The sequence below is a fragment of the Lepidochelys kempii genome, chromosome 3 (assembly GCF_965140285.1).
Source record: "Lepidochelys kempii isolate rLepKem1 chromosome 3, rLepKem1.hap1, whole genome shotgun sequence".
Taxonomy (NCBI): domain Eukaryota; kingdom Metazoa; phylum Chordata; order Testudines; family Cheloniidae; genus Lepidochelys; species Lepidochelys kempii.
Genome location: NC_136382.1, coordinates 170,736,415 through 170,808,503, shown reverse-complemented (window position 1 = coordinate 170,808,503; position 72,089 = coordinate 170,736,415).

Below are 72,089 nucleotides of genomic sequence, written 5' to 3'. Positions count from 1 at the left end.
ATGCTATTTTTGTGCATTTTTGATTGAATTTGAATTTCCGTCCTAATAGAGTTTGATATAAATCACAAGTAAAATTTAAATCTAGTAAATAAAAATGCATCATTCACTATTTTCTAATATATTAGAAAATGTAAAAATTGAGAATCTGAACAAATGTAAGTAAAACTATATAATTGCTTAAATAAATTTATATAGATATAGTATATCCTCCTGGTCAGCAAAAAGCACCAAATTTAGTGTAAATGTTATGTTTAGTTGCAGATGAATAGGTTTTAATGGTTACCAACCTGTGAGAATCAACCTTTTTTTAAATTAAAATAACCTAAAAAGTACAAAATGCAAAACATGGTTAAAATCAGTTATTTACATCAAGGTTTCCTGACTGATATTTAAATCAGCAATTTCATGTTTATCAATCCTGCATTGCAACTTTAATGAACTTTTTAATATAGAATTTTTGAAATGAGTGGATCATCAGCAGAGCTGGCACTAGAGTTGTGCAAAATAACTTTTTTTTTGTTTTGCTTATTGGCAGCTCTAGGGGTGGTGGAAATTGGCTCCAGTTGAACCAAAGCTGAAATTCTTTGGCTTTTTTGATGAATTGGAAAAAATCAGAGAAATTTTATTTTGCATTGAAAGAAATGTTTTTGTCAACTCAAAATGAAATATTTCATGCGGGGTATTTTTAATATAAGTAAAGGAAATGAAAGGCTAGATTCACAAAAACCAATGAAGTCCCCTTATAATCTTTAACGCAGTGGATAGGGTACTCACCTGGAATGTGGGAAACTCAGGTTTGAGTACCCCATTTACAGCAAGGACTTAAATCCAGTTCTCCTCCCTTTTGGGTGAATCCCCTAACCACCATGCTATAGGTTTTCTAGGATGGGGCTTTTACCTGTTGAAACTGTTCCACTTTGTATAAAACACTTGAATATTGAGCCAGAGAAAGAAAATGAGAATGACTCTGTAGCCAGGTACTCACCTGGGAGGGGGACACCTGGGTCCCTGTTCCAGAGTGAAGATTCAGATCTGGGTCACCCACATCCTAGGTGAGTTTTCTACCTGGGATGAAGGTTATTGGGGAGCTGAGGCTCTGCTGCGTGCTCCTCATCGGTGAGTGGTGCCTAAATCCCTTTGTGAATCTAGCCTCCAAAATTGAAATGTTTTGAAAATATCTAAATGGTTCATTTAGATATTGCCCCACCAAATGTTTTCATTTCATCCGGAACAATTCACCAAAATCAATGTGACTCTGCTTCCTTACCCCTACCCGCCCCAAAAAGGTTGGTCAAAAATTTCGCCCAGGTCTATTTGAGACCTCACACTACACACCTCCACTACTTGAGCCCTAACCTAGAAAGGAGCAGGATGGGACATACTTTGCCAGTGGGTTTCAGAGCTATTTGCTGACAGGAAAGGAAAGTTGAGACTCAGGAATCCTTTAATTCCAGATTCCAGAGCGGAGTGTTCTCAACTGGTTATGAACCTGTCTATCCCTGTCCTCATCTGCTTCAATCCTTATCCTCTTTCCGGGTGCTTCTGCCACTGTTCTCTCCTTGCTCCTATCCCTGCTCTTGACTCTCCTGCCCCTGCCCCCTACTGTGCTCCTGAACCCCCTTTCTCACCTTTTCATATTCTCTCTTGACTTCTGAGCCCCCACCCTGTTCCTGCCCCCTGCCCCACTCTCCAGATCCTGAATCTGTTCCTACCCCCAGCTTCTATTGCATTTCCCCCAGGCTTGTCTACTACTCCTTGTCTTCCCCGTTCTTATCCTCTCACTTCTTCTTCTGTATCCTACCGTGGTCATATTTTCCCTTCCCACCTGTGCCCTGGCCACCCCACTCCTGTTCTCCATCCATCCCAACTGCTCCTCTCCCCTCTATATTCCAGTCAGGCAGCTGCCTCCTTGTCCAGGGAATGAGAGTGCCAGCAAGGGTAGCATGTCTTCCTCCTCTGTTCTTATGCCCAGCACCACTTCAGAAGATGGGAAGAGCAATTTCAGGGAAAATCCTGCTCTGACCATACATACCTGGGATGGAGCATGCTTGATTGCTCTGTGAGGATGGCACATGCACAGTCTGGGCACACAGAGGAGTTATGAGGGGTTGGAGCATGCTCTATGTAGATGGAACCTTCCAAGAATTTATCTGCCAAACTCTTAGGTCTCTACTGACCATGTGCCAACTCATTTTTCACAAGCTTATAACTTGGCCAAATTTGGGCAATTGTCACTGGAGTAGCAAAAGGTACACCTGACACAAATGCCACCATCCTACCAAAGTTTAAGTCCCTGCTCAAAAGATAGAGGTGTGAGAGCTTTTCAGTTAAATAAATGGCTGTACAAATGTTTTAACATGGGCAAAAATTCTCTGCCACACCTCTCATTCTCTGAAACATCTGGATTGGTTTTAGATAAAATTAAAAAAAAATAGGCTAAGGCAGAACCCCAGTTTGAGACTCTTCTGTCTGAATGGTTGAAGTCTCAATGAAGTTATAAGCAATTGAAATGGACTCTTATAATGGAAAGTGTCAGGCAACCTTAACTATAGGTGATGCTATCAGCTCTGTCTATAAGAATAATTCTGACCTCTTCTTCTCAGACATGACTCCAGTTTACATCCATAGGAATTATATGCCTTCTTTTGAGGATGGAATTTGGCTGAGAGAGAGAGAGAAAAGAAAAGGAGTACTTGTGGCACCTTAGAGACTAACAAATTTATATGAGCATAAATAAAGAGAGCGATCAGTAGACATACCTGTACACAGGGGGCCAATTTCAGACCTAGTTTAGGCAAGTGTAACTTTAGTAAAGTCCATTGGAATTGAACTCACTTATGTCAGGTCTGAATTGTCCCAGAAAACAAGGATCATTGAGGAATTCCTGATCAGTGCTGTGTAGTATGCTGCATTCTCATGAAACTGTAAGGCTAGTTTCTAACTTTATTTTGACCAAAGTGTGGTTAACCTCATAGAAATGCAATATTCCAACAACAAGAATTCATTTTTAGCCACTCTTGCCACTAACCAAAGGCATATTATTAAAGCTGTCTTACGATACTCAGAATATTTGTACTGTGACAGATTGATGACAAAATGGTCATTCATTACATCCTAGTATAAATCGCTATACTGAAATAACAGCCAAGTATCCTCCTAGCAACTTTACTACTGTATATTTAGGGCAAGACTATGTATGGATGGGCAGCTGGAGAGAAATACAGAGAGCTTCTCCCTTGCCCATTCATGCAGGGGTCAGGCAAAATGGCCATCCTTGTGCTCCTCTGAGAACAAGAATATACAAGGCTTGATCCAGCGTTGTTCCTAGTTTCTTCAAAGTTAGCAGGGAGAGGCAAGGTAATAGGACCCACTCTGGCCCATAGAACTAGCTGACATAGAGTGGAACAGATGCCTCATCTTTAGAAGGGGTGGCACTGAGGTCTGTGCTCGCTGGCGCTTGAGCATGACGTCCCCTCAGAGCAACTGCCAGGACAGTGCACTGGTGTACCACCTCCAACAGATGCTGTGGCAGAAGAGTAGAGTCAGAGAACTTTGACAGTCATATTCCACGAGAAATATGCCATTCCATCAGCTAGATTTAACTGAAATCAGATTATTTTCACTGGAATTTTGTTGAGGCAGGGGGAAAAAAGGTGCTGACATAAGGTCCATCTAGGCCAGAATCTTGTCTTCTGACAGTGTTCAATGCCAGGTGCTTTAGAAGGAATGAACAGAACAGGGCAACTATTGAGTGATCCATCCCCCATCATCCAGTCCCAGCTTCCAGCAGTCAGAGGTTTAAGGACACCCAGAGCATAGGGTTGTGTCCCTGACCATCTTGGCTCATAGCCATCAATGGACCTATCCTCCATGAACTTACTAATTCTTTTTTGAACCGAGTTTTACTTTTGGCCTTCACAACATCCCCTGGTAACAATTTCCACAGGTTGACTGTGAGTTGTGTAAAGAAGTACTCCTTTATGTTTGTTTTAAATCTGGTGCCTATTAATTTCATTGGGTGACCCCTGGTCCTTGCATTATGTGAAGGGTAAATAACACTTTTTCTCCATACCCTTCATGATTTTATAGACTTCTATCATATCCTTCCTAAGTCATCCCTTTTATAAGATGAACAGTCAAAGTCTCCTTAATCTCTCCTGATATGGAAGCTGTTCCATGCCCCTAATAATTTTTATTGCCCTTCTCAGTACCTTTTCCAATTCTAATATATCTTTTTTTTGAGATGGGGAAACTAGAACTATATGCAGCATTCAAGGTGTGGGCATATCATGGATTTATATAGTGGCGTTATGATATTGTTGGAATTAAATGTTTCCATTTTTCATTTTGAAATTACTTTATTTTGTTTTTGTTTTGTATTATCTAAAACAATCAAAATCAAACACTTAGAATAAGCTGAGATTATGTTTTTAAAATGTTCAGAGACTTTTGAAATGTCAGCTTTTGCTCTGACTTAGAAGAAAGACAAATTTCTAAATCTTGAAATCCTTTGTGACATGGAACTTCTGTCTTCTGCCCAGCTCTACTGATTATGTGAGTCATAATGCTCAGTCTTGCCTTGCCCAGGGCAGAGCATATCTCTCCTGTTCTATTAGATTTCTGCTGTGGTGTGTGGAGTCTGCAGATACAATGCTGGGCATGGAGTGAGGTTGGGTGAAATCATTGCAGAGGTATTTCTTTTGAGGAGTTTTAAACAGACCTGAATTCCTCTGCAGGTCTGTGAAAAAAGACTGAATTTTTTTATGCTGATAGCACTGATGGAAACTTCTAAGACTGTTTGTTTGTTTTTTAACAAGAACTGAACTCTTTTCAGTGTGTCTTCAGTCTTCCATCCTTTTGTTCTCCCAGCTGTATTGTGCTGATGAGTGCTCCATGCTGTTCCTTCTAGTGGGCCAGGAGTGGGACTATTGTGCAGGGTTGCGTCTGATGCACCACACAATTGAATGTGTCCCGAAGGCAGAATTTCTCCTGATGCCGCTCCTCACTGCATAAATAGCCCCACGAAGCCCAGAACAGATCTCTGTGAATGAGGTACTGGTGAAAGGTCTGTGATAGGCTGATGGCGACTGAAGTCTTCCATTTTATCCCCAGCAGCAGCAACACTGCCTCCCTAATCTGCATCACCCCTATTCTGTCACATCCACATCTGGAAGGGAAAGGATAGCTGCATCTTTTTCATATCATTTTAGTTTTTGACATCCAAGCTGAGCTTCTAGTAAGTCTGATTGTGTCAAGGACTGTATTTTTCATGAGATGGACACTTCTCCACTAGAAGATGTACTGAAATCTACATCTGGTTTCACGAGCAGTGATCCTATGGATGGCGTCACTCACTACCTATCTTTTGTTATTAATTAATATAATTAATTACGTATCTAAGCCACATTTTAACCAGAGGATGGAAAACTTGCATTCTATTATCCACCTTTGTGCTATTCATTTCCTGTGTGATGAGTTATTTTATATCTGTAGCGAAGGCAAATAGACAACTTAATGGCAACCACTGCGAAGTCAGTGTTTACCAATAGTTTCTACAGCACACACTATCCGAGATATGTAAGTTGTTTCCTTCTCTGTTACAGGAGATAACTGTGCTGTAGAAACTGTAGATTAATATTGACTATTTAATGGCAACCACTGTAATGTTAACTATTCTTGCAAGTTGTTTCCAGAATTTCAAACTCTTATAACCCAATCAAACTAACTCGGTTGTGTAATTCTTAGACTCTTCCTGGTGTCTGCACAAGCAACCACCTGGAAGCCTAGTGATATTACAGTAGTGGAAAAAATAGAATATGCTGCATGTCCAACTATAAACAGAATAGTCCATCCAAGGACAGTAAATGTGCTTATTATTATTCAATAAGCTAGAGATGATTTAGCACAACTCACTCATGGTTTTGCCATTTGTGAATTACCATATGCAGCCCTCCCAATTCATTGCATACAAAGGTATATTCAGCATCCACACATATAAGATTCCACATGTATTTTTGGTGTTAATATAATCTGGATGAGGTGAAGGCCTAGGAGGATTCTGAACTATGTAGATTATACCCATTCAGACCAGACAAATCTGTTGGCACGTTGCACATCTTTTAGATTCTGCAGCCCTTACATCGTGGGGAGTATAGACTGGAGTATCAGTCCCTCAAGGAATAGTTTATATAAACAGTATATCCAGCTCTATCCTGCCCTGTTGAAGTCAATAGCAAAACTCCTGTTGACTTTAATAGTGCAGGATACAGCCCATACATAAAGAACAAAAAGTATAGTTGGGAATACCCTCTTTCCTTGTGTGGGTAACAGTCCCTTAGGTTTTGGTGTCTTCTTTACACTTTATCTGAGACCGAGGGCGCCATGTGTCTAATTATAACAGTTGTTGTGTGCTCTTCTTTCCATACATCTTTCTATTGGAACATGGCAGGTTTATCAGCTTATGCTTCACCACTTCTATTGGCTTTAAAATTAATCTCAAATAAAATACAAATGAATATCCACAGGGGCGACTGAACATAAAGCCACCTTTACTCCGATTGGCAGCCTGCAATGGTTCTGCCAACCAAAGGACTCTGAATTCTGAGATGGTTTTGATGACCACTGCTCTAAAGGGGTGGGTGGTAAATGTTAAGCTGAAGCATCTGCTTGGCTATGCTAGCAGTGAAAGTTTTCACAGCTGCCAGACTGGGCTCCTTTTACTTCTCTGATTTTTATATGCTTTGTAGGAGCTGGTCTAGTGAGCAACAGCACATAACTTTAACATTAGACTTACAAAATGAGCCTTTTATTCTTTGGAGCGCCATGTGCATGTAATCTCAACAGTAAGGAAGAGTTGAACAGGAAACAAAGTCTGGTGGGCAATATTTCATACTGGTCCATTTCAGAGTGTTTCTAAATGATGGAAACATAATTTTGATGTTCACAACAAAAGCGTGTCTAAGCAAAAGGTATTTAGGGCCTGCAACAAGAAAATACAGTTGTCTCTGTTTCCTGAGGGCAGATCTTTCTATGACGGAACCATAAACTCATTAGGAGCTAGTTCTGCTCATGACGATTGAATGATGATGAAATGAATCTGTTATTTTGATCATAGCATCTGAGCTGTTGAGATGTATCGCACTTGTGAACATGTTAGTTTTGTAAATTATTTCAACAGTGTAGACTTCTTAAAGCTAATAAATATCCAGAGATAAACCAATTGTGTTACTTTACTTAAATACTGCTTTAATGTATTTTGACTGTCTATTGTTAGCAATATCTTCATATAAACTTAAAGACTACTTAAAGGCCTGATTCTCCTCTCATTTACACTTGTGTAGCACGGCTATCTTCAATGGAGTTACTCATGATTTGCACAGATGAAGAATCAGGCCTTAATTTAAATGAATTCCTCTTCCAACTTTTGTTCTTTCCTATTTTGTCAAATATTGAGTCTCATCCACCAATCTCCATGGCTGTTTGATTGCTTTTCTCAGTGACAAAGAAGTGGATTTCAAGCTGGAACTTATTTAGAATCTCCAGGTCACTTCCCCAGCATATTTTACCTGTTTAGAAAGTACATCAGAAGTTGGTCTTAACTGTTTGATAGTGTCCCTGTTTAAGATCACAGTTCTTCCACAGAGAACAGAAGATGTATAAATAAGTACTTACTGGGTCATCTAGATGGTCCCCTTAAACCACTGCATATTTGTCTTGTACATTGGAATCATAAGTGTCTTATCAAGTCAAGATGCAAATCATTAGTCAATCAACAGTATAATGAGGGTACCAAATCAATTTTGTATTCCTCAATCTTTCATGGCTCAGGCCCTGAGGGACTCCAAGAATCAAAAATAGAGCTGAGCAAATAATTCATAATGTATAATTCATTCAACAAATTTTCCTTCTCTTTTTCTTTCATGAGTCATTCACAAGCAGAATTTAATTTTGTTATTCAGTAATTTAGGAGCTAACATTTGATGTAAGCACCAGTTTGCTGTGAGTATTTGAAATTCAGAATCAGAGCTGTTTTCAGTGGAGACACGGGACACCTCCTATTGTTTCTGATAGAGCCTAATTCTTAGAATCATATTTCCTATGTGAATACTCAAGATTAGGTATCTGACATTGTCTTTCTGCAAATATTCTGCAATACTCTCTGAAAATCCACTCCTTTGGCAAACACCCTTGCCACATATTGCCAGAAAGTGAACAAAGGGTTGTATAAATAATCAAAGCAGACTCATTTAGAAAACTGTAAGGATATTTGCATAAAATTATTCTCCCAGTTCTAATGAAGTTGAAAAAATGTTTCCTGCCTTGGATGTGGAATTTAATCTCTGGTTTCTACTCCCTCCCTTTTAGTCAAAGGAACCTCTAGCTTTGCCTCCCTTAATGGCCAAATGAAATTTGGCCAGTGGTAAAACCGTATGGAGTCTATTGAACAGTCTGAGCATACACCAAGTTCAGCTTCTAGGGGAAGCAGGTCTCTGAGGCTGCTGAAAATTAAAGGCCTGATCCAATGCCAACTGAATTCAATGGACAGACTCCCTTTGACTTTAGTAGGTGTTGCATCAGGGCCTAACTGCAGAGACGTAACCCTAATATTTGGAAGTAAAACGAAAGTTGGTAGAGAATAAATATCCCCAGTCAGTCATAGAAGGAATCCCAATGGCAAAAGAGCAGATAGGATTATTTTAGTAAAAAGGGGAGCTAAAGAGACACCAATTGGTCATCTACAGTTTGGAAGGAAGATCACTGGTTTTTCAGTAGATTATCATCTTCACTCTCCATCTGCAAGACCAGTTTTAACTCCTGAATCAGGCATAAAAGGAAGGCAAGGATGGAGACACTCATAAACATAGAATCTCCACCTCTTGAAGGCTGCCTGCAGGAGGCATCTGGTTCTGTGTCCCAGCTAAGTTTCCTGCTTAATAGCTCATCTGGGTGCCAAAGCCTGTTCCATTACCTCCTTGGCTTGAGCATTGCAAAAGCAGTGGAACATTTTTACTGAATAGAAGCTTTACTTGTTCAATCACTGCTTTTGGGGATGAAAAATCAAGAAAATTGAGAGCAATGTCAGATTGTTAACACTTCAGTGTTCGTTCAGACACAGTTTTGTCCTAACCCTTTCTTGCTGACTCTTTGATTTCCTGATATTTGTTGCAAAGAACGCTTGGAAATGTAAAGGAATAATAAGTTATATTGCCATGTCTCCTAAACATCACTGATGAAAATGTCTCCTCAAACACACCTGTGAAATATACTATATACTCCACTAATGAATCTTGCTTTAGTCCTGATGTTAATACTTGGGAGATTTAAAAACACTCATTAAATGGAACTTGCCCAACCTTTCCAGCTGGAAAAACTAGGACGTATTATTCTTCTGGAAAAGTCATAAAATCTTGGATAGGTTTCAGATACATTTCCAAATAGGATGGATCAACGGTTCCATAGGAGTTATCAGAAATGACTTCATGAATGTTTCTTATAAGAGGAGCATAAACTAGTTTAATTAAAAATGTGTTTGTTTATATGTGAGTTCAATGACCTGTAACTCATACTGCGTGGTGTAATATACTGCTTCCATATAAACAGAGTAATTTCCTTGTATGTGAAACTTTCTTACCCTTCCATACTGGGTAGTTATTTCTTCTGAATGTTTTGACTCAAGATAAGCAGTCAGTTCAATCAGAAGAAATTAGAACTATATGATGATGAACGCAAAGGAGTCATGCAGCTAAGTGTCCTCTCGGGGACGCAAGAAATACAAATATAGGACCGGATCCTTTAAAACTTTAGTCACATGAATAAAATCAACTTCAGTGGGATGACTTGCATGAGGGAAGCCTACTTATGAAACTAAAAGTTTGCCGGATAGGGCCTGTGTTTATCAACATTTGGTCTATCGCATTTACCTTTATGTGTATGGACATTGAAGTCATACTTGCAGTAGAGTAACTATGCTGCAGTATTTTAATAATTCCATGCTGATTTGTAGGTTAAAAAGTTATAATTAGTCAGACAAAATATGTTATCAATTTAGCTTTATTTCCCAACTGTGCTCACCTGTCACTTTTAATTATTTTCAGGATCCTGATGATGATGTCATCCTCATATTTCCCCAAAGCTCTCCAGTGTTCATTTCAGATTATTGATGGAGGTATGAAAACTGAGTGTTTCCAAATCAAATATGCTTATAGAGGTAAGTAGTGTACAGGAAAGGATGGTTAAAATAAAGAATTGTGTGTTTCCTTGAAATTCACCAGCCCATTGTTACTGCAGCAGTGCAGATCTCAGTGGAGCTTTTGTGCAATCCAATAAATACTTTTTTCACGGGGAAAAAACCCGCTATGGACTCACCCATTAGACCTATTTTGATTTTATTTCATGGCTGACGGTTATATGTGCTTGTGGCATAACAAGGATAAAATGATGTTTTGTGCTGACAAACTGTGCTTAAAATGTAGGTCTGGTAAATTTATACATTACTGGCCTTGAAAAGTATTGGCATTGGGATATTGCCTTCATTTTGAATATAGATTTTTAATGAATAAAATTCAGTAAATTAATGTTCAGGAATTTTGGCTTGTATTAGGAAATCAAAAAAGGCCGGGGGTGGGGGGGCTGCTGCAACAGCGTGTGTTAATAAGCATTCAGGAGTCAGGTTTGTGAGGAGACAAGGTACAACATTTTATTAACTGAATAAGCACTACGCTCATTCTGCCCAGGCCTCTGGAAACATCTAATACACGCAAAGCATGCTCAGAGGCTTAACCTATATAGCAGCATTGTATCTCCCATAATAACACTACATCATCTTAGCTGCATCGTCACTCCCATGCTAGTAAGTATTGGATATAGGATTACGACAAGGTGAAGGTGTTGCAGCCTGTAAAGAGTTAATAGGCACCATTTGGTCCTGTGGCTGCTCTGAGGGTGGGGTATAAAAGAAAAGGAAGCTAGGTCAAAAGGGAAGAGGGCTGACTAAGGTGGAGAAAAGTCTCTGGGGAATTGTTTTCTAGTGGTTTTTTTAGCTGATTTGCTTTTGTGATTGTTGGTAAATAATAAGAAAGCCCTGAGAAAAGGGCTTTGTAAAGATTAAAACTTTGAGCTCTGTTTCCATTTCCTGACTAGTGACACTGTTCACCAGTTCCATGGTACTTACAAGCAATCCTCAGATGATGATCTATTCATAGTAATTAAGTGGTGAATAATTTCTCACAATGAGTCCATTTGAGAAAACCCTAAAAGAAAAAGAAGGTAAATTTGCCGAGTGAATTATTCATACGGCTTTAGTTATAGACATCTGGAAAAAGTTAGCAAATGAAGGAGAACGATTGAAGTCAATAATGAGTATAAATCAATCCAAGGTACCTCTAGGGTTGCTTGTACAAAAGGATGGGATTGATTGAGTGATATGGTGGAAAAGCAGGAAAGTTGAATAAGATAAACAAAAGGGAGGGCTGGCATGTTTGGCTTGATGACTTTTTCCTGTTTTCAAAATATCTTTTCTGAATTGGTGGCAATCCATTTGGTAAAGCTTTGCTGATTATTGCTATTTTACACACACACACAGTGTGAATAAGGAAGACTGGCCTCCATTATCCTCCTTTTTCAATTCAAGTTTGACTACTTTAATTTAGAAGTCAATAAACAGCATGCATGCTTACAGCATCCAAACCAAGAACCATTGGAACCTGGCACACTTGAACTTCCTCCTGCTGGAAAACAGAGGCTTGGTTTTCAGAATTCATATTTTTCTATACTGTATATATCTCTTTTATTAAAACAAAATCTGATTTTTTCCAGTTGGTAGCTGAAAGCTGCTTTTGTTGAAGGAAAACTACTATTAAAACTGGGGTTGCATTCAGTTATGAAGAAGAGGACAGCTTTGCCATAGAAATTGCAAATGTTATTAAAATGTTACGTTATTTCAACTTTATCTCTAGCTTGTGCATATACTAATGTTTTCATGGGATGTTCTGCCCTCTTTTAGCATCAGATTGTTCTTTTGTCTTGGGTTTTTATGACCTGAGCCACAGCCCATTCAGGTCCACAGTAAGACTCCCGCTGACTTCAGTGGGCTTTGGATCAGACCCATAAAGTACTCTGGTTGAAAGAGTGACTATAAAAATGGAACTGTGGGATTCTTTGTTGTCTTCCAGTGATTTCAATATCAACTGTGTTTGATTTTCAAATTAAAAGGTGATATTGCTAAGTGCCACCCTGACCAGCGCACGTGTCTGGGAGCTGAGCAGTGCTCTGCCCCTCGGTCATCATTAACAGTAACAATCTGCAGGCCAAATGATGCCCTCAGTGATACCTGTGCAATCCCATTGCCTTGAATAGATTGCACAGGTGTAAGTGACTGGAATTTAATAGACACGTTTGATGCACAAGAAGGAACAGAATCCACCTTGCTCTCTGACAGGCGTAAGAAGCAGAAAAGACTTACTTTTTTTGCTAAGGCCATCGGATGCGACTGAAATCACACAGAGGGAGATTGCCAATCTGTTGGGCCAGGGGTCATCTTTTTGTTCTGTGTTTGTACAGCCCCTGGCATGATGGGGTGCTGGTCCATGACTAGGGCTTCCAGATGCTATGGTACTACAAATAAATAAATAATTGTGATGATATCTGAGTGAGAATCAGCTGCGTAGCCAGGTGGAGGGAACAGGGGGAGCGAGCCAAAGAAAAGGCACCGCCCACTGTGGTGATTTTACTCACCCGGCAGCACACTGGCGGCGGGCCCTCACTCGCTCCCAGTGTCTTTGGTGGCACTGAAGGTCCCACCGCCAAGGTGCTGCCGAAGACCTGGAGCGCCATCAGGTGGGTAAAAGCACCGCAGTGGGTGGCACCTTTTTTGGGGATCGCTGCCCCTGTTCCCTCGACAGGGGAAAATTTTAAAGGCACCAAGACATTTACACAGCGCCACTTGTGCTCAGTGGGGGAGCGGCCGCTGCCCTGCTCCCCCCCAACTACGCTACTGAGAATGTGTCATTTTTAGTTTCTTTCAGAGTAGAACCCACTGTAATACTGTTTTGGGTGCATATTTATCCCTGCTATAACTCTACTGGGCTCAGTTTAGCCCCATGAGTCTATAACATCACAGTCTAGAGAAAATAGCATATCAGTGTAAGAAATAATATTTTGTTTTCCCTCTTTGGATTTTTTTCATGGGAAGCATAACATTTCATTGGATGTCTTAAAGTGTAAGACAAAACTAATGAACGGTAGCAAGACATGGTGCCGGGAAATAGCAGTAGCTGCACCATATATTTTTTTTCAACCAATGGAGATAATGAAACTGGCTGCTGTTACAGTAGGACACTAGTAATTTATCTTTGCCATTTAGATATAAACAATTTCTAAGAACTTAATTCTTTTCAGATATCCTAGAAAGAAAGATTTCATATGTTTAAACACTATCAGCCATTCTGTTCCCATCAGCCAATCGGATTTCAGGATTCAACGCAGCTGCTGTATAAACAAACACTTCCAAATTCACAGATGTGAATTTTTAGTGTTTCACAGATTAGTTCTTTAATAAAAGTGTAACCCACAACGGTGCTGGTAAGACTGAACTTTATTTACTATCCCTAATCACCAGACACTGGTTACAAATGGTTAATTTTCCCATCATATAAGAAGGGCTGCCATTCACTGACTTCAGTGGCTACTGTTAAAATTTTCTGGTACGAATCCGACATGTTGGTGTGTCCCAAACAGGGTTGGTCAAAACTCAGAATTTTCACTTTGTGGGAAACGATGAAATTTCAAAATGGGTTTTCATTCCAAACTGGAACAAAAAATACTTTAAAATTTCCCATGAAATGGAAATTCTGAAAAACTTTGATTTTGAAAATTTTATTGAGTAAAAATTTTGACATTTCATTTAAAAATAAATATTGCATTTTTAAATGTATTTTGTTTTAAAATTTTATTTTTATAATTTCTTGATATGGCAGTGGTGGGAGTGCATAAAATGATGTTATTTCATGTTATGTACTATTACTGACATGATATGGTATGGTATAGCATATTATGCACTTCGATTGCTGATGTATCAAGAAACTATGTACCAATAATATAAAAGCAAAAATTTTAAAACAAATTTCTAAATAAAAACTTTCCAGAATGAAATTTTCAGAAATGAAATGTTTTTGTTTCAATGGGGGGGGAGGGGTGATAGGAGGAATTTGTGGGACATTTCATTGAAACCTATATGATTCTTTTTTTTTTTTTTAATTTCAGTTTAATCAAAACAGCATTTTCTGACAGAAAAAAAAAAAACGGTTTCAAGAGAAATTTCCCCATTAGCTCTAGTCCCAAAACCTCAGACACATCATCTTAACCATATTTAATCTGGGGTTTTGGATTATTATTTATCTTGTGCTATTTGAATAATGCCCAAAAGTATACTGGACACCTCATAATAGAAATAAGGAGATATGTTCCTTGGGCACAGACCTTTTTTTTGTTCCATTTGTACAGCGTTTGTACTAGGGGGGCCCTAGTCCATATTAGGGCTTCTAGGTGCTACCACAATAGAAATAATAATAATGTGGTCCCTGTCGCAAGTAGCTTGCAAACTAATAACAGACATGATTCCATAAAAGGCAGGGGAGAAACATGTATAAGATCATATAGGTTTCAAGCATGCAGCATGATAAAGTAAAAGTGTTTTTGTTGAATTTTTAAAAAAATATACTAAGTTGGCTAGTGATATGTAGATTTTTCATGTTGGAAGTAGGTGTTCTGGGTCTGAATGAAGAGAAGGTAAAGAGTGGGAAAGAGTTGATCAGTTATCTAATGATTGAATTACTCTCTCTTACACTGTGGATTACTAAAATGCTATTAGCAAGCTTTATTACTTCAGTGGCAATCATGCGTATTATTTCATCCTGTTCATCCCAAAGCAATCTTAGTTAATCCTTCAAAAATGTGTTGTTTGCTTTTAATTTCCATCTTCTCTTGTGCTTTTGTGAGTGAGGTGCCTGCAATAGATTAATTTATAGTGATACATGAACTGAACTCACTATGAGCTGCAAAATGTAATAATCTTCCAAGTAGAAAGTTCCACTGACAAACTTGGGTAAGCACGCATCATCAAGACACAAGGAGTGTGTCCAAGATACTCCAGGGCACACACTCTTCCCCCTTGGGAGAGGATCAGAGAACAACACGTGACAGATGTTAGCCACATTGCTGGAAGGTGCTCAGATACTACAGTGATTGAGCACAGTGGAAGAGAACTGGACCAAACCCTGCACTCCTGACTCAGGCAGAGCTTCCTCCAAGTCAAAGGGATTTTTGCATGAGCTAAATTACAACTGCAAGATTTGGCCCAGTTGGGGAGGATTAAATTAAAAACCCCTTTTCTTAAACTGACTGCCAAGGATGAATGAACATAAAACTGATCCATTGTTCCTGTTGAAAGTGTGGGCTGGATAATGTAATGATACATGCAGACTCTTAGATGTAGATCCTGAGGTAGAAGAGTTTTGCTCTCACTGCAGTTTTCAGCCCACTGGGCAAGGGAATTAAGCAGGCAGCTTCACTCGTTGTTCATCATAGCTGAGCCCTGCTGACCTTGCTGAAACAGTGTCTTTATGGAATACATCTAAAGAAACAAGTGATGTAAAATGAAATATCATCTTAGATGCTGGGCTTAGTACTGTACAAATAAGGGTGGAATGAAATCATTATGCACTTTCTGATATAGACTAGTTTAATATTTTAGAGTATTAAAAAACCTTTTTTTTACCCTTCAGTCTCCCATACTTATTTGAATATCCAAATATGTATTTGTCAACATTTCTCATGCTTTCTTTAATCAGTAAACCTGAGAGCTGTGGTAGCTTACGTAATAATAAAGGCACTGATTCTTAATTCCTGGACCCACTATTTCAGAATCAAAGATTTCTAGATATTATTTCTAACCGTTTTTACTTGGAAAAAATGTAGCTGATACATCTAGCAGACAGTACGGACTGCAAAGTTCATTGAAGTCAATTAAGATTCCCATTGATAGGGTGACCAGATGTCCTGTTTTTAAAGTGACAGTCCCGTATTTCAGCCTTCCTGAAAGTGTCTTGACTTTGTCTTTAAAACGGGCAAATTGTCCCGTATTTTCTGTCTCCCCCCCCATCAATACTGGCGGGTCTTGCTGCTGGCCAGATCCCTGCTCTCCAGCCACCCATCCACCAGTGGTGAGTGGGGAGGTCCAGTGGCCAACGATCGGGGTGGGTGTGAAAGGCTGGTGGCGGGGTGAAGCTGCAGCATGTGGAGGTGGCCGCTCCCCCTGCTGGTCCCTCAGCGCAGCCCCTGCTGTGTGTCGGCTCTCGGCCAGCAGGGCCCTGCCCTCCTGTCCCGTTTCTGGCCGGCGCTGGCTGTGTGCTGCGAGCTGCGGTGGCTGGTGAGTGCGGGTAGGTGGCCGGCTACCTGTCATCTCTGCTGCCCACCCATCAGCCCCTTACGTGCTCCCCCTCTCAATGTCCTCTCCCTACTTTGCCCCTTCACCACCACCCCCCAACCCTGCTGCTCTTCCATATCCCGCTAGGTGGGACACGCCCTGCTCCCAGCACTGTGCGGAGAACCAGCCCCTGGTCAGAGCGCTCAGCTCACCAACAGCCTGGCAGCCAGGCTCCTTCCTGCCCCCACTGCCTCTGGCTGGGCTGGCACCCCAGGAAAACCCAAGACCCTCCGTCCCAGGGTGCTGGCCAGGAGGAGCTGAGCCCTGCATGAGCCAAAGTCTCGCACAGCACTGGCATGGGGAAGTCTCTCCGTCCCTCAGCTAAGCTCTGAAGTGGAGAGGAGAAGTGATTTCCAGCCTGTTCATGCCCAACCCTGGAGGCTCCACAGCAGCCCCCCGGACAGAGGCTTAGCACCCGCTTCCCCTGCCCCCTCCCCCCCCAACCACCCTGGGTCTTGCCCCCAGAGAGCACAGGGCTGCTCTGTCCCCTAGGCACTCTCCCCTACTGAGCCACCTCTCTGTCCAGGTTCACTGAAGCCCCTGCAGTCAGGTTCCCTGGGCCATGGTGCACAACGCATCCTAAAGGACTTAACCCCTTCCTGCCTGTGCTGTAGCCTGGGTTATGTCGGTGGCCAGCAGCAGCCTGGAGGTGTTAGCTGCTTTTCAACACAGTGCGGACAGAAAGGAACAAGCTGCTTCCAGCCACAGTGGAGTGAGGAGGGAGGGAAGAGATGAGCTCTGCAAAGGCACAGGCCAGGTCATCCCTCCCCAACACCTCTGCAGCTGGAAGCAGCTCCTGTCCCTTCCCTCCCACACAGTGCCAAAAGGCTGCTGCTGGCCACATTCTGATGTGAACCCTGGCAGAAATCTGGGGAGGGGAGGCATGTGATCCTCTTTGCCCTCTCTTCCCTCCCTCCCCCCCCAACCTCGGGAAGATGCAGCGCCAGGTACCTGGAGAGGCAGGTCCATCCCAAGGGGCCAGGCATGGAGCGTGGAGAGCGCTGGGCAGGGAGAGTCGGTTTGGTCGGTCACTCCCTTCCCTGCCCCCATGTGAGAAAGATGTACAGGAGTGTGTGTGTGTCACCTCTCCTTGTGTGAACCCTAAAGCCTTAAAGATAAGAAGATAAATAAAAAGACTCCAACTATGCAGTATTTCTTTTTAACAGAGGCTCAGTCAACTTGATGTTAATTTGAACATTTGTACTGCATAGTTCTGATTGATTGCTGTTGAACTTATTTGAATACTAATAATTTTATCAGATGTCCTGTATTCAGCACAGGGAAATATGGTCACCCTGCCCATTGATTTCCATGCATTTTGGATCAGGTCCCATGGCTCCAATCCAACACAATAGCACTTCAGCACATATGTAACTTTAAGCACACGAGCGGTTCTTGAATTCAGTGGGACCACTTATATCCTTAAAATTAGGCCCCTCTCTGGTAAAGCTTTATAACACATGTATATGTTCACATCTGATGACAAATTTAACAGCTCTAGATAGTAATCCAAATGTTGATCACAGGATGAGAGTTAGTATAATAAGTCTGAAATATGAGTTTTTGCCAGTTGGGCTATTAAATGGTGTAAAGAAAATGCTAGAGCCTAGCAGTACGACGAACCTGCTGTAGCTACAGCTTGGTCATTACTTACAGAAGGCTTTCATGTTGCCATTCCCAATGGGAGCCAGGATGCTAGAGCAAGCTGTGAACAAATTGAAATTAAATGAAAATTTAACATCAAGGAAGTCAGGAAGTTCAAAAATGGTTTGCTTCCTAGCAAAAACTGACAACCAGTAATTTAATTTTTGAAGTGAGATTAGTGCTCATAAAAGTTTCTATGATTCAGTATAGATTGAATTCTTTCACTTATCAATACATTATGCAGCAGAGTTCTCCTGCACTGCTTCCCCCATGATTCTTCTGTATTGGCCAGAAAGGGACCACATTTAGGGATATATGTTCCATTCTCAGTGCCAATTTAGTCCCTGACCTCTCTGGTGAAACTTCCAATATAGTGTGTGGTGGGTCTATTAGGCCTTCTCTGCTCCCTGCTGAAGGCTCAGTGCCCTGACACTGCTCTCCCAAGGAAAATCCATTCAGACTTTTTGACTCACAAGACAGTCCTCCAGAGACCTAGAAGGGGCAGGAGGAAATACTGACCAATTAGGAACCACCAGGCCAGTTAAGAAGACTTACCTGCATTTGCTCAGGAGGCAGGGCAGAGCTGGTGAGGGTGAGACAGAGGAGGAGCTCCTCTGGGCTAACCCAGAACCAAGGCCTACGTCAGGACCTAACCCTAAGCCGTGCAACTAAGTGCTTGCATTTTTGAAGGTTTCCCCCCTCTCCCTTTGTTTAAAGGCACAGACAGCCAAATCCTGAGTTGCTATATTGCTACTTGACTGTTTAGAGATGGATGCTGAGCTTATCGCACACCTGCCCTAAACAGGTGTCCACATTTTGCAGACTATTGTGGGGAGTGGCTGCAGTACCACATGTGGTCCTGAAGGGAGCACTGCAGAGCAGCTCTGCCTGCCACAGGTGACAATTGATGCTGCTTATGATGGGTTTTTTTGTGATTTGGATGCCTGTTCTATAGCTACTGGAAAGGAAGTATAAACTCACATTAATAAAGTAGGTCATCAAACAGCAATCAGAGAGATTATTACTGGAATTTATTGAATAATTCACAGTGAATAATTTACTGTTACTTATGGTATTTTTGTGCTATGGATTTTCTGCAATCAGATCATCATGATTTCCAGATATGTATTTGTTATTCAAATCCACTCAGTAAGTGTTTTGCAATTTTTTTTAACTGCCTGGATTGAGCACATAATGGGGGAGATTTTCAAAGGCACAAATCAAAAGTAGGCATCTAACTATCATTTAATCTATCATAAATCATTGTTTCTCTTTCCTGATTAGATAAATTTAGCATCTTATAGTGCCTGACTCACTGAAATTATTGGAAAGTCTCCCATTGATTTCAATTGGAGCTGAACCAGAAGGAGGATAATCTTGAAGAAACCACCAGGGGGCTTTGAATTTTTCCATGAAAGGTACCAGTAGCAGTTTAGGGAAAGGTTTGGAGATTGTAAAGTATTTTGAGATCTTTTGGTTAAAAGGTACCCTAGGGATGTAAGGTAATATTTATGACTTTATTACAGGTGAATGAAATACATGATTTTGTGGGTTTTCCCCCTTAATGTCCAAGGTAGTAACACAAAGGCCCAACATCATTCCTTGAACAACTCCATTGATTGTAGTGAAGTTGACTTGAAACCAGTGTTGGCAATTTTCACCTAAAGCAACACATCGAGAACTGGGACAGAAGGCAGGAAAGTGATGGCAGTGTTAAATAGTGCAATTATTTCCCATTATTTTGCCTTTTGACTTTGCATAAATGAAACACAGAATGCTGCAATAATCTTGCATGAAGGATCATTCAAAGAAAATGTCACTGCTGACTGTAATGTCCGCTCTTTTCATGCATGCTGAGTAACCTGCTGTGTTTTGGCAGCTTTAAGACTGAAGCATATCACGCACATACTGAAAGCATGCAAATGTTTGAACGAAACCCGACTGATTAGTCATTACTTTAGGAATGTTAATTATTACTATTATGTGGATAAGCTCTCTGAAGTTGTTTGTGTTTAAAATTCAACCACACACACTCTGCACAAGTTTGGTTCAGTCTGTGTAATAATTTTTCTGTGTTTATATATCTGTAACGGTAACACACTGATGTCGGATCTTATGAAGTTAATGTGGAAATAAATATTAAAGGAAAAAGAGATTAATCCTTTACAGTCAGGCAAATCTGAGCATCTGGATATGTACAGAAAACTCTCACTGGAGGCGTTGGAATATGTAAAGTAAGCCCCGGAGTGTTAATGGAGTAAAAGTTAATTAACGTTAATGCAACTGCGCAAAGGAGATGTCAGGAATAAAAGGAAAGAAACAACGTTTTGCTGTGCAAAGCTAGAGAGATTATATTCTTAAGAATGTTTGTTTATGAAAAGCTAGATCCCAGTCTTGTAGTCCCTACTCACATGAGTAATCCTTTTCCAGCCTTATGTGTATAAGGGTTGCAGTTTGAGTTAGGGCCTGATCCTGAGAAGTGCTAATCTTCTGCAGCTCCCATTGATGTCAGGGTCAGGCTTTTGTAGAGGAATAGTCTAACAGCAATGACTACAAATTACTGTGGCCCAAATTTTCAAAAGTGGATTCTATTTTTGGGTGCCAGTGGTCCAAGTATATTGCAACACCCAAAATTAGAGGCCACATGTCTTGGCCCATGTCTGTTATCTGTGCATATCACTGCTGCGTATTATGTACTCTTTCTGGGTCTGAGCAACCGCAGCTCCATGTGGCTTCAGTGGGATTGATGGTGCGGAGTAGCTCACTGGACTCTTGTACCAACAGTGGCCAGCTTTTGCAGGGTGACAGAGAAGACTAGGGCAAGGTGAGCAAAGGGAGCAGGAAAAGGAGGGAGAGCGAGAGTTTGAAGTAAGCTGGAGTGAGTCCATGGAAGTTTTTTTTTCAACTTTATAGATCCCACACTGAATATATATACTCAAAAGGAAGAGCTTCTGAGTTCATTCTTGCCACTCATCTGGAAAGAAAAACAGAACACTGAAGCACAGAAAGAGAGAAACCTAAACTAGCCACATTATTAATGACTATTCTAAACACAGACAATAAGTATGATCCTGCAAGGAGCTGGAAGTGCCCTGGGAGCAACATACCCATGAAGTCTGTGTGAAATGGAATATACCCACAGACATAAAATGTAATGCTAAAAATTCTAAAATGTAGATAATTGCCCAATATATGTATTACACAAAACTGTCCCAGATTCATGTTGTTCCTGATACTGGCCATTTTAGTTTTAACTGCCTGCAATTCATAATAGGAAATCTACAACCTGATGACAGCTAATCCAATAGTCAGACTAAATCTCACTATGAAATTTGTGATTCATTTAAACAAAAGTCAGAAAGATTCATAATACACAAATGCCTTAGCCATCTGCACAGAGGTGTTCCCTTCAAACATCTGAAGACATTTAAAACCTGAAAAATATAATTAAAGAAAGGTTTTTATTACCCGGAGCAGCACTGCCTTCCCCCAAAAGACTGATTGGCAATCTAAAAAGAGAAATCTGTCTTAGTTTAAAGCAGACACTACTGCCTATTTGAAGGGGACACTCTGTCTGCATTCACATTTTGAATTTACTTTTTGGCCAATTAATCACTACTGCTTTAGTTGGGATTTCATACAGAACACAACTCATTGTGGAGAATGGAAAATCTGTTTTTCAACATGAAAAATTATTTCAACACCACCATCTGCCCACCAAAAAAATGAGTCCATAGCTTTCTATATCTTTCATTTTGGCCACTGAAGTAAAAACAGAGACAGATGAATGAAAAATGTTAAATAAGTCCAAAGAATCCATTCTGTTATGCCTCACATTTTGGAAGATGGTTAAAATGAAGTCTCTGGATGAGCTAACTTCCTGCCACTTAGGCAGGATGTAGTGGTGATTCTTTATATGTTGATCTCCCTTTACAATTCAACATTTACCAATAGTTGCCACACCACAGTATCTGAGATGCCACTGTTTGTTTCTATTCTATGTGCAGGGAAATACAGTAATATGTGATACTACTATTGGTAAACATGGTAATAGCAATCGCTGTGGCTAAATGAACCATGTTATCTGATGCATTCTGAAGCAATATTTAAGGTGATATGATATGATGACATTGATTACCATACATGCTTAGTTGCATATCCAGTAATGGTGCGTGCATGGGTCCAGTTCCACTCCCCTGTTTTTTCCTGAGTACGATAATTTGCAGTTCCTGACTTAAGCCCTGATTCAGGAAAGCATCCCTACGCAGGACAGCACTTAAGCATGTACTTATTTTAAGTCCCATAAAAGTCAGTATGGCCTAAATGTGCATAAATTTAAGCACATCTTTAAGTGCTGCCCTAAAATAGGGCCATGTGACTATATTTGGAGCACCCAGGGCCATCCTTTTGTGGCCCTAAGTGCTTTTGACAATGATTTAGAGATCATGTCCCGAACCTACCTCCTTGGAGCACAGCAGATTCTGAGCACACTCAGTTCAGTGGGAGTACTCACAGAGAAAGTCACTACTAAATGTGGCCAGATCAGTCCTAAGTCTTAGGTTGTGATAGCCTACTGCTGAGAAATTAAAATAAAAGAACATTAATTATTTAATGATTTTATCTTCAAAGCAGTAGGCAAACATTATCTAGTTAGTACACTTACCACCACTGTGAAGTAGGTACTGCAGATAATACTTTTAATCCACATTTTGCCAGGGGTCAAGTTGGAGTATCAATGGTGCTCTTCCAAACACCAGCCACAAAATAAGCTCCACTTCCTGGAGTCACCAAAATTAGATGTCATTTTCAGTAGAGTGTGTGTAGACATTCAAAATATGATTGTGTGCTCTTGGGGAAGGGTATGGGGAGTCACTTGGGATGGGGCTCACCAACCCTGTATCCTCTGGGTTTGTCTTCATCTTGGTTTGTCTCTGATGCTTTGCTGGACTCCTTGGGCTTGCCACCTTCTTGACTGGTGGCACCAGAAAGAACCCTCACTCATGGTCAGTTGTGTGGATCTTCATATAATATTTCCTCTCCATTCTTCCATTTGTGAAAAATCCACACCCCTGAGCACCATAGCTATGCTGATCTAACCCCTGGTGTAGAAGCAGCAAGGTCAATGAAAGAATGCTTCCAGAGGTAGTGGTGGTCTTACAGTGATGAAAAAACGCTTCTGTTGAGGTAGGCTGCATTTACACTACAGGGTTATGCTGGCATAGCTATTCCACTATAGTCTCAGTAGTGTAGACATGGCCAGAGAATTTAAGTGATATGACTGTGCAACAAATCTGTCTCAGATCCAGGATCAAAGCCCGGGAGTTCTGGGCTTTCAGTACTGTACTCCGGCTATGTCTAGCCCATTTAAAATATTCAGAGCTGTAATCAGTTTACCTTTGAATGTAATTTGTTTCAGAGACAAGAAATCCTTGATTAGGTCAGTCAGGTACCCAGTTGTGGAGTGGTATCCACAGCATAATGGTACAGTAAATATTTTTGGTTATGTAAAGTGAGCTGTGATCTCTGAATTTTACTTGAATAAAGTTTTAAGGGGTGTCTAAATCTAAAGGTTTGGTTGGGTTCCATCTTTGAAGTGCCTGAATTGAGAAGATGTTTTCTGACATTATTAAATCTTACCTATCCAACCTATGTGTAATACATGTAACATATCCATTGTGATTACTGTGATGTCATGCATCTGTTTATCCACAAGAAACATACTTTTGGATAAAACAGCGATTCTGAATGTTTTACATTTCTTACCCATCCTTACAGCATACTCTCTGAAGTATTTTAGTAAAAAGGTGGTGAAAGTCTTTGAAAATGAACCCTCTTTTGTGTGTGTGTGTGTGCCCCTTTTCATTATTATGATCAAGTTTTGACTCAGGGAGACAGAGGGGAAAGCATTGTTTTAGCTCTGTTAAAAAGAACAGTGGGGAACTCTTAAAGACAGATAAGATATGCACATTCCCAGGTTAGGAATGTTCTTTCTGAGAATAACAAGCTGTGAATGTGCAGCTGCAGGCTTCACTGTTCTGGATAATTCATGTTCAGAGACTGCAAAGTCATCAATATTTATGGATTTGTGGGATCGTCCCTGGCATGCAGTTACATCGGCCAACTTTCTGTATACTCCACATCCTTTTCTCTACAAGTTTCAGGTTCTTATTTCCTGTGACGAGTAGTTTGCACTTTGAAGCAGGGCTCCTTCACTGACACAGAGAGCATGCTTCCTGAATCATACTGAGCAAGCTGTTAACCATCCGCCTCGAGATACACCCACTGGAGCAGATGTCGTGTGAGAAATGGGAGCTGCCAATTATTACACTGTTTCCCAAACTTAGCCCTATTTCTGTATGTAGATTATTTCTGTTCTCACTCGTTTTCTCTGTACTTCTTTAAATGGAAATACTCCTACGCCCTCCTGCAAAGGCTGCTGCAATGTTTTGTCAGATGCAGCCTGCTCCAGAGCAGAGAGACAGATACAGTATACGCTCTCTCGTAAACTGCATCTACTCCACTGGCAACACAGGGAAGCATAATAGCACCAGCAGAGCTGTGCTGGTAGGGTAGCAATTCTGGAGGCTATAGAGCTGCGTGAAAATCAGGATTTCCATCCTGCAGGAGTTTTGACGCTTTGATGCTTATTTTCATCCCAAATCAGAACAAGAAGTCACAACACTGACATTTTTTACAGACCGAAAAAAGTTTGGAAAAATGTTGACTTAGAAGTGTCTAACCATTTTGGTTTGACATTTCTGATGGAAATGAAATGTCTCTATACTCCTGAATCAAAACCTTGCGTTTGCTGAACTGAAATGCTTCCTTCTGAGCCAGTTCAACGCTAAACTACAGCTGCCTTTGGTGCCATGATGCCTCCTGGGAGTTGTCATTTGAGCACTTCATGCCCCATTCTTCTCTATGGGCCAGGCTGCCAGGCTGGGCTATGTCTTCTGCCGTTATATGACTCCTGTGATACACCACGTGATTCCGTTAGAGGGGAGACCCTGGTGCACCACGGGAGACTTAATCTGGCCAATGAGCCTGCCCCTTAAGGAAGAATGAAAAGGAGGACTTGTGGAACCTTAGAGACTAACCAATTTATTTGAGCATAAGCTTTCGTGAGCTACAGCTCACTTCATCGGATGCATACTGTAGAAAGTGTAGAAGATCTTTTTATACACACAAAGCATGAAAAAATACCTCCCCCCACCCCACTCTCCTGCTGGTAATAGCTTATCTAAAGTGATCACTCTCCTTACAATGTGTATGATAATCAAGATGGGCCATTTCCAGCACAAATCCAGGTTTTCTCTCCCCACTTTAGATAAGCTATTACCAGCAGGAGAGTGGGGTGGGGGGAGGTATTTTTTCATGCTTTGTGTGTATAAAAAGATCTTCTACACTTTCCACAGTATGCATCTGATGAAGTGAGCTGTAGCTCACGAAAGCTTATGCTCAAATAAATTGGTTAGTCTCTAAGGTGCCACAAGTCCTCCTTTTCTTTTTGCAAATACAGACTAACACGGCTGTTACTCTGAAACCTGTCATTAAGGAAGAATGGGGCATAAAGTGCCCACGAGGCACAACAGCACCAGAGACAGATGCAGATTAATGTTGAACTGGCTCAAAAATGAAATGTTTCAGTTCACTTCAACAAACAAAAATATTTTTATTCGGGTTGAACCAACGTGAAATGAAATATTTACTTTAGGTTTTCCAGATGGAAAACTATCAAACTTTGGGAAAATCAGAATTTTACCATGGAAAATTCTGATTTTACAGAAACTTGTTTTAGTTGAAAAATTATTTAAATGGCAAATTCCTGGCCAGCTCTACTCAGGAGTTTTTATCACTGTGTCTATTACTCTCAGAAGGCTTAGATGACATGGTGCAGTAAAGTAAACAGTGTAAAGAGGCATTTGCTGCTGCTGCAATTGATCGATCTGTACCAGTGGTTAAGTAGGTGTTTGTATTTCCTAGTATAGACAAGGACACAGAGATGTTACTTTAGTCCTCTTGTTTTATTGTTTTCTTAATGTAAAGTCAGGGTAATTAGGAGTGAAAGTATATGGTTAATCTTTATGTATTGAAAACCATAGTACGTATTTTCTTGCTTTTCCTAAACACAAAATCGTATTTCAAAGTAATAAACATGCGACACATGTTGTAATACATCCAAATAGAACGGGGCCAGTACTGAGGGAGAAAGGTTCTGCAAAGGTTTGTCTGAATATTTAGAAGAATGTGGTTTATCCATGATTGTGGTGTTCTTGTTTTCTCATGAATACTCATGGGATTCAGTTGTACTAGCATTAAGCCGCATGTGAAGTGAATTTTAATCTGTTGTGCTTGATCACTAAAAGGAAGTGTATCTTCAGTTGACTGTCAGTGAGCATTCCCATCGAAACCCTATCTGAATTGATCATCTTAGTAGTTAACAGAATACCATGTGACCAATCACAACTCAGCGGCCTTTTTTAAATCGTATGCCATAGAATAGAGGAAGAGTGTAGAAACTTTAATAAAATAAAATGAATTCTTCAGAGGAAATTGTTACCACGTCATCAATCTCAAGGAAAATAAGAAGGGGCTACATTTATCACAAACTATTCAGTACAAATTATTCTAATATTCATTAGCTTTTCATTTATACAAGGACTTATTAGTGAAATTCCAAGGCATTGGGGAAGCAACACCAGGAGAAGTAAATGGTGTATTTAGCAAATGATAATTAAGCAAAGCAAAACACTTCAAATTGTGGACAAGTACATGCACTAACTGTGAGCCTACAGAATGTCTGGCATCAGGGAACAGATACCTTAGAAAGGATGGAATTTCTCTGACTTCGCTTGATAAATAAATCTCTTTATTTATATGGCCCAATGGGCATACAGTATAGTACACCATACATCCTTCTGGTCAAGTCAAATTAATGACACCACATTAAAGCTGTCTGGTTCCTGAGCTCGTGCTGTGTTCAGGCACACTAGAGACTTTGCCTTTTAGTTTCAAAAGGTGGAAGTATTAATTTTTAAAATTTCCCATTCCTATGGGATATAGTTAGGCCATGTCCAGATGGCATACAAAAATCATCAAAGGTCTCCAATTCTCATCTAGCAAAAACTGTGACTCGAGACTATAGCTTAAAGTCTGCTGTTCATCTGTCAGGATTGAGGGGTATTCATTGTACGGCAACCACCCCGGCAGCAGATGCCAGCTGGTGCATGTCTTTGTAAAACTACCTGGGGTCAATCTGTAGAGGCCTGCTCCTGTGGCATTCTGAGAGCCTCCTGAGAAGTGTTGGAGTAATTAATAGATTCCAAGGCCAGAAAGGACTATTATGGCCATCTAGTCTAACCTCCTGCATAAAACAGACCATAGAATTTCCCCAAAATAATTCCTAGAGCAGATTTTTTAGATAAACATCCAATCTTGATTTTAAAATTGCCAGTGATGGAGAATCCACCACCATTCTTGCTAAATTGTTCTAATGGTTAATTATCCTCACTGTTAAAAATGTACACCTTATTTCTAGTCTGAATTTATCTATCTTCAATTTACAGCCATTAGATCATGTTGTTACTGTCTCTGCTACATTGATGAGCCCAATACAAATATTTGTTCCGATGTATGTACTCATAGACTCTAATGAAAACACCCCTTAACTTTCTCTTTGTTAGACATAAGGAGCTCAATCTATTTTGCTTATCACTATAAGGCATGTTTTCTAATCCTTTAATAATTCTTGTGCCTCTTCTCTGAACCCTTTCCAATTTATCAACATCCATTTTGAATTGTGGACATCAGAACTGTCCACAATAATCCAGGATTGGTCACACCAGTGCCAAATACAGAGGTAAAATAACCTCTCTACTCCTATTTGAGATTCCCCTCTTTGTGCACCCAAAGCCCTTTAGCCACAGAGACTCACTGGGAGCTCGTGTTCAGCAGATTATCTCCCTGCCCCTCCCCCGACAAAAATCTTGTTCAGTCACTGTCTCCCAGGATAGAGTCCCCCCTCCTGTAAATGTGGCCTACATTCTTCGTTCCTAGATGTACACAATTACATTTACCTGTAATAAAACACATTTTCTTGCACCCCAGTTTACCAAAGGATCCATATAGCTCTGTATCAGTAGCCTGTCCTCTTTATTATTTACCATTCCTTCTATTTTGTGTCATCTGCAAACTTTATTAGTGATTATTTCATGTTTCCTTCCAGACCCTTGATAAAAATGTGAAGTAGTGTAGGGCCAATAACCCTGTGGAACCCACTGGAAACACACCCATTTGATGATAATTCCTTATTTACAATTATATTTTGAGATCTATCAGTTAGCACACATTATATGGATTAAAAACTGGCTATGTTCATTATTCTAGTCTTTTAATCAAAATGTGATGTGGTACCAAGTCAAATGCCTTAGAGAAGTCCAAGTATATTACATCAACACTATTACTTTTATCAGCCAAACTTGTAATCTCATCTAAACAAGATACCAAGGTAGTTTGACATGATCTGTTTTCCACAAACCCATGTTTATTAGCATCAATTATATTACTCTCCTTTAATTCGGTTATTAATCAGGTCTTGCATCAGCTGTTTCATTATCTTGCCCGGGATTGATGTCAAATGACAGGTCTATATTTACCCTTTTTAAATACTAGCAAAACATGAGCTTTCTTCCAGGCTTCCGGAACTTCCCAGTGTTCCAAGACTTATTGAAAACCAACATTAACCGTCCAACAAACTCCTCATCCAGCTCTTGGATGCAAGTTATCTGAACCTCCTGATTTCAAAATGTCTGACTTTAGTAGATGCTTTTTAACATCCTCCTGAGATACTAGTGGAATGGAGTGTTATCATATTATATGATTTACATCATGCATCTTTCCCCAAAACAGAAGTATTTATTGAATACTCCCATCTTTTCTTCATTATTATTAGTAATTCTCCCCTTGCCATCTAATAGTGGGCCGATATCATTGTTAGGATTATTTTTGTTCCTAATATAGTTTAAAAACTCCCTTTTCTTATCCTTAACTCTGCTGACGATAAATACTCCCACAGAAATAACTTTGCAAGATTTGGACCCTAGACCAGTTTTGGTAAAGCTATAAAGTACACAAAACAAAGGTTAATCTTACAGTATATATAATTAATATACAGAATTATTATCTTTATTTATTTGTATTCCAAAGACACGCTCATTGTGCTAGGGGATGTACAAACATATAACAAGACACAGTCCCTGACCTAAGGAGTTTATGTTCTATAGCCGTCGTCCTACAAGGTGCTTACTCCATGTATGCGATATGTGTGCTTGACTTTTTTTAATTTATTATGTGGGGCCAGGGTAGGATGAGAGGGGAAACAAGCGAATATGATGTTGTAGGAGCAGGGGAATGGAAGAGACCAAAGAAAAAGAAGAGGCATATTGGGGATTGGAATGGTGGAAAGAAAGGCTGGCTGGGGCGTGGAGAGCAGTGAGAGTGGGGCTTGGAGTGGATGTAAGGGAAGGAGCAGGTTGAGATTGGTGCAAACAGCAAGCTAAATGTGTATAGGCTTGTACGCAAGTCACTACAGCTGAGAGCTGAACAAAATAAAAATATGTCATTCTGGAGAAGAGCAGTGGGGTACACTCTTGGTATTAATACGTAACACTCTTGTTTAATGCCATGGGTCTGATACTTTTGCCTTTCACTTCTACTTATAAGTAGGCATTTGTTATTAAGGAGGTGATGGAAATAATGTCTTGGCCTCTGATGTTTTCAAAGACAGGAAAAAGTCTTACACCTTTTAAAGTGTTCTGTTAAAGTGCATTACAGGTTATGAGAGAACCAGTTGGAGCCAATAATAATATGACTGATCCACTTTGGCATTGAAATATATATTAGAACTTGTTTTGTCCTTGCATGATGATGATTTTGCTTCTCTGTGCATGATTGTTATAGGGAAACTCCCTGTTTCATGGTTTCACATTGGATGATCATTCAGTTATAATGATCAAAAATGGGGCTGCAAGAATCCAGCCTTGTAACAGGATTCCATTGTACACACATTGTTTAGATGGACCTGGTTCACCAGTGTGCTGTGTTCAGCTGAATGCCGAGCTCACTCCATTGACATCAGTGGAGTGACAATAGTGTAAAACTGGAGTGGTACAGTGATGAATGAGCCTGTGATCACCTTTTACAGTGCTTTGGTGAGGGAACCTTGCCATGGTTTTATGTTACCTTACATAGCTTTTTAAGCTTTTCCAGTCTCTCATAGAGAGATGGTATAGATGACCACCTTTTTAAAGGTATCTCAACTTTCTAAGAAAAAAAGAGCTTAGAGTTGTACAAAGGAGATACATAAGGGCACCTGTAGCTACAGTGATCACTTCATCCCTCTGGCTAACGTTTACCTGCTGCAGTAGTGCAGATCTGTATTCTTTTCTCTTTATCTTGCTCCGGACGTCCACTCCACAGTCCATCCTTTGGCTGTGTCATCACTGGAGATGTATTACAAATGAACCACCCTTTCTCTTTCACCGGCCAGCTTGTTTGTAGTACAAATGGCTTTGTTTCTGCTTAAAGCCATAGGAATCTATTTTATGTGCCTGTGTGTAACTCTCACTAATATCACTGGAAACGGAGTGTGGATGAAAGGGAGACTAGAGAACCTTCTGGATGTTTCGTGGAGGCAACTGAGCAACGTGTTTCTGGGGCAATGAAACCCTGTTAACATCAGGGTTCAGATATTTCAAATCAATCTCTCCATCTCCTCACAATCAGAGCTTCTTATGAGATGGAACTGAGAGAGGGTCCTAGTGTGATCATCTAGACTTTGCATCTCACTTGTGCACAAGGTGTGAAATTGAGAGAGCTAACAAAATTTGAAATGGGTAGAGCATCACAACTCATCAGAGAAATTACTGAGTTCTTCTGCCCCAGAGCAAAGAGCAGATACTCTCTAAAAAGGCAGTAGTCATCTCAGATCACCCATGACTGAAGTAGAAAAAAAGGGTTTAGTAGGATGGTGTTGTGGCCATGTTGGAAGCTTGCAGTCTGGGAGAGAGGGAGCCAAATACTTCACTGAATATTTTAAAATCTTCAGAAAAGTTTGTGTGAATTGAATTTAGGGAATGACAGTTTCAAGGTTGATTCTGCTCCCACTAAGTCAGTGTCAAAACTAACTAAAAACTATTTCCCCATGCTAATTTCCCCCCTACTGTTACTCACACCTTCCTATCAACTGTTTAAAATGGGCCAACCGACTATCACTACAAAAGTTTTTTTTTCTCCTGCTGCTAATAGCCCAGCTTAATCGACTGGGCTCGTTAAGAGTTGGTATGGCAACCCCCATAGGTCAGCTTCCTCCAGCCAGCCCTTCCATGCTGCGTGGCCCTTGCCCCCTGGGGCTCCCGTTGATTTAAAGGGCCCGGGGCCCCGGATGCCGCTGCTGCGGTAGTGGCAGTGGCATCCAGAGCCTTTTAAATCGCCGGCCCCAGGACAGCTGCTCCCTTTGCCCCCAACCCCCGGCTTGTTGGCAGCCAGGGGGGCAAAAGGGGCAGCAACGTTAAAGCCCTGCCACGGCAGCACTTTAAGGACAGTCCTTTGCGGTGGCAGCACTTTAATGTTGCTGTGACCCCCCCCATCCCCACCCCATGGGCGGCCCTGCTGGTAGGGTCCGTACCGGCAGGGCTGCCGACAGGGGAGGCAAAAGGGGCAGGGAGTGCTTTAATGTGGGCTGGGTATGGGCCGGTGCAGGTTCTTACCGGTATGCCGTACCAGCCCGTTCCGGCTCACTTTCACCCCTGTATATATATATATATATATATATATATACACACATCTATCTTCCTACTGTATTTTCTACTGCATGCATCTGACGAAGTGGGCTTTAGCCCACGAAAACTTATGCTCCAATAAATGTGTTAGTTTCTAAGGAGCCACAAGTCCTCCTCGTTCTTTCTGCTGATACAGACAAACACGGCTACCACTCTGAAACCTCCTGTTGTCTTCGATGGAGCAGAATGGAGCACTTAAACAGGTAGTTCACATTTTAACTGAATCATCCTTTATTACCTGGATGTATGTGGTATAAACATTGGGTTTGGATGTCAAACATAGTCTCATCTTCTACCTACTTCTCAGTCATCCAAAGCTTTAGTGATTTTAATTTTCTTCCTCTTTTTGCTAAGTCAGGCATTAAAGAAGTAGGCATGAAAATGTGCTTAAAACCTCATCACAATGTCATTGTGTTGTTAACTCGGTCCGTTGTGTTGAGTCATAGCAGCTCTCGTGGTAAGGTCATCACCTATAGCACCTAAGGACAATAAGAAGAATTACAGGCAGAATGCAAGATGGAATTTTTAACCCTGTCTCTGAATTCCATTGGTTTTGTGGTTTTAAAGCAGACCATATTTGTGGTTTAACTCCATTTGTTTTTTACAGTGGTATTTTTTTTTAAAAAAAAAGCCCGTTTACCTACATTTTATGTACTCCCTAGAAACTGGAGGGCAAGAGACTTGTCTAGTGGTTAGAGCAGGGGTGTAGGAATCAGGATTCCTGGGGCCTATTGTTGATTCTGCCACACAGCATAAATAGACAGTTGTGAAGTGGTGGTTTTTAATAAACAAATAAAACTGTGTGTTAGCACTCAAATAACTCACTAGGCTGATTTACCTCCATGGATAAAAGGGGGTGCAATTGAATCTTCTGCACCCACAGTGCAAGCTGTCACAAAGCAGGGAATTCCAAGGGGTTGGTTCTACCATGGAGGAATAGCTTTAATACTCCAGCCTGAGCTCTGTAGGAGCTTTGCCAGTGGAAATTGTCTGGTGGATGCACTGAATCAGCGCATGTCCCAGATGCTGTGCAGCCAGCTGGTCCTACCCAGTTTCTGGGCTGCCCAGCCAGCTCCAGATTCTACAATAGAGCAGGGGTACAACAATCCATCTCTCCTGCTTTTGGCAACGTTCAGATCAGTGATCTTGAGGTGAAAGATTCCCAATCCCTGAAGCTATTCTGTTTTCTCAGGGGCGTGTTGTTTAAACTTCTCTTGCTGTTATTTGGCTGATACTACAGTCAATGCTTTCCTCTCGTAAATTCTAAATGCATTACAATAGTTCTGATTATAAAACCCAAGTCTGCAGCCATCAGCTTCTGATTCTCCTTCTTCATGAGTTTGCAGCTCTTGGTTTTCAACAGTCCTTCCTGCTTCTCTGCTTATCTCCCTCTTTATTGTAATCTGCAGTCAGCTTTGATTATCATTAGCCTGTTATGTAGTGGAGGATTTTAATCAGTTTTGCTCTTTGGTTTTATTCCAGCAGCAGCATCTCATGTTTTCATGGGTGTCAACTGGCCTGCTTTGATCTGCAGCTATTTTTGTTAGCAAACTGTACTATAAAGAGTTACAAATAGAAAAGGAAGAATTCATGAAGAACCTTATATCACATGTGCTTCATATGTACAAGGGCTTTTGACAAGGGAAGGGGAAAGGACGGAGGGTGATATCCTGGATTCACTTTTTCAAAATGAAGCCAGTTACAGTAGAAATAGGCGAATTGACATTGGAAAGACACCACAGGTTACTGGATTTCACAAGTTATAGAATAAGTGCCAGAATTATAGAATAAGTACCCATTCTGTATTACAAACAATATACTTCGCTCATGTTGTATGTTTGGTTTAGAATGAATTCTTTAGGTGTTATTTCATTGAATAGTAGCATATGTGTGCTAGTCTATTTGGCAAACAACTTTAGCAATGCAGGACCTCTTCTGTCTATAGTACTTATATGACCCTCATTACCATAGTATCTGAACGCCTCATAATCTTTAATGTATTTATCCTCAAAATATCCCTGGGAGGTAATGATCCTCATTTTTACAGGTGGGGATCTGAGGTACAGAGAGACCAAGTGCTTTGTCCAACGTCACCCTGGAAATCTGTGGCAAAGCAGGGAATTGAATTCTTTGCTCCCAAGTGCAGAGCTAGTGAGCTTTAACCACTGGCCCATCCTTCCTCTCCTCTTTGGGGAGAATTGGTGTGAGTTTTCTAGGAGTTTTGCATGTGGAAAAGATCAGGTTTTCAGATGAGCAGAGTGAAATGAAGCCAGGGCTGTGTTTTCAGTCTGCTTTCAGAACATATCATGAGTAAGGCTACGATTTAGTCATGGAGTCACAGCAGTCACAGATTCCGTGACCTGACCGGACCTCCGTGACTTCGTCCGCTTCAGCTGTCAGCAGCTGAAGCCCGGGCTGGAGGTGGAACTGTGCTCCCCTGCCCTGCTACAACTGGGGCTGGATGGCTGGAACCAGGACGCTGCAGCCCTTTCCCTGCTGCTTGCAGGGAGAGGGGGACCAAAAGCTGGGCTGTGTGCTTCTGTCCCGCAGCCGCAGCTGGCTCCAGAGAAGGGGCTGTGCGCCCCCCGTGGCTGCGCCCCCCACTACGCTCCAGCCCCGCAGCTTCCACCAGGGGCTGCAGTCGGGGCCCTTCACCCCAGCCCCACAGCTCCCCCTGGAGACTGCAGCCGGGGCCCTGCGCCCCCTTGCAGCGTCCCAGGGTTGTGCACCGCATGCCCTGGCCACAGCCGGGGTGTGGCAGGGGCTGCAATTGGGGCTGTGCACCCCTGTCCTGCAGCTGCGGCCAGCTCTGGAGCGGGGGCTGCATGGCCCCTGTGGCTGCGTCTCCTGCTGTGCCCCAGGCCCACAGCTTCTGCTGGGGGCTGAAGCTGGGGCCATGCTGCAGCCAGGCCAGGGGCTGCAACTGGGGCCATGTGTTCCTGGCCAGTGGCTGCAGTAGCTGCCATGTGTCCCACTCGTAGCTTCCTGGAGCTCTGTGTGCCCCCACCCAGCTGCCACTCGGGCTTGGCAGGGGCTGCAGCTGGGCTGTGCGTTCCTGTCCCACAGCTGCTGCCAGCTCCAGAGCAGAGGTTATGTGCCCCCCCCCATGGTTATGCCACCCGCTGTGGCTGCTGGAGCTGGGGCTGTGCCCCCCACCACAGGGGGCTCGGCTTGTCAGTCCCCCGTCGTCCCCCACCCATGGGACTCCATTCCTCTCACCAACTTAGTCCTGCCCCCAGTTATTTTTAGTAAAGTCACAGACTGGTCATGGGCATGAATTTTTGTTTATTGCCCATGACCTGTCCCTGACTTTTACTAAAAATAACCATGACAGAATCTTAGCCTTAGTCATGAGGTTTTACTCACAAGTGTCAGATTGTGCTTAGACCTAATGCGATCGTCTAGGGGAGCAGAAGGGTATAAAGATCCGCACTGTGTCCAGCTAGCATTAAGGCTGCTCTGATCATAGTTTGATGTACTTGGAGGAGTGCAATAGCTGTGCACCAGATACTCCCCTGGCAGGAACAAGTGGAAGAGGAGAGACAGGGATTAGATGGGAAATGGCCCCACCTCCCTGCACACCAGCAGAAATATGGTGCTTCCCATAAAGAGATGTTGCAAATTATTCTCTGCCCCTCACGCCACCCAGTGCAACTGGGAACTCTGGTAGGTGTTGTGGGTCATTGAGGCCGAATTCCTCCTTGTTCTCCCCTGGAGTAATGCCTTTACTTGGTGCACCTTACTAATAGCATCCTAGCAATAGCACAAGCTAGTTTGAGATGACTGGAACCTTTCTCTGGTGACAAACGTGCTGCACTATTCTGAAATAACTAGAAAACGTACTAGTCGTGCACATTAGCACCACCGCGTTTCAGAATCAGAAACGGTATTATAATAGTAATAAGAGCAATTCTGTTTTATAGTGCTTTCCATCTGAGAACATTTTACAAACATGAATGTCTAAGTCTCACAACACCCAGGTGAGGTAGATAAACTGAGAAGGCCTGATTCTGTCCCGGCACCGGTTTAATTCCAGTGGTGGTGTTATTGATTTACACAGGTATATGTGAGAGAAGAATCAGGCCCCTTATCTCCATTTTATATATGGAAAACTGAGACACAGATTGCTTGTGATTTGCACAAAGGCACATAGCAATGTAGAGGCAGAAACTGGAACGTAATTCTGGTCTGTCTCTCTGTATTGCTAAGGATTTTCTATATTGCTTATCTCTCGACTCTGAGTCTTGTATATAGATTTAAAGAAACCAGCTAAATATGTAGCTATTGTATGCTAAAAAATCACACCCAGCCAATAATTGTTAGGAGAAATTTTAAGCAATCAATGTCAAGGCTTCCTAACCCCTGGGGAGAGCTCCTTGGAAAGTTTCCAAAGGCACCCAAGATAAAATGCAGGTCGGATCAACCAAGCACTATCCGTGAGAGTATCCAAGGTTAGCTGGAGACTTGTGCTTTATTTATCAGGCAGGATAAAAGCCGGTGGAGAATGTTCATTGCAACTGTGTAAACAGACAACATATTACGAGAGCAAGATTTAGAAAATGACAACCACTGCTGTTCTGAGCCTATCCATCAACACGAGCCAAGACTTCTTGTATCCTGCAGCGAGTCATGAGTGAAACAAGTGTTACGTAAGCTTCTTTGACCCATGGGGATTTCAATTATCTTTTGAAATTGAGAGGTATCATGTTATGTGCTACACTGGTATTGGAGAAATCCAAAATGTTGGTATGCTCGCAGTCATTTCAAGAGCGTTGCATCAGCAGAGTCTGGAAGGAGTAAGGCAATGAGACTCTTGAGTTCAGACAATGCTGCTAAACCTGTAGCTGCAGGAGTTCCCCAGGTTATGGAACAGCCCACCAGCACTAGCTTGGTATTCACCACTTATAATCCAGCACCACATGGTGTGGAGAATGAGCTGCCGTGTGCAGACAAAGCTTTGTGGTGATGATAACTTTAGTCCTGTAAGGAATCAGTGCCTCAGCTTTTACAGTGGCCCTGTCTGGGGCCTATCACTGGTTCCTCCCTTTCTCCTGAGTAACTGGAAATCTCACTCTATGACTGCCCTGAAGGCCTGCATTCATGCACATCTCAGTTATGCAGTTCTGGGGAAGTTACCTATGCCTCTGTTCCTTCCCCCTAACCTGGCATGCAATAGTAACTTGGAGATGGTTTAGGAAGAAAAATGTGCATTGAAAAATGGTACCTTTCAGTGGCGGGAGAGGGTGTGGGGCAATCAAAGGGCCTTCGGGGGTTTGCCCTGTCTCTAGGCTGGGCTCAAAGCATTTGCAGATGAGTATTGAGAGGACTGGGTTAAGTATTCAACTGCAAGAAGATCCCACATAAATCCATTGGTTATATTCCCTTCCACCTCCAACATGGACACAATGTTCAGGGATCCAGAGACTGATCCAATAAGGGTGGGGATATCTGCTGTGCAGTATTGTCTGGGAAAAGGTGTCCTGCAGAGCTGCCTGTGCATTCTTTCTGTACACCCCTTGGGACACAATACACACCACATGGGAGGATGGGCACTGTCGGGGGTGGGTGGCCGTGGGTGGCCTGTGTGCAGCAGTTATCAAGTTGCAGTCAGGAGGCAAGTAGCAGAGTTGGGATCAAGCCAGGTCAGGATACCAGGAAGGCAGGGTCAGGCAACAGCTTACAGACAGGAGGCAAACAGCAGAGTTGGAGATGAACCAGGGTCGGAAGGTGGAGTTGAGGGCCGTCCACAGCAAGGCAAGGTCTGGAGCAGAAGCAAGCAGGCAGTCTGCATCTTTGTCAGGCAGCTCCCCGGGATGGCTTCCCAGTTTATAAACCTGTATAAGCCAATCAGTGGGCTGTGGGGGAACCATATTGATCCTCCACATTGCTGTTGAGACCTTTAGATGGATGCCATTGGCTTCTACCACGGGAGCTAAGAGAGTAAATGATAGCAATAGTCTATTACCCTCTCTCTTTTCCAGTGGATTTCACAGCTGTTTTCTGACAGCAGAGGAATAGTGAGACTCAGAAACCTTTGGTACAATTCCAGGTTTTGGAGCAGAGTGTACTGCAGGTGTTATAAATTCGTCTACCTAATTCCCCCCTACCCATTACCCCTAGCCTGTCTCTGTCTCCTGCTGCTATCTGCTACGCTATCATTGATTCCTATCCCTGGCCCCTCTTCCCCTTTCACTTCAGCCCCACTCTTATCCACCTGTACCCATTCCTGCCTCTACTTCCTCTGCTCCTATCCATCTAGCCCTGCTGGTTCCTGTCCTTGGTCACTCTCCAGCTCCTGTCTTTGTCTCCCCTCTCATGGCTCTATCTCCCTCTGATTCTGTTCCCCCCATGCTCCTCTGTTCCTATCACTGTCTCCCCCGCTCTTCTTCAGCTCTCCGGTCCACTTCCCACTCTGCTCCTCAACTCTCTGACCCAACCTTTTGCCCTCTTGCCTTCTGCTCTTCATCTCAGGTGGCTTCCTCCTTCTCCCCTGCCCAGGCACCAGCAGGGGGAGCACTGGAAGAGTCTGCCTCCTCTCATTTTTGATGTCCCTGAGCCACGGCTGCCCCAGCTTCCAGGAGGAGTGGTTGCAGGGAAAGTCCTACCCAGCCTTTGCAGCCCCAGATAGAGAGTGCTCAGCTGCTCTGTGGGGCATGGCACATATACAGTCCAGTCAGCATGCAGGAACTCTGTGGGGTTGAAGTATGCTCAGTACAGATGAATCTTTGAAGCATTTAGCTGCCACATTCTAACAATAGGCTTATAATGTGGCCAATTTTAGGAAGACTTTCACAGGGATGGAAGAGACACATCCCTGGCACCAGTGAAACTCCCCTGCCAAATTTCAAGTTCCTGTTCCAATGCATGAGGGTACTGGAGCTTCTCAATGGGAATATTTGGAAGAATTCTTTAACATGGGGAAAAATGTATTTTTCTCTCACCTCATTTTTTGAAACAACTGAACAGTTTTAGCTAAAACTTTAAAAAGTCAACCTGAGGCAGACACCTGGCATGAAAATTTTTAGCCAGAACAGTTATCGTTTGGCAAAGTTTTATAAGGAACTGACATTAAGGTCTTATAATGAGAAGCACTGGACAACCTTAACAAGAAGTCGCACTCCCTGTTCCACCTGTAATAAAATACTTCTGTGTTTTTGGGAGTGATGGTATTAGGGAGTGGGGAGAGACTAGAAGAGTGTTTTATGAACAATGGCTTTCTCAAATGTAACAAAAAAAATAACACCAGCAAAAGCAGCAGTGAGAGGGAAAGACGGCAAAAACTTTGATATATTAATAGATAGTCTGCATATGGAAAAAATCTGTTTCCAGCATGGTTACATTCAACATGTACATTGTTTGAAATGGATAATTGAACAGCTCTAAAGTTCAGAAGTATGTCGCTATACAGCAAAATATTGTAAATGGGTAATGACAAGATTCAGGCTGTTAAATATCAGTTGTTAAACATAAGCAGTAGAGCAGGGGTGGCCAACCTGTGGCTCCGGAGCCACAAGCGGCTCTTCAGAAGTTAATATGCGGCTCCTTGTATAGGCACCGACTCCAGGGCTGGAGCTTCAGGCGCCAATTTTCCAGTGTGCCTGGGGTGCTCACTGCTCAACCCCTGGCTCTGGCCACAGGTCCTGCCCCCACTCCACCCCTTCCTGCCCTGTCCTCTGAGCCTGCAGTGCCCTCACTCCTCCCAGCTCCCTTCCAGAGCCTCCTGCACGCCATGAAACAGCTGATCAGCAGGGCTGCCGGTATGTGGGAGGCGCTGGGAGCGGGGTGTGGGAGCTGATGGGGGGCTGCTGACGTATTACTGTGGCTCTTTGGCAACGTACATTGGTAAATTCTGGCTCCTTCTCAGGCTCAGGTTGGCCACCTCTGCAGTAGAGGGTAAAGCATTTATCCCAATCCTGCAAACACTTACCATGTGCTTAATTTTAAGCAGGTGAGTAGTCCCATCGACTTTGAAGATCAGGGCCTAAATGGGCATAGTAATATTATTTTCCAGTAAATTCCAGAATTGGTCACAGTGTTTTGAAATTTTGATGAAAATGATTTAAAAAAACCCAACCAAATCTATTCAGCAAAACCTTTTTGTCTTGTATGTACCTAGATGTTGCTGTAGCACAAAATGGCTCGATACATAAGTAGGTAGTTTAGAATTTTAAAATGTTTTGTAATTTGTTCTTGAAAGTTTCAGCAAAAATGGTCCAGCCTTCTGGGAACATGAGGAGAGGTAGAAAAACACTTCCCCGTTATAAAAAAAAATCTTTTCTACATAATAGCTGAAGCAACAAAACGGCTAAGAGTAGAAAGCTGAAATTTGGCATGGAAATAGTACCTGCTGAGAAGAGCATGCTCGATTAGGTGTTGTATTGAACATTGATTTTGGTTTGGCTGCACTATTAAACAGTGAATATTGCTCTAAAGATCGTTTGCAAGGGTGTAGAAATAATGTGGCTGGTGTTTCATATTATTGGGGAACTAGCGTATGATGATCTAATTAAAGACTGCATTGTTGTGCGTATAAACAGGGGGCAGCATAAGGTAGCTGTGCTAAACATTTCCTGATTTCTCAGTGTGTTACATAATTCTGACATGGATTTTTTTAAGCGATAGTAAAAAGAAAAAATGCTTCAATTCCCCCACCCCTCCGTCTTTTATTGAAATTTCTGTTTCCAGGGACGTTTGAAGTATTTCAGCTCACTCTAATTACATAGCCAGAGCAATATGTAAAGGTGCAATGTGCATGAGTTCACCACCATCATTTGATATGAAAATGTTTGCTGCAGAAAGTGTGCACTGAGCCTAGCCATAGGCTCCCTGCACATTATAACCCTGACCTTGCCAGGGGTGCCCTACTCCCTATAACTCTCAACTTTCCCCCAGAAAGACTGACCCTTCGAAAACCTAACCCTAGCTTGCAGAGCCCTCCCCTTTATAACCCTAACCCTAGCCAGGGGTTCCTTGCCCCTTGTGACCATAACCTTGCACCACAAAGACTTACCTTTGAAACCCTAACCCTGTCAAGCAGAGCCCTACCCTTTACAAACCTAGCCCTAGCCAGAGGGGCCCTACCCTTTATAAGCCTAACCCAAGCTGGAGGAGTCCTACCCTTTACTACCCTAAGCGAAGAAGGATGTGGAAAAATTGGAAAGAGTCCAGCGGAGGGCAACAAAAATGATTAGGGGACTGGAACACATTAGTTATGAGGAGAGGCTGAGGGAACTGGGGATGTTTAGTCTACGGAAGAGAAGAATGAGGGGGGATTTGATAGCTGCTTTCAACTATTTGAAAGGGGGTTCCAAAGAGGATGGATCTAGACTGTTCTCAGTGGTAACAGATGACAGAACAAGGAGTAATGGTCTCAAGTTGCAGTGGGGGAGATTTAGGTTGGATATTAGGAAAAACTTTTTCACTAGGAGGGTGGTGAAACACTGGAATGCATTACCTAGGTAGGTGGTGGAATCTCCTTCCTTAGAAGTTTTTAAGGTCAGGCTTGACAAAGCCCTGGCTGGGATGATTTAATTGAGGATTGGTCCTGCTTTGAGCAGGGGGTTGGACTAGATGACCTCCTGAGGTCCCTTCCAACCCTGATATTCTATGAACCCTTGCCTGAGGATGTCTTCCTTTTACATCCCTAACCCTAGCCAGGGGTACCCTGCCATTTAAGACCATAACCTTGCCCCAGAAATACTGACCCTTTGAAACTCTAACCTACTCCTTATAATGCTAGCCCTACCCTCTGAAACCCTAACCATGTTCGGAGGAGCCCTACCCTTTTTTACCGTAACCCTCGCTTGAAGAGCTCCATCCTTTAAAATGCTAAATCTAGCCAGGGAAGGCCTATCCTTTGCAATGCTAATACTAGCCAGGGGAGTCCCATCCTCTGTAATGCTAGCCCTGGCAAGAGGATCCCTACCTTTTGAAACCCTAATCCTATCCAGGAGAGCCATAGGCACTGACTCCGTGGGTGCTCCGGGGCTGAAGCACCCACGGGGAAAAATTGATGGGTGCTCTGCACCCATGGGCAGCTCCCCCCGCCTCCCCAGCTCACCTCTGCCTCTGCCTCCTCCCCTGAGTGCGCCACTGGGTCCTGCTTTTACCTCCTCCCTCCCTCCCAGTGCTTGAGCCGCGAAACAGCTGTTTTGTGCGGCAAGCCTGGGAGGGAGAGGGGAAGAGGGGGAATGTGGCACGCTTGGGGGAGAAGGCGGGGCCAGGACGGGGATTTGGGGAGGGATCCAATAGGGGCAAGGAGGGGTGGAGCTGGGGCAGGTGGGTGGGGTGCAAGCACCCACTAGCACCGACAGAAGTTGGTGCCTGTGAGGAGAGCCCTACCCTTTATTACCTAAACCTACCCTGAGCAGCCCTACATTTTGAAACCCGAACCTTAGCTGGAGGAGTCTGACCCTTTGAAACACTAACACTAACCCTAGTCAGAGGAGCCCTATCATTTATAATCCTAACCCTAGCTGGGAGCGCCCCACCTTTTGAAACCCTAACATTTAGCCGGAGGAGCTCTGCCCTTTATTACCCTAAACTAAACCTAGCTTTTTATACCCCAAACTGTGCTGAAAGAGCCCAACCCTTTGAAACGCAAGCACTAGCAGGAAAAGCCCTACCCTTTCAACCCCTAGCCCTCGCCCAAGAAGCCAGACCCATAATATCTTAAACCTCAGCTGAGGAGCCTACGGTTTTAAATCCTAACAGTAGCAGGAGGAGCCCTAACTTTAGCCTGGGAACCCCTACCCTTTAAAACTGTAACCTGCATGCAACAATCCCTCACCCTTGCCTGAGGAGCCGTGCCCTTTGAAATCCTAGCAGTAGCAGGAGGTGGTGACCTCACAGAGAGATGCTGACATCAGCTAGGCAGGACAGGGGTGCAGGGCTAGGGAAACCTCGGAGACCCCTGTGGCTTTGCTTCAGCAAGTCTCCTTCTCGAGGTCTCTCTTTGAGGACTGAGAGAGTATTAGGGTTTACGTACGTGAGCGCGAGGAGGAACCTCTTTCAAGTTTTCTCCTTTCCTTTTCCTGATTTTACTAGAAAACAGACGTCCCTGTTTAGAAGGTAAGAGCCTCTGAGAGGTTTAGAAACTGTTCAGTCTGATACATCTGGTGCCAGCTGAATTCTAGGCGTGCAAAACACTAGTTTAAGATGGCAGAATTTTATTCCCTAACTAGGATTTTGTTCCCTTAGAATCACTTCCCCATTACGGCATCAGTCTTATCCGCTATCAAATCTACCCTGGGGAAGAAGGACATAAGCCCTGACAATCACCTTCACCTGTGGGTGTCTGGTCCTGGGAGCCTAAACCAATTGGACTGTCTGCCCCATCACCTAAACTGCCCTGTTTTTCCCTCCTAGGACCTTGTCCTAAGTGCTCAACCTGGTCCCTTCCTGGCTTGTTCCTGACCTTTAAAGGACTCTCCAAGCCCCTCCCATGCCTGCTCCCTTTGGGGTCTCTCTCCTGGCTGAGCACAGGCTGCCCTTCTATCTCTCAGCAGGCCTGGGTCCTAGTCACATGCTGCTTCTTGCCACGTGACCCCCACACTTACTCCCTTCACCCTAGGGAGCTGCCTAACCTGGGCTAGGTGCAGTTGAGCTCCAACCCCTTTCCTGGCCATCTCACCCTGGGACAGGTTGAAACTGGAAACCTGTGGGCTAACAGTAACTGTTTGCTCTCAAAGGTGCTGAAGACACAATGGAAGAGGAAATCCTTTGGCCTGGATTTAAATTATTCCAACTGAAAGTGAATGAGAGAAAATAGGTCCAGAGTTATCTTCCTAGCAGCAGAAATGTATAGATTGATAGATGTTAAGGTCAGAAAGGATCATTATATGCATCTAGTCGCACCTCCTGTATATCTCAGGCCCTAGAATGTCACCAAGTGGTTCCTTCAGCCAACCATAACATGGGACTGAGTCAGAGCACATCTTTTGGAAGACATCCACATGCATTAGAGCCAGCTGGCGAACAGATATTCTTTCTTCTGCAGTGACGTGGGGTTATGGGATATGGAGGAAAAGACGTGGAGGCTGTGACTAAAGTTAGAGCAGCCAGGCCCAGATAACCAGGGCTAGGTCCCAGGATTGGCTATCAGAAGACCTGCTGTTTTCTATTCCTGGCTTTGGGACCATGAGCGGGTCTCTTCACTGCTGTGTGCCTCGGTTTCCCCAACTATCAAATAGAGCTAATCAAGGTTTTGTTTGTTCTCCCCATTTTGCAGGGTGGGAAACAGAGACACAGTTGGGACCTGTCTACACTACAGGTCTGTAGTGCATTTGTAAGCTGCTAATCCCCACATGTTGTTCAGAGACTATGGACAACACAGCTCCTAAACATGTGTTTGTTCTGTGCTTATCCCTTATGTACCAGCAGGGCTGGACGGCCTTTTCTCGCTGTGCTATGAGGAGTGGGTACTAAGGGTCTGAAGAAGCTCTCAAGGACTAATTTTTTAAAATAATTTTTATCAATGAATTGGGAGAAAACATACAATCCCTGCTGATAAGATTGATGGGTGACAAAATACTGGCAGAGTGGTAATTACTGATGAGGAGAGGGCAGCAGTCTGGCTCATTTGGCTAGCTGGACCCATTCAAAGAAAACAAGTTTGACCAGAGCCAAATGCAAGGTCCTATACTTTGCAACAAGGCATGCCGGCCACACCTTCAGAATAGGGAAGTGTATCCAGGAAAGCAGTGACTCTGAAAAGATTTAATGGCCATAGTGGAGAAGCCACTCAACACAAGCTCCCAGTGTGATGCTGTGGTGAACAGGGCTAAAGCCATCATTAGAACAGGGCTAAAGCCATCATTAGGAGCAGAGCCGTGAGTAGGCTAGGGAGGTCACACAGCATCAGTGAGACTGATATTGGAATACTGTTTCCCAGACAGCCAGAAGGAGGCGCTGCAGGGGTGAGTTTTGCATCGCTACATCGTGGTGGAGAATGCGGGCACAAGAGGTCCGCCCCTGTTACAAGGGGCAAGGGCAAGGACTGTGGGACTATTGCCCAGACCCGAGAGACTTGAGAAACAGAAGGTGGAGAGACCAAAGATGGACTGGTATTGGAGATCCTGTTGGCCCAATTTGCTGAGCAGCAATTGGGGCTGCTTCAACTGCTGCGGGGGAGGGCACATGGACCTCAACAGAGACCAGGCACCAAGGGCTGGAGGCCGGTGCGGGGGCCGAAAAATTGTTTCAACTCTGGGCCACTGGGACACTATAAATGGGAGTGTCCCTACTGGGATGGAGCACAGAGGCCCCATCTGGAAAAAGCAGGAACTGCCAGAGTGCCCCCTGTGAGGACAACAGGGGGGCTCCAAAGTTGTTGGGCCTGCAAGGAGCCCGGGCACCTAAGGAGGGTGTGCCCTCAGGGGACTTGCAGGGCCCAGGCTAGCTCTGGAGGAAGGGCTAAACCATATGCAAACTGTGGGAAAGCCATGGCCCAGGGAAGGCACGAGAGGTGCTTCCTGTGCCACAATGAGGGCCATGTAAAGAGGCACTGCCCCCTAAGAAAAAGGGGGAGCACCAACCCAGGGGCCCAGTCTGAGCCTGACCGGGCTGAAGGTACGGGCAAGGCTGTGGCCCCTCACCAGGGAATGTTGGAAGCAGAGAGGCCCCCGACAAACCGGGAAACCCACCCGGGAGCTGAAAGGGCTGCGGTGGGGATCCAGACTGTTATAGAGGGAAGCAGGTGACTCCTCTTAATAGAAAACCTGCGGCAGGAGGGAGACCTCCTGCGGGCCCAGCTGAGAGGGAAGCTGGGCGGGTAAAACAACCCTGCCCCGGTGGAGGGGAACTTGAGGTGGGGGGGGTGTAGCGGGGTGGTCACCCACTCCTGCCTTAAAAGGCTTAAAACAGCCTGGGGAGAGAGCTGTGGCAGGGAAGGAAAAGTGGGGCTGATTGGGAGAAGCAGCCTCAGCTGGGGGCCATGCCTTAATCAGGCCGCAGCTGGCTTAATCAGGGCCCAGCTGACCCTTATTAGAGGGCAGTGGGCCAGAAGCACACAGAGTCTCCTCTAGCTGTGGAGGGAGATGGGCCTGGCTGCTGGGGAGTGTACCAGGGTACCTGAGGTGAAGCAGGGCTGGGGAAGGCCAGAGGAGCTGGGAGGCTCCAGACTGGAAAAGCACCAGGCTGCAGGCCTGGCAGACAGTCTAAGACAGGGTACTGGGGTTGCAACAGGGCAGCCCAAGGGCAGGCGGAGGCCGTAGGCCCAAACCCCCCTTGCCTATGGTGACTGGCTTATACAGACTGCAGTCGGCCCCAGTGAAAGGGGTTAGATGGTGACTGGCAGTAGCCCATATGCTGAGGCAAGGTGTGGAGGGGACACCCAGATCTGTAGGGTATTGCTTGGAGGGGCAGCACTCCAGGCAAAAGGGCACTGGGGTCCAGGAGGGACACTGGGGGCCAGTGACTGCAAGACACTAGCAGAGGGTGCTCTGGAGCTGGTAAAAAGAGCTAATCCCCAGACAACCAGCAGGAGGCGGTGCTGGGTGAGGCGGTGCTCCATTGCAAGGGTCCATAGTGGAGAAGCCACTCAACACGTGCTCCCAGTGTCATGCTGTAGTGAACAGGGCTAAAGCCATCATTAGAAGTAGGAGCAGAGCAGTGAGTAGGCTAGGGAGGTGACACAGCATCATTGAGACTGATATTGGAATACAGCCTCCAGTTTTGGCATCCTCATTTGAAAAAGATGTTGAGAAATTGGAGCTGGGGCAGCAAAGAGCCACCAAATGTTCTGAGGGCTGGAGAAAAATGCCTTCTATTGAAAAAGCTCAACCTGTTTAGCTGATGAAAAGAAGATTGAAACTTCACTTCACTGAAGTATTGAAATGCCTCAATGGAGAGAAAATATTGGGTATTAAAAGGCTCTTTAATCTAGCAGAGAAAGGCACTACAAGACCCAATGGCTGGAAGGTGAGAAGAGACAAATTCATATTACAAATAAGGCACAAAGATTCAACAGCGAGGATGATTCACCACAGGAGCAAGCTACCAAGGAAAGTGGTGGATTCTCCATCTCTTGATGTCATTTAATGAAGACTAGATGCCTTTCTGGAATGTGTTTGCCCAAAAAGTAGCTATTGTGGTATACAGGAGGCCTGTGATATGCAGGGGGTCAGATTAGATGCTCTAATGGTCTCTTCTGGCCATAAAGTCTACTCATTTCTGAAAAACTGAGTGTAGCATTGGGAGCAGCCTCTGATGTTTTACTGTCTAGCCAGCTTCATTCTAGGAAGCAACACTCATTGAGTGGGGTGATCTACAGGGAGTAGCTCAAACCTCCAAAGTGTCTGGCCAGCGGCAGGACATTAGCACTGCAGGGGAGGGATGGGTGTGGCAGTGACATCACAAAGACCTTTTGCAGGACCTCAGTCTATTGGTGAAAGGTGATGTGGAGGAGCCTTACCCTTTAAAACCTAACCCTAGCCAGTGGAACTCTATCCTGTATAACAATAACCATCGCTGTAGGAGCCCTACCTTTAGAAACCTGAGCCTGACCCTTCATAACCCTAAACCTGCCCTGCCCTTTATAACTCGAATACCTATTAAAACCCATACCCTGGCTGGAGGGGCCCTTTGAAATGCTAACAGTAGCAGGAGGAACCCTACCCTTTATAACCTAAAACCTAGCATAGGGAACCCCATCGCTTATGATGCTAAAAGTAGCCAAAGAAGCCCTACCCTTCATAACTCCATCTCTTCTCTGAGGAGCCGTACCCTTTATCACCTGAGCCTGAGGAGCCTGACTCCTAATAAATCGACCCAAAACAAGAGGAGCTGACCCTTTATAATCCTAACCTTAGCCTGAGGAACCTAATTTTAATATGCCTAAAACTAGGTGGAGGAGCCCTACCCTTTATGACCTTAAACATAGCTAGAGGAGCCCTATCTTTTATAATCCTATCCCTTCTTCAAGGATCCCTGCCCTTTATCACCTGAGCCAGAGGAGCCCTACCCCTAATAAATCAACCCATAACAAGAGGAGCCGTACCCTTTATAATCCTAACCCTTGCCTCAGGAACCTAATTGTTACATCCCTAACCCTAGCTTGAGGAGCCCTACTTTTCGGACCCTAAACATCCCATGAGGAGCCCTACCTTCCTGACCCTAAGCATCCCATGAGGAGCCCTACCTTTTGAAAGCCTAACTCTTGCCATAGGAGCCCCTATCTTTTGAAACCTTTACCACAGGAGCTCTATCCTTTGAAACGCTAACCCTAGTCGGAGGAGACCTACCCTTTATAACACGAAGCCTTGCTGGTGGAACGCTATCCTAGCTGGAGGAGCCCCACCCTTTGAAACGCTAACCCTAGCTGGAGGTACCATAAACTTTGAAGTGCTAACCCTAGCCAGAGGAGCCCTCACCTTTAAAAACCAAAACCTAGTCAGTGGAACCCTGTCCTTGATTACTCTAAACCTACCCTGAGGACCTCAACCCTTTTTAACACTAACCCCAACAGAAGGCACTCTACCCTTTGAAACAATAGCCCTAGCCTAAGGAGCCCACCCTTTATATCATTAATCCTGGCTGCAGGAGCCCTACGCTTTTTAATATTAACCCTCGCCTGAGGAGCCTGACCCTTTGAAATCCTAACAGTAGCAGAAGGACCCTTACCTTAGTCAGTGGAAAGCTGTCCTCAGTAACCCTAACCCCAGCCAGAAGGGCCCTACCATTTAAAGCCCTAACCCTAGCCCAAGGAGCCCTGCCCTTTATAACACTAACTCTAGCCTGAGGACCCCTAACCTTCATAACCCTAACCCTAGCCTGCGCTGCCCTACCTTTTATAACCGAGGAGCCCTCCCCTTTAAAACTATTATACAATCCCAAAGAGCTTTACCCTTTATAACACTAACCAATGCCTGCGGAGCCTGACCCTTTATCACCAGAGCCTGAGGAGCCGTACCCCTAATAACTGTAACCATAACCAAAGGAGCCGCACCTTTTATAATCCTAACCCTTGCCCTACTCTACTCTTTACATCCCTAACCCTATCAGTGGGGGCCCTACCCTTTGAGACCTTAGCCCTAACCAGGAGAGCCTGCCCTTTCTGACCCCAGCCCTAGCTGGGAGAGCTCTGTTTTTTGAAAGCCTAATCCCTGCCCAAAGAACCCTACCTTTTAAAACTCTAACTCTTGCCTTAGGAGCCATGTCCTTTATAACCTCAACCCTATCCTTTATATCCCCATACCTGCCACAAGGAGCTCTATCTTTTATATCACCCACCCTGGTCTGAGGAGCCCTACCCTGTATAACCCTATCTGTAGGCTGGAAAGCCCTACCCTGTATAACCCTAACCCTACTGGAGGAATATTAAAATAGTTAAAAATATATTTCATCTTTTGGCTTCCAAGAGGATGTGCTAAAGTGCATGGGGAGATTCAAGTCAGTAGAATTACACCGGGGAGGAATTTGGATTTATATTCTCAAAGTTTGATTATGACACTTTCCATATTAAATTAATTTACTGTTGTACGACTCATCCCAAAAGAACAGCAATATATCAGACACAAACAGAATAGGCTAAGATAACAGAGCAGAGCCACCCATCCAGGGGCAGGGATTGTTCCTTCTGCAGTTGCCTGGTGCACATGGGAACTGTGCAGATTCTCCCATCTTTTTGGATATGCAACCTCCCCTCCACCCCTGTCCACACACACACCCACCAACCTCAGTGAACCTCATCTGCTCTGCTCCCATCCTCTTTGTGCTGCACCAAGGAAGCAGTTCATGTTGAAGTCGGGGGTATGAGATGCTCTGGCATGGGCTGTGCATGGGGGAGGATGCTTAAACACTCCAGCAGAAGAGCCTTTCTCACTGTGCCTCAATGGGTGCAACAGAAAAAGTGTAAATATTCAAGTATTAAAACTTGAATACACTGTAACATGAAAGCAAACTAGCAGTTTGAGCAGGGTGCCTCAGTCCTATTTTCCAGCTGATCTGCCTTTCCATAGTACTGCAGCTTGTTTACTGTCCTTCAGTGGGATGGAAGCTATATGGATGTTAGCCCACACCAGCCTTTGTGCGAATACTGCAGAGGAAGGACAAGAATCAAAGGATTATTCTTATCAGAACAAAGAGAGACAACATGTCTCAGAAAGCCAATGAGATAAATATACAGGCTGAAAGGACAGGGAGGTAAAGCAGAGTAGCTCTGTCAACAGTCTGCATTGGATGCTTTACATTCCCTATGAATACTTGTGTATTCACAAGGAATATAAGGGACTCGTTTATATTTTGTTTAAAATAAAACAAGAAAATATATCCCAAACTCTGGCAAGAGGGTGAGTGCAGTACAAATAAAGTACTGGCCAAATCCTTCAGTCTTTACTTAGGCAAAACTAAAAATCTCAACTCTGACTCGCACAGAGTAGATTTTTCCATTGACTACCATTTCCGCTCAGTGTGAGTAACAAGAAGCATTCTCAGACTTTTCAGTGGTCCTTAAAAAAAAAAAAAAAAATCCACGCAAAGCATCAAATCCTTCTGTGTGTATCAATGTGATTTTGCTTAGTGAGGTAAAGCACTTCCCATCACTAAGAAAAAATAAGGCCCTGTTCTTCAACACAGTGTCTACACATAAAACTAAAAATCAGAGAGGAATTAATCCAAACTGCCCAGCTCTGTATGCCCCTAGAACCCAGAGCAGAATTCATATATTGCAGCTGGTCCCATCTCTACTTTCTTGATAGGATTTTCTATGGTGCTTATCACATACAAATAACACATTCATTAATTTCATCTCACAACTCCCTAGGAGATAGGGAAGTATTATTATCCTGATTATACAACTGAGAACTAAAGGCACTCAGAGATTAAGGCTAGCATTTTCAAAAGGGCTTCTGATTTTGGGTGTCCAATTTGAGACAGCCTAAAATTGAGGCACCCCAAATCAGTGACCACTCTAGAGAATTTGTCTGCATGTAACTTGATCAAGGTCATATGCAGGAGGTCTGTGTCTGAGGCAGTAACAGAACACAGATCGCCGGAGTCCTCGTCAGTGCCTTTACAGCAAGATCATCCTTCCTTTATAATTGCCAGAAACAAAACCCAGAGCCTTATAGCCCTGACCTTTTAGGTTGTTTGAAATCCAGATTCCAATTTTGAGGTTTTAGCATCTCTTTTTACTAGCAGTGAAGGCTATTCTTAATTTCTTTGTTCTAAAGCAGAATTCTCTCTTAAGATCTCCAAGCCATTCTTTGCCCTCAAGACCCCCAAGTTGCATTAGACGCAGCCAGTCCATTGGGAAAAAAAAGACTGAAATCTGTAGTACATTTTTCCTGGCCTTTATGCACTAAATCTTTCATCTTAATCCCAATTTTTTTTTAAAACATGAAAACCACACATGTAATTACAGGAAAACACCCTAGCAGATACTGATTTTAAATTAATAGATTCCGAAGCCAGACAGGACCATTAGATCATCTAGTCTGACTTCCTGCATAACACAGGCCACAGAATTCCCCCTATGCTGCAAGCAATAACTTGTTTGATTAAGCCATAGGTTGTTATTGATATCTGCTCACTGGTAATTCTGGCACCTCAAATCTTTGCACACTTACTTTATTGCCAGTGCCATTATCACTGGCAACTCTACCAGGGCCCTTTCCATATGCACACATCACTACAGATTAATTTTATCAATAAAAGGTAATCTTCCATGTCAAAAAGTGCATGATGCCACAAGGGCAAGTGGTTGGGCATAACAATTATATTAATCTAAAAAAGAGTAGTATTTTAAATGACGGATTTACTATTCTAGGTGTAGATTTGAACCTATCTGGATTTTGGGGGGGGACGACAACACTGTGTATCACTGAAGATGACAATGACGTGTTTCCATTATTTTAAGAAACAGATTCCACTCAGAAAAAGTCCTCCGTAGCCTTTCATAACCCTTATGCACCAGGGGGTGATGTTTGCAGAGTGCAGATTGGGGACGGATGGAGGAATTTGTCCCTTTATTTTCTAGTTTAAACAGGCCCATTTTCACATAATCATAAAGAAATAACCCTGGGCAACCAAAACTGTATTAAGCTGAATGTTGCTGAAAATGTTTGTCCTCTCTTCCTGAAAAATAAACTGAGTATTGTATTGGGACCAAGTAGTGACTCTTACATTTAGACAGGTTTCAGAGTAACAGCCGTGTTAGTCTGTATTCGCAAAAAGAAAAGGAGAACTTGTGACACCTTAGAGACTAACAAATTTATTGGGCACCAATGCTCAAATAAATTTGTTAGTCTCTATGGTGCCACTAGTACTTCTTTTCTTCTTACATTTAGGTTACATAACACTTTCTATATAAAAGATTCTCACTTACTTGTTGAGAAGCTCTAATACCTCCATTGTTTACAGCTGCCCTTTGCAATTTGGCAGGGGGAAAGCCCAGGAATTCAGGTACTATCTTTTATTTTTCCCTTTTGAGTTTTGGTCCCAGCTATGGATTTTGCTTTGGGACTTGTGGCCATAGGATGAATGTAATGACCCAATACAGCATCTTCAAAACAAAATATTTATTTATCCTAAGGACCATGGTAATCAGAGACAAGGATTAAAACAACAAAAGACCTATTTGGTTTAAGTAGGTTTCACTTACCTCCAACCCCCATTACATGTGGGAGTGGTGGGACAGAGTCTCCCCAGGACTTACTATCTCCTTCTTACATGCTTTCAGCTCTGGGGCTCAAGTTTTTAACAGTTTTCCCATTCTTTGTTCCCAGTTTCCCACCTGAAGAGTCCCTGAGGTCTCAGGGTAGGACCTTCCCATGCCCAGATCAGCCAGACTTCAGATTTCATGTTGGTGGAGATAGGCTTCAAAGGAATTAACACCTGCATTATTCATTCAAGTATTGACAAATAAGTTAGACATTGTTTATCTTCGTGGCTGGGCTACAAAGTCATGGAGGACTGAGTTAACCTGTAATGCTCCATATAGCAATAACAATAACCAAACAAAGAGAGACACAATATATACATATCTCTCATGTTGTTCATAGTACAGGTTTTTGTGTGCAATAGTAATATTTCAGCACACTGTTCATCTTGTGTAATACATAATGGGAGTGAAGGCCTTGTGGGGTGGGCCTGGGGTTCCCTTCCCCATAGAAATATTTTTGAAAATGCCTCTCATCTAGCCCACACCAAGAACAAAAAGAAAACTGGCTCTTCAAAAATAGTTTGGTGGGTCCCAGGCACAAGCCATTTATTGTAAGCAGAGGGTTTTTGGTAGAATGCAGTGTTAGGGGGAATGAATGCCATCAGAGGCAGAGAAATTAGCCCACTCTTCCTTTCCTTTTGGTGTCATAATTTTAACAAGGGGCCCCTCCATCTTGTCACTGGAATATGAGGTTACATACCAGATTTCAGGCACACTGACATATATAGATCCCTACAATAGCTACCTAACACCCATGCTAGCTGGATAATTAAGACCACCTAACCAAGCCAGCCCTGGATATGAAAACTATACCTGCTAGCATGTAAAAACTTTCACTAAACCTGTCTCTTCATCATGTGATCTGTGGTTGCCAGACACAGACAGGAAACGTCAGTGTGACTTCAACCATGACTGAGGTACAATTACATCTGTGTTCCTCGGGGTAAAGTGAAATAAAACATATCAGACCTTTTCAAAAGAGCTTGATGCAAACGTCATTTAAAAATAGGGCTTTGTTTAAAAGGTTTTGTGTATCTTTTTTCAGAGAAAAAGTTGTATCTGGTCAACATTTCCATTTCCCACAGACCTCAGTTAATTCAGAAGCTGCAGGAGAAGTCTGTGTGCAGAGACCCAACAAATAAATAATCTTATGTGTAATTTGTCTACCTTTTCATCCCACATCTATCAATGTTAATTTAAAAAAAACACCCTAAAATATTATTGCATAAACATCTTGCTTTTTATATGTCCATGACCATCTCTTTAAAATATTGTGACACTTCCAATAGGGGGAACAAAACAACATTTTTTTAAAAATCTAAATTTATTTTCTTTGCTTTGTTTTGTGGGATAGTTTTTCTCCTAATGCTTGTGAGCTTCAGTTATCTTTGAGATGAATATTACAGCAAAGCAGTGGTGAATATGCTAGACTACTCCTCTTTGCAATGGCCTTTTCTTATTTCCATTCCACAAGGATAATATAGATCTTTAACACAAAGGAAATGAAAATATATATCTCTTATCCATAGAGGTGATACCCATGTGCTAAATTGTAGGGCTATATAATGCATTCATCATGCATCTTTGATCACCCCACCTTCCCACCATATGGTAATCCATTTCCCCCGTGACCCCAAGACTTATAACTAAGGCCGTACCAAATTCAAGACCATGAAAAACGCATCACGGACCATGAAATCTGGTCTCCCCTGTAATGTTCCCTCTCATTTTTTACATCCATGTGCAGAATGAAATTTGTTATGTGCACCAATATGGCAGTGATGTGTGGTGGGGGTGGGGCTGAGGGGTTTGGAGTGTGGGAGGGGGCTCAGGGCTGGGGCAGAGGGATTGGGGTGCAGGGGGGTGTGGGCTCTGGCTGGGTGAGGGGTTTGGGATGCGGAAGGGGGCTCAGGGCTGGGGCAGAGGATTCAGGTGTGGGGGGTGAGGGCTCTGGCTAGGGGTGAGGGCTCTGGGGTGAGGGCAGGGATGAGGGGTTCAGGGTGCCGGGAGGGGGCTCGGGACTAGGGCAGAGGGTTGGAGTGGGGGGTGAGTGGTGAGGACTCTGGCTAGGGGGTATGGGCTCTGGAGTGGGGCCGGGGGTATGCGGGTCAGAGTGCCAGAAGGGGACTCAGGGTTGGGGTAGAAGGTTGGGGTGAGGGGGGGTGAGGACTCCGGCTGGGGGTGTGGGCTCTGGAGTGGGGCTGGGGATGAGTGGTTTGGGGGGCTGACTGCCCTGAGGCTATGGCAGGGAGAGAGGATTCCCCTAGCCCTCTCTCACTGCAGCAGCCCGGGGCTGGGGGAGAGTGCCTCTCCCCACTGGGGCAGCTCCAGGGCTGGGGCCAGGGGAGAGGCATCTCTCCCTGCCTGTGTGGCCCTGATAGCCTGCTGTGCAGCCATGAGGCTTAGAGGGAACTTAGCCCCCCTGTGAAATCGGGCTATTATAGTGCCTAGCTCTGAAGGCAGTGTGACCACCAGCAGCATTGCAGAAGTCAGGGTGGCCTGGTATGCAGGGGGGCAGGGCTGGCCTTATGGGTTGGCAACGTGGGCGACTTCCCAGGGCACCATGGTCAGGAAGGCTCCATGGTCTCTCACACACACACACACACAGCCAGCCCAGGCCCCTTTAACCCCTAAGTGCTGGGCCTTGAGCCAGGCAGAGGCAGGGCTGGGAGCACCCAGGCTGAGATGCTCCAGGTTCCAACTGCTAGTCCCGGCCAGGCTGGGGAGGTATGGGCTGCTCTCAGCTCTGGGTCAGACCCACCTCCAGAAACCACCACAGGCTGCAGAAATTACCATGGCTGCTGGCTGGGAGCCCAGCTCTGAAGGCAGCGCTGCCGCCAGCAGCAGCACAGAAGTAATGGTGGCAATACTGCGACCCCTCGTACAATAGCCCTGTGACCCCCCACCCCAAACCCTTTTTGGGTCAGGACCGCCACGGTTCCAACACCATGAAATTTCAGATTTAAATATCTGAAACCGTGAAATTTAAGATATTTTGAATCCTATAACAGTGAAATTGACCAAAATGGACTGTGAATTTGGTAGGGCCCTACTTATAACTGTGCAAGCCACTAAGCAGCTTCCCTCACCTTTAAAAAAAAAAGATTTCCCTACTCCCACCAACCCATTACCTTGGTCTGCAGCCCAGGATGGGTAATATTCAGTCCTTTGGGGAGGGACGGGGGACTTTTTTCTAAATAAAATGTCACTAGAGTTACAGGACTAGCTGCACCTCTGTCCTCCTCACTAGTCTGTGAGTGCACCCACTCAGATGTCAGGCCTCATGCCTTTACCTCTTCAGGGATGGAATCCCTTAATTCTCCCACTGTCAGAGAGGATCCTGGGCTGCAGTACCCTGCGTATCAACCATGCTTACCCAGCAGGTCTGACTTCTCTTTGGGAGTCTGTGCCCAGTGATTTATAAAGTGCCCAGACACCCTTTTTATACCTGAAAGTATTGTTTATTTTAACAGTAGGAACAAATGATTTAGAGAAAGTGAATATTACAACAACAAACAGCCTGCACTCAAGTATATTCTATCTAATTCCCTGATGGTAACTTGGGCAGACTTCACTTCTTCAGACAGTCCAGAAAAGTGCCTGCATTGGGCAGGTTCGTTCTGAACAAATTTCACCAGTCTTGAAGGAGTGCTCCTTTTTAAACTTGCCATAGTTCTTTTGACCTCCTGTTAGAGCAAACCTTTTCCTGTCCAGGCAGCGCCCTTGTCTACACTTAAGGGAAAAATCAATCTAAGCTACTCAAGTTGAGTTACGTGAATAGTGTAACTCAAATTGATGTAGCTGAGATCTACTTACCACGGGGTCCACTCTATGTGACATAGAGATGCTCTCCCGTTGACTCCCCTTACTCTTCTCGATCAGCTGGAGCACAGGAGTGGACGGGAGAGCGATTGGCAGTCGATTTCGTGGGTTTTCACTAGACTGCCAATGCATCAATTGACGCAGCGTCAATCCTTCGTTAAGTGTAGACAAGCTCAGTGTCTTTTAACTCTCAAGAGTTTGCAGAGAAGTGATTTCTCTTGGGCTATTCATTTTCCTTTCTGTTTCTTTTTCCTTACAGCTGCCTACTAAACTAAATCAATATATTAATACAGTAAACATCTCCATAACCAGGTCAACATACAATATTCATTAATAATTACAGAGCAGATCCACTTCCAGCTTAAATGTTATGGCAACAAAGTCTGATATCTTGCAGCCCTATAGAATTTTATATCAGTTTTCCAGCAGGACACACAAAACTCATTTCTAGCCCTGGAAAAACCTGTGATATCAGACTTTAAGGCCGTAATATTCTATATATATCTAAAAGCTATTTTAGGTAATTTTTTACAATTGGATTTATGATACTTAAGGGACCTGGCTTTCCAGGCAGAAGTATTTACAAAATACATGTATCTATCTTTAACATTTCTAGAATACTTTTTCTGTGCTATTTATGGAATGCATGATGGTATGATATAAAGATCTGATTACCACCCATCTGGAATAACCTGCTTAACTCATTCATGACTTTGCCACTTGTAATGTTGCCAACTTAAACATTTGTTTATAAAACTTGTTTATAACAGCACACCATTCTGCATCCTCTCTCTTTCTCTCTCTGAGCATGTTTGTGTACATATGTAGTAAAGAGGACACCCACATTTGTCCACACATAGATCCTCCTTGGGATTTCTTTCCCCCTTCTTGCTACTCTAACTGTGTGGATCAACAGTAGATCCCTCTTACTCAGTATCAGCTGATACAGAATATATAGTTCTTGTGGGAACAGGATTGCTAACATCAGTGGTGACAAAATCTCCATTGTGATTCTTCTCCTCCTGTTCTCAAACCCTATTTTATTATATTTTGCTCAAGCTTTGTTCTAGACCAGTAGCCTATGGCAGTGGGTAGGATGTATGAGACTTCAATGGGATGCAGAACATAATAAAAAAGTGTGGCAAATTGCAATGTCAGGGTTGTGTTGGCTGCTTGTCATATAAGTGAAATGAAATCCTTTACCACGCAGCCCTGTTTTATGTATTATAGGCACCCATTGTTGAGCCCACAAACCCCAGATGTGTCCTCAAAAGTCTGCCCTGGTGCCCTTACTTACTTTCTGAATCCCAGTGCCCAAACAAAATAATATAATAGCATGTTAAACATTACAGAAGGATTTAAAGGATGAAGCTAATTGGTTTATCGATATCCCTACAGCTAGACAATATTAGTCAAATGGTGTTGACTACATACCCATTGCTATGTTGTGTGATATAGGTACACTATTGGACAAAGAGACACACAAAAAGCTACTGGTAATATTTTCTTCATTCAACTTAATATCAGAAAATTGTATCTTACTGAGAAGTTACAGCATTTTGCACGTGAAAAAGTAAATTGCATGTGTGTTAATTGTGCTGCGTAGCCCACAAACTTAATTTGGGGGGAAATGTTGTTTTGAAGTTGCAGGAAAGCAAATATATTAACCCCAGGGTTGAGTCATCCTTGGGTTTTAACTCAGAGATAAAGGATTCCCTTCAAGGCTGATCAGGCGCACAGTGTGTTACATGAATGTGTCAACAAAACCCGTAGATTCTTAGTACCCTACAATGTAAAAACAGAAGAGCCAAATGAAGGGCGTAAGGCGTTAAATGGAGTAAATAGAAAATACACTGGATTTACAGGTTTGTAACAGAGCAGAATTTGGTCCTAATTGTTTTAAATTAAGTGTTAGCTGGTGGGTTGACAAGAAAAGGTATTCAATAATAACTGTGGTAGAATCCACCTCCTATCCCTTCTGATAAAAGCATTCTTGCTTAATTGTCAAAGAGCTAATACAGTACAGTTAAAGAAAGGATGAAAAGTACACTTACTGTATCTCTGAAGAGTCTATTTCAGTGATACCCCTGGAGTTATCAGCAAGCTTATTAGAAGTTAACAAGTGTAAATTGGTATTTGCTAATGCAAAAAATACTTCACCATATACATAGAAAATGAATTAATCTCTTAATTGATCTCCTGGCTAAATTACAATTGACATTCCAGAGATGCCAGTTTGCAAAGTTGATTAAGCTGTCAAATGTATTTTAACAAAATGAGCCTGCTTTTTGTTTGAAGAGCAGTATCCTTTACTAAGGAGAGAAAGGCATTGCACAGTCGTGGATAATGCTAGTGTAAACATGGAAAGAGAAAGAGGCTTTAAAAAGACTGCACAAGGTTACCTATGTCCGAATTTTTACTTGTGATTGTTATCTTACCCCAGCTCTCACAAAGCTTCCACACAGTGCCAGAACTAAAAGCCTTCTCGAGAGTCTATGAAACAGAAAAACAATAAAATTCCTGAAGATGTTGATACTCAGTGGCTGTGAGTGGAGAAAGCAGGGAATTTTGTATCATCTCCCAATTTATCAGACATGTTTAGCAGAGTGAAAAGGAAAAAATAGGGGGTAAAAAAACATATTTTCCTACCATACAGTTTCTGAGTTAGGGCCATAAGTACTTTATTCTTTGAACGTCTCCATGCTACTTTGCATTGTTCATCCCTTTGCTAGCCATTTTTGTTTAGAAGAAAGAAACTTTGTTGAATAGCAGCAAACAATCTTTTTATTCAATAGTTATTTATACTGTTAGTAAAATTTGGTGGAATACTTACCGAAGTAGTCATGATATAAGCAGCTTGTACCAGCTATGGCTTGTTTTCTGCATACTGCATCTTTAAACACAGAGAATTCTCCAATCCTTTTTGTAGAAGTAGCGGCCTTTTTATGTTCAGATGCAGTTTGCTGCTCTTTGATGGGAACCAGAATTTTTCTCTCATTTTCTTGTTTTCTTAATAGAAAGCTCATTTTGACTGAATATTTATTGTGGCTCTGGAAAAATATAGCGGTGAATGAAGCTTTTACCTATTTAGCACTTCATACAAGATTTAGGCATCGATCCTGCAATTCCTCCATGTGCAGAACTTTTTTTGACTACAGCAGGAAGTCAGTGCGTAGAGGGCTTGCAGGATTGTACTGTTACTAAGGAGTTCAGTGGGAGTAAATCAGCAAGAGTGGAAATTGTGGGATTTTTTTTTCTTAACAAAGCTTTTCCAGAGAAGCTCAAATATCAGCCACATGTGGGGAATTTCACAGCAATCTAGATTTCAAAATTCAGCATAAGAACAGCATGCAAATGGTATAATGGGATTATTTTTTAAAAAAATACCCCTAATATTTTCCAATGGTGTTGGTAATAAGTGAGAGTTAAAGAGATGCATACATTTAGTCTACATTTTAATGTTTCGGGGGGGCATCTATTCCCGTTTTTTTGTCCTAAATTAGCTAGCTGAAAAATCAAAAAGTTTTGGAGAGGTTTTAATTTCAGCCACAAAGGAACTTAGTGTCCATTTTCTCCAAAAGAATGAGCTAATTCCTATTCCAAAAGGCAATAGAGGAATGATCTATTTGATGAATAAAAAATTTTTGATGAATAAAAATTCTGAAAGACGGAGTGATGGCTTTTCTCAGAGATGATTTTAGTCCATGACACAGATAATACAAGTCCTTGGAGCTCAAGGAGATCAATCCATTCTTGTAGGCAGAGGCTGACAGTGATGCACAGCAGGAACTGTTTCCATGCTGTATCCCTGAGTAGCAGGAATCTCACCTTGCCAAGCCTCTAAAGCCCTGCAGAAAATGCACCAATTAAATGTTCAAATCCTTGAGCCTTAAGCCATATGTCAGGGGGAAATAATTTACTGGTGCAGGGCTCTGGGTCAAGCCTCTCAGGCCAGCAGTTGCTGTGATAATGCTTTAGAACTGTAATGTGTGCCCACCCCAGGGAAAAGACAGAGAAACCCTTATAGAAAAGGAAAATTTCAAGGAATATGTAAATAACTGAGATTCATTAAATATCTCAATTTCTTGCAGGGGAGAGGAGGTGGAGGAGTACAATTAAAAATACTCAAGGTGTTTCCTTTTGGCTCCTTAACCATTCTCAAGGGAAGTGTTGTTTTGGTTTCCACAGGTGAAAGATTCTTACAGTAATAGCCCACTTACTGCACAGGGGCAGATGTGGGAGAGTAGAGGGAATTGATTTGTGGGAGGGACGGATTGACTTTTCAGATTGCCAGGGAGTGCACAGAGGATCTCTGATGGGGATGGGGCCTGAGATCCTGGAATTGCCTGATTTGATGGAAATCTCAACTATCATTAGAATTATGTTTCTGGCTCTGAGGGGTGCAACGAAAATCTTGAAAATGTGACTTGCTTGTAACTGAGGCATGTTTAAATCTGCAAACAGCCTGAAACAATGGGTGAAATCCTGGCTGCGCTGTAGTCAAGGGAAGAGCTGGTATTCACTTCAACGGAGCCAGGATTTCACCCAGTATCTAAGATGTGTGAACTGGTTTATTCCCAACTCTGGAACCCGCTGATACCCCAAGGAGGGGCAGGGCCACAGCCTGGATACGGTGTCATATGGGAGTGTGACAATGGCCCTGGATTGATTTAGGTCAGCCTCATGATGGCGGGGGGGAATAAGGGAAGGGGGCAATGATATTTCTTCATCTTTCAGGAGGGAGAGGAAGGGGCTGGAAGCCCCTCAATGGAGTGAGTGGGAGCATACCCTATGCCCCACCTCCATCATCTCACAATAGACAAAGTGCTGGAGATGCCAGAGGGCTGAACAGGCCTTTTGCTTCTCCATGAAAATGGATTTTGGGTATAAAAATATTGTAGCCCACTAGGTCCCCTCCCAAGAAGACAACTGCAGATAAGCGGATGGGAAAAGACACCAGTTGCGGGAGGAGAAGCTTTGTGGGAAAGGACACTGTCTTCATGGATTCTGACTGCTTAGCTGAATCCCCTGAGACTTTGAGAATTCATATTAAAATCATTTCAAATTCCCCAAGATGTGTACACAATCTAGCTTAGATATTCCTGTACTCTGCCCCCTACCAGAGTATCTGAGCACCTCACACGCTCTAACACCTTTTTTCATTACAAGGCGCCTCAGCGGTATGGAAGTATTATCCCAATGTTACAGATGGGGAACTGAGGCCTAGAGACACTAAGGCCTGAATGCACAAAAGATATTAGACATTGTGACGCTCAGCACCTATAAAATCACAGAGATTCACAAAGCCGGAGTTAGGCACCCAAGCTCCTATACAATGAATGGGGAGAGATAGGTGCCTTAGGCTGCAATTCACTAAAGCCAGCAAGGTGTGCAGGGAGCCCCCTGTGCTAGGGAATGGGACATGTCTGGGGGGTACTAAGCCCTGCTCCTGTTTCAGAGATAGGACCTGAAGTCTGGGCTGCAGGAGGGTGCTTCCCTCTGCTTGGGAATCTCAGGTACAAACCCTATCTTGGTGTTAATGCCAACACCTGTGCTGGTTTAGTTGGGGGAGAGGGAAGAAAGACTTATAACTAGGGTATTCACCTGGGATGTGGGCAACCCCTGGTTCAAGTCTCCCCACAGCCTGAAAGGGAGTAGGGATTTGAACAGGGATCTGCTACCTCTAAAGTGAGTGCTCTAGCTACTGGGCGATGGGATATTCTGATGCAGGGCTCCCTCAGTCTCTCCTGTTGAAGCTGTTTTACTGTTGATAAATAATGAGAGGATCATTGGTACAGAGGGACTGGGCTCAGGGTCTTCCACCACCCAGGTAAGTGCTCTAACAACCAGACTGTAGAGTTATTCTCACACCCTTACTCTCTCACTCTTTCTCTATCCCAAATGGGCTAAAAGTTACGAGGGAACTCTTCCTCCTTCAGCTGTTCTATATGAACTCGCCTGAGGGGTCCGATCTGGTAGGCACCCTCTCAGCAGGCCTACCTGATTGGCCCTAATTGGGGGCCAGACACCTATCTTCCCCTGATTTGAGAATTGCTCTGGGAGATGGGCACCCGGGCACTTAGAGGGAGGCTGCAGGGTGCATGCTCAGAAGCAGAAACATAGGGAACTTTTACTGCAAAAACTTAGGCAAAGAGTGAGTTTAGAGTTTAGGGGGAGCTTTGTGTATTGCAGGATCCCAAAACTGGGACATAGGCACTTAAAACAGAGACTTACACACCTAACTCCTTTTGTGTATTCAGGCCTTAGAGACTTGGTCACACAGGAAGTATGTGGTAGAGTAGGGAACAGAACTTGGTTGTCACAAAGTCTTAGGTTCACACCCTAACTATTGGACCATTCTTCATGCTCCATACAGCCCTCACAGAGCTCAAAATTTTACCCGGGCCACTTTTCAAATTACTGGCGATTATATAAGAGCTGTTCAGAACCTTGAAGGGTCAGGTCCAATGTTTGTAAATGGCTATAGTTTAAAAAGGAAGAAGAGGAGGGAGATTTATATAATGTGACAGGGTTGGGCCAGATGGCTATAGGAGAGTAATAGAAGGCAGATATATTAGCCCCAGGCTAAGTAGGTCCCTTTTCCCTAAGTAAGGTAACAGGGAAGGTTCCAGAACAATCAGGAACCTTCTGGAGACAATTAAGACAGGCTGATTAGAACACCTGCAGCCAATCAAGAAGCTGCTAGAATCAATTAAGGCAGGCTAATCAGGGCACCTGGGTTTTAAAAGGGAGCTCACTTCAGTTTGTGGTGTGCGTGTGAGGAGCTGGGAGCAAGAGGCACTAGCAGCTGAGACTGAGAACGTGGACTGTTGGAGGACTGAAGTGTACAAGCATTATCAGACACAAGGAGGAAGGTCCTACGGTGAGGATAAAGAAGGTGTTGGGAGGAGGCCATGGGGAAGTAGCCCAGGGAGTTGTAGCTGTCGCACAGCTGTTCCAGGAGGCACTCTAGACAGCTGCATTCCACAGGGCCCTGGGCTGGAACCCGGAGTAGAGGGCGGGCCCAGGTTTCCCCCCAAATCCTCCCAACTCCTGGTCAGACACAGGAGGAGTCGACCTGGACTGTGGGTTCAGATAAATGACCAAGCTGAGGGCTGCCGTGAAGCTCCAAGGCGAGCAAATCCGCCAATAAGCGCAAGACCCACCAAGGTAAAGCAGGAACTTTGTCACAATAAATGGAGTCAGTCAGGCAAAGAGAGAAAATATAAGAGATTGCACAGTGAGAACAAACACAGGACATGGATTCGTTTTAAAAATGAGTTTCTCCAGCTGCCCTTAGTTGTCTCAGAAAACACACTGACAGTATAACTGTGCACTTTTTTGTTTTTACAAGGTTCCTGTATAAATGTTTATGTGCTGTGAATTAAATCATACACTAAAAAGGGCAGGGGATGAAATGGAAAACTTGCTAAATATAAAGATGGATGGATTGTTCATTACTCATAGGATGGCATGTCCTGGCAAAATGTTCCCTGCCAGCGAAATGTTTCTCACTGAAAACTTGCCATTTATTTATCAGAGTGCTCTATGTCCTTTTGGTGGAGTGAACTAGGTAAGGGCCTACATGGCTGATAAATATTGAACAGTCTGCAGAAACTGAAATCAATAGCTTAGATTTTACTACTTAACTATTTTAGTTGATGGGGAACAGTATTGTACAATTGATCATACTTTGTTTCTACAGCATGTTTTCACTGATTAGCTACTAAAGGTGGCGGTAAGGGATATTTAAATTTCTGTCTTGAAAATGCAAGTTAAGCAATGCTGCTAGATTTGCACTCATCTCTGTCAAACATTCCATTTGTTAAAAGGTTTTGGAAGAAAACTTAGAGCTGATTCTTCAACCAGCCCTTTTACTGTGTTATCCTCAGCTCCGCAAAGATGTCTGCTTTAAAAAACAAAACAAAAAAATAGTAGCCTGACTGGCATGATCTATCCCCTGAAATGAGTATTTTTAAAAAGATAATTCAGATGTTTTTAAAGTCATGTTAAATTACTAACCCAGCATGCAGGACTTTAGTGCTACATTTTTTTAAGATGACACCCACAGTCATGTGCACCTATGTAGTCATGTGCGATTACTTCCATTGGGCTTGCAAATCAAGTATTTACATATGCAAAGGTAAGGCCTTTGAGGCAAGGGCCATCTTTTTGTTATGTATTTTTGTCATACGTAGCAAAATGGGACTCTGGTCCATGAGTCAGTTTCCTAGGCACTGCCACAATACAAATAATAAATGATGATGATGAATAGTTAGAAGCCTGAGTGGTCATTTGTATCTGCAAATGCTAGTTTACACACAGTTGTGTTCACAGTGTCTTTTAAAAGATGGGCCTATAAAAAGTTGATATAGGCAATAAAGGGTGCAGTTCCATCACACAGGAACAGATAGAGCTGATTAAGAAATGCCCCCAAAAACTGTTCACAAATATTCTCTCAATTTAATTGTTTGGGTCAAATCCTGATGCACTGAAGTCAATGGCCCACCTCCGAGTGGCTTCACTGGGTCCAGGATTTCACCCTTTGAATTTGCCTTTTGTTTGCTTTCTGTGGTTGTTCTAGGAAGTACATTCACCACCAGACGTGTTCATGAAGACAATGAATTTTAAGAAGGTATTTCCAGAAAGTGCATTTTGCACTAAAAATTTGAGTTTTCACACCAGAAACCTATTTTTAAGAGTTATCTTCATCCAATCAGGAAAGAGAAACAATACATTATAACCTATATGTACAATTAAAACTAACCAACCTCTAGAGAATTTCAAATATACATTCTTCATACTAAGATATGGTGCAAGTTTCATTCTTCTGATTTTGTTATACTGGGTGAATGTTTGAATCCAGGCCTATATCGCATCTGCTGTACAAATGAGTGAATAATTTGCAGTGACTCAATTATCTGAAAAATTTAGCCTTTTTTTTTTTTTTTCTGCTCATGAGGTAAGTGTGAGCGCTTCATGATTTACTCACGAGTGTTAGTTAAATTTGCTCAGCAGGTTGTTGTTTGTTTTCCACTATGGATCGTGAACAGTTTGCTGAGAGTATTTGATGTTCAATATTTAAGTTCATAATGTGTTGTTTTGCTAGGAATTGTTTGGTCACATACATCACATGATTCTGATTCTGTTCCCTGACTGGATGGGCCTAACACTTACCATCAGAGGGCTTGAAGAAACCACTGGCATTTTTAATCTTTCAGGAAGAGATAGCAGTTAAATAATAGAGCTGGTCAAAAATGGGGGAGGGGATGTTCAGTTTCCCTCCTTTTGTTGTTGAAATTTGAACTTGTTTAATGAAAAATTACATCAAAATCAAATTAAAAAGAAATCTATCTAATCTAGCTTTGGTTTTATATGGCTGCTTATCACTTTAGTGTCTGAGCACTTTCCACATAAAATGGACTTCAAATAGTCTCTGGCAGTTTTTCCCCTTTCTGGGTAAAAATTCTGCTTAGGGTAGAATTTTTTCAGTTTTTTTTGGTGGGGCATGGGAGCAGTGTTTGGTTGCGCTAATATTAGCTTGTGTTCAGGACATTTCAAATTAGTTGTTACATCTGAAGTCCTCTGATCTGCCTCTTAGCTTGTGGAGGGTTCACTTGGCAGTGATCTCGACATTCCATCCAGGGAAAAGCAGTTTTCTCAGACTCCAAAGCACTGAGATTTCTGAAAAGTATTGTCTGCCTGTTTCCACCTGTGAAGGAAATGGTCACATCGTGGGACATTAATACTGTTCGGGCCACCCTCATGGTTCCTCTATTTGAGCTTCTGACAACTTTCTCTTAGGCTGTCTTTTGGGAAAGGAGAGACATTCTTGTTGCTAAAAGAAAAGGAGTACTTGTGGCACCTTAGAGACTAACCAATTTATTTGAGCATGAGCTTTCGTGAGCTACAGCTCACTTCATCGGATGCATACCGTGGAAACTGCAGCAGACATTATATACACACAGAGATCATGAAACAATACCTCCTCCCACCCCACTGTCCTGCTGGTAATAGCTTATCTAGAGTGATCATCAAGTTGGGCCATTTCCAGCACAAATCCAGGTTTTCTCACCCTCCGCCCCCCCCCCCCACACACACACACACAAACTCACTCTCCTGCTGGTAAGAGCCAAGATTACCAAGATGGCTATTACCAGCAGGAGAGTGAGTTTGTGTGTGTGGGGGGGGGGGGGGCGGAGGGTGAGAAAACCTGGATTTGTGCTGGAAATGGCCCAACTTGATGATCACTCTAGATAAGCTATTACCAGCAGGACAGTGGGGTGGGAGGAGGTATTGTTTCATGATCTCTGTGTGTATATAATGTCTGCTGCAGTTTCCACGGTATGCATCCGATGAAGTGAGCTGTAGCTCACGAAAGCTCATGCTCAAATAAATTGGTTAGTCTCTAAGGTGCCACAAGTCCTCCTTTTCTTTTTGTGAATGCAGACTAACATGGCTGTTACTCTGATTCTTGTTGTTGTAACATCCGCACGAAGGGTCAGTGAATTGCAGGCTCTAATGGCAGGCCTCCATGTACACAGTTCTTCATAGACCAGGGCCGGCTCCAGGCACCAGCTTTCCAAGCAGGTGCTTGGGGTGGCATTCAGAACGAGGCGGCAGTCCGTGTCCCGCGGCGGCAATTCGGGGGCAGCTCCGCCGCTCTTGCTGCTGCGGCAATTCAGCGGCGACTGCTTGGGGCAGCAAAATTGGTAGAGCCGCCCCTGTCAAAGACAAAAGTATCTTTTATGCCACAGCCGACATTTTTGTCATAAGTGATTTCACAGTTTCCCCTTAACCAAGTTATTTACTCACCTGTACTCTTTCCTCAGCCACATTCAAATGCAGATGAATAGCATCTTCATACTTTACACGAGAGGCAGTGCTTGGTATTCTGTATGAAAAGAATTATGTTCACTGCATCGGCCTTTTGTTTCTTATGCGGATCAAATGAAAGATTCAGCCAGTCTCCACTCAGGCAATTTCCAGGTGGATAACCTCCTACATTACGTGGCGTATGGAGTAGCTCAGACCACACCCCCACAGACATAACAGGTTCATTTGACATGAGATTAAGCAATATCTATCATATTTCTCAGTGATGTTTCGATACTGTGGTCTTTTGTAATACTTTTAGAATCATAGAAGATTAGGGTTGGAAGAGACCTCAGGATGTCTTCTAATCCAACCCCCTGCTTGAAGCAGGACCAACCCCAACTAAATCATTTAACTAAACATTATGCTGTTATAGCGTCATCTAGGTCATGTGCAAACCTGGGGCAGGCAGTTTTGCAGTCATTGTTTAAGTAGATTCCGAGCGCCACCTCCTACCAGTACTGCTTGTAAGTCATTTGAATGGAATACACGTCTGCAACCACTTGAAGAAGAAAATACGGTGGCTGACCTGTACTGTAACTGTTGTTCTTTGAGATGTGGGTGCAGACATGTATGCCACTGCCCACCCTCTGTCTCCGCTGCATCGGAGTCTCCAGTCTTAGATTCCAATGTGAAGGAACTGAGGAGAGTCAGAGTGGTGGCACCCTTATATAGCCGTGGGCAGGGTTATGAGGGCCAGAGGGTTAGAGCACTGCCCCGATGGTTACTGGTAAGCAAACTTGTCCGGCTTTGGTGCGCTGGGTACATGCACACCTGAGTGTAATACACGTCTGCACCCATATCTTGAAGAAAAACAGTTACAGAACAGGTAAGTAACTGTCTTTTCCTTGCTATCTCAGCCAGCATCCGATCCCATATAAAATATATCCTGTGTATTACTTTTACTGGTCTTGGAGCAGAAGTCTGAAATGCTTTAGAGTGTATTACTCCTGGCTCCCTGAACATGGCTCAGAGTCCTTGTGCTCAGTTGGTATAGCTCCATTTTCCCCCAGCAGCTGCACACTTCATGCTTCCAAGGGCAGAACTGTATCCACAGTTTGCAAAGTACAGTCTACCAGTTAAGGTACCTCAATGGTTTTACTCATTCTTAAATCTAGACTTAGCACACTCCCACAAAGACCACCTGTGATCTCCATTTTTAGCTTAATTATCAACATGATGGTATACTGAATCATGAAATCTTCATCCAAAATCTTTTCTTTATGGTGAAGCAAGATCCCCACAGGATTAGTCCTTGACCTCCTCTGCTGTTTGCTACTTCCTTTGGATTGGATCCTTGTTGCGTATTTTATAGTATAGGCCCGTGTCCCACATTTGGGATTCTGCTCTCTTCTTCCTATGTGAATACAACTCCCATGAATGTCAGTAGGACTTTTACACACATAAGGAGAGAAGAACAGAGCACTTACACTTAACAAGTTAAAAGCTATATTCAGGCCATTGATAACGAATCTTTTGTGGCAAATTGCTGGTATGATTATGATGCGTCCCGTGCTTCCTCTTGTTTGGGCAGTGGGGGGTTCAGGGCGCAGTTTCCTTCCCCGGAACTAGGGTATCTACTGTCCCACAAGTAACCCAGAGAAGGGTAGTGGAGAGGGAGGGACCCGGGCCCGCCCTCTACTCCGGGTCCCAGCCCAGGGGCCCTAGGGATAGTGGTAAACCACTTGAAGTAGTGCTTCCTTCCCCTGGGCTACTTCCCTCTTCTACTCTTCAGCTTGTGGGGCTTCCTGCCCTCTCTCTCTTCACAAGCCGGGTGTCTCTTTACCTAGGGTCTTGGTCTTCTAGCCAGCCGTGGCACTTCTCCAAACTCTCTTTTACTTCAACTCCTCCAAACTGCTCCAACTCCAAACCACTTTGCTCCAACTCCTTCAAACTGCTCTCTGCTCCAACTCCAAACCACTCTACTCCAACTCCTTCCCCTGGCTGATTGAAGCAGGGGTTTTTTATCACGTGACTAGCTCCAGGTGCTCTAATTGGCTTCAGGTGCTTTTAATTAATCTATAGAAACCTTTCTTCCCTCTACAGGGAATAAGGCCTAAGGCCTTTGTTTTCCTTAGAAATTATGTTTGTCTTCACTTTCATATTAGTGCTGATATTCTACTTTCTACTGGCCATGCTGTATCACACTTTGTAGAAAGTAGAATATTGGCACTAATATGCCAATGATCTTGGAATGTCATATTACTCTTACTGTTCCACAGGAAGGTTGCAGTTTATCCTCAGAATGTGATATTGAATTAAAAAAACCAAGAACATATGCAACATAGTAGTTGGTAACTGATGAAAGTGAAGACAAACATAATTTCTAAGGAAAACAAAGGCCCCTTGCATTTTTAGATTGTGCAACCATTTCCGCTTATCAGCTGTTTGCTAAATCTGGTATTCAGTCATACTAAAGGACAGATAATTTGTACTGCTGGCTGTATCTAAAATGCAGCATTTCAAATGGATTAGAGTGGATGCATATGGTGCCATCAGTTCCTGGCTAGCTAGTGTCTACTAGAACATTTCACCAACCCTGGCTAATAATATGCTATAGAAATACTCTTATTTTTAGAGTTAGCTCAAGAAGGTAGATTTCAGAGCTTGCTACGAATCAGGATACCCTAGAGATTACGGTTCGGTTTTGAAGACAAATCAGGACTAGGATTTGGGTTTGGATTTGCTGGCATGAAACTATTCCAGACTATTCTCATGATATTTCAATCTCAAATGCTGGGACTCTTTTGAGATGAGCTGCTCCTATGAGATTTCTGCCATCTTGAATGCAAGATTTTGTTCACATCCAAACCAGAAAATTGAATCTTTCTGGTTTTATGTCTGATGTAAGAGCAAAATTCTAGGACTGGGTTTGGAACTGGGAGTAAGATCTAACCCATAGGAGTCCTGTTTCTCTTAAAAAACAAACAAACAAATAAATTGGTGTGGGTTTTTTTTAAAAAAAAAGTGATTCAGATTCGAGGTTCCTCTTTTGGCCCACCACCAATTATTATTTTTATATAGTCCCATAAGTGTGTATGGCACATTACATATAAATAAAACAAGGTCCCTGTCCCAAGGAGCATACACTCTATAATAAAAGAAAGAGATTGCAGTTTTATAGCTGCTTTTTGTAATAATAAATAGGGGCGGGGAGAGAGGATTTTGAAAATGCTGCTGCTACAAAGCATATAAATATGAAGATGTAGGCTGTTATTCAGGGAATTCTCCAGACAGTAGCTGTTGGTTGAATTTTAAAGGCAGTTCAGCATCAAAATGCACTGTAATGTAAAATATTGAGTTCTCAAGTTTCTGCTAATACAGAGTTCCTGTTGAAAAGCAGCAGTTGAGGTTGGGGTTGCCATTGGATAACTAGTGGGACTATGTTTGGGTAATATTAATTATATTTTTGTGCAATCTTTAATTCTGATATCCAGCATGGTAATGTTATATATTCTAAACATTTCACAACTATGGAAAGCTGCCTTTTCAGCCCGTGGATGGCTCTAAGCTTTGAGTTTATAAATGAAGTGGCTCAAATATTGCTATTGATAGGCAAGGCTTGTAGAATTGCAATGCATCTTAAAGTGAGTATAACAATGGCCTTGTATTCATTATGTCTCACTCGTTTTCCTATTACATTTGCTCAGTTTGCAGCTCAAAAGATATTTTTCCTAATCGTAGGCTCCACAGCCTCACTCTGGATTCTTTTCATATTACGCACCATTCCCAGTAATAAAGATTCTGTAAGCCAAATTCTGCCTATAGCTATACCTGTAAAACACAGTTCTCTTCAGAGTCTTCCTTCAGTGACATCTGGACAACCCCAGTAGCTTGCAGTTTGTTTGATGGTGTGTGAAATGAAACGAGCTGGCTTGGCCATCAGATCCCAAAGTTCTTGGAGCCTGCAGTTAGAAAAAACATCTGTACTTACAAACTGAGCAAATGTACTGTGGAAATCAGTGAGACACAATGAACATAGAACCCAACACTTCCATATTTATAGAGTACATTTTCAGAGTAAAACTGCACTCTAGGTTCCAATTCCACAGCAAGCAATTTTAAACCTCTGGCCTGGCTTTTGCTTTTTTGTGACTCAGTAACAGTTAATATAAGCACTTCTATAACACCTTGATTTTTAAAAATGGCAAAAATCCAAAAACCCTCTAACAAATTAATTTAACATGGTAATGCTCACCTTTTCCCCCTCCCATTTGTTTTACAATTTTCATTTTAAAAGCCAGAGCATTTTGTTTCTTAGATCCTTTTTTATCCCTTTCACCAAACTAATAGTTCATCTGACTCTCAAAATCATTAATTCAAATTTCAATGCAGGTAGTATTGCTCCAATCAGCCAGTGCTGCACATCATGATTTCAAGAACACTAGAGGATTTTCATTTTGTGAGTTTGTTTCTTTAAAACTTTTGGCAGCATGTTAAACCAAAGGTTTCACTTTCAGTCCAGCACAGTCTTTGGATATTATTCCAGGATTTCCTGTGTGCACTACCTGGCAAGAAATCAAGTCTGCAGATTGCATTAGATTAAACAGATCATCTAAATCATGTCGTGAAAATGAGCTCGTGGACTATATTTGTACTGCAATCACTGTAGCATATTTAATAGCCAAGAATAATTACTGCACACTGAGGATTTTATTCTGTAGCTAGGTGCAAAATGACAAGAAACCACGGTCATAACTTTCTTAGTTTACTTTTTTCAGATCTAGATAAGATGTACTAATTAGGCACATAAGAAATAAATGGAATTGTT